General features: G+C 34.2%; 3 protein-coding genes and 1 long non-coding RNA gene across 4 annotated transcripts in view; 3 read left to right on the forward strand and 1 right to left on the reverse strand.

Moving 5' to 3' along the window:
• The window catches only part of LOC120352695, a 1,424-nt gene extending 1,222 nt beyond the window's left edge, over nt 1-202 (reverse strand). The window contains exon 1 of the mRNA XM_039434472.1: nt 1-202. This exon is cut by the window's left edge and continues 109 nt beyond it. Coding sequence (XP_039290406.1) covers nt 1-98 — 98 coding nt within the window. The 5' untranslated portion in view covers nt 99-202.
• A 24,605-nt stretch (nt 203-24,807) lies between these two features.
• Nucleotides 24,808-32,805, forward strand: LOC120352696. Its single transcript, XR_005572033.1, has 3 exons — nt 24,808-24,921; nt 25,860-25,979; nt 32,692-32,805. It is a non-coding gene; the product is annotated as an uncharacterized LOC120352696 (long non-coding RNA).
• A 6,830-nt stretch (nt 32,806-39,635) lies between these two features.
• Nucleotides 39,636-40,253, forward strand: LOC120352830 (craniofacial development protein 2-like). Its single transcript, XM_039435114.1, has one exon. It carries the CDS (start codon nt 39,636-39,638, stop codon nt 40,251-40,253), a length of 618 nt encoding a protein of 205 aa, XP_039291048.1.
• An 86-nt stretch (nt 40,254-40,339) lies between these two features.
• LOC120352831 lies at nt 40,340-41,485 on the forward strand. Its single transcript, XM_039435115.1, has one exon. The coding sequence runs from the start codon at nt 40,340-40,342 to the stop codon at nt 41,483-41,485; it is 1,146 nt and encodes a 381-aa protein (XP_039291049.1).
• Nucleotides 41,486-63,899: the final 22,414 nt, after the last annotated feature.

Genomic DNA, 63,899 nt, shown 5'->3' on the forward strand with positions numbered 1-63,899 from the left:
ATTGAAACACAACCCTTTCCTTTTGATTGCATCATAACATTGATTGATGGGAATCTTTGAAAAATTGACACATTTGAAAATCCCATGAGATCGATCATTGCAAAATTGACAGGATACTGATGGCTGAAAATTATTCAGAGTATTATTTTGAGCAAAAGGACGAGTATTTTGCCTAACATTGGGTGCATTTGAAGTAACTTGAGTAAAAACCTTTTGATTAGTTGGTGGATTTGAGGGGCTATGAGATGAAATAGCATCCATTACCTTACATTGATTTTCAAGAAATTCCCACAGTTTATCCATAGTAGGGATTTCATTTATTTCAATGCATTTTTCCCATTCGCGCAAGATATGTCAAGTTGAGAAGTGATTTTTTGCATGTAAAGTAAATCTTTAATTTGAACATCCAATTTGAGCGCTTCTAAAGCATTAATGTGACATTTACAGTGATCAATGAAAGCTCTAAGAGATTTGGAACAATTTTTCTTGAGTGCTGGGGGTGATTCAATACCTTGAATGTGGGTACTTGCAATTAATCTGGGGTTATTGTACCTCTGTGTAAGCAGATTCCATGCAAGCTCAAAGTTTCCATTCCCTGGAGGAATATTCTGAATGCGTGCAAGGGCTTCACCACTGAGAGCTTTGCGCAAATAATACAGCTTTGTAGCTGGAGCCAAAGTTTGGTTTTCAATAACCATATTGGAAAAGGTATCACGAAATTCAAGCCATGAATCAAAGGAACCTGAAAATTCTGGTAACGGTACCATTGGTAATTGTAGACCTTGATAAATAGGCATAGTGGGTTGCAAAGGCTGAGAATTGACATTATTAGCAGTCACTGAAGCAGATGGCGATTGATTTGTGTTGATTACACTATTATGATCTACAGACCCCGGTGATTTGGGAACTGGAGAGGAGTTTGGTGACTGATGTTCCATTGCCGGTGCTTGAAATGTAGCAACTTGCTGCTGTGAATCATAATTTTTCAAAATTGTATTCACATTAGCAATTAATATTAAAAATTTTTCTGTGACAATTTGATGTTCATTGTCATCAATGTCATCTGAATCAAATTCCAGGCTTATCTCTTCATAACGCTGCTCAAAGTTGAGCAATTTAGTTTTGACTGCTAGTAGTTTTTGAAAATCATTTTCAGCATTGATTTTAAAATTGAAATACTCAGTATAAAGCCAAGATAGATTTTTAATGATGCCACTTCTCACAGTGAGAAGGCTGTTTCGTTTGCCTTTAGGAGGCCAAAACAATAGGTAATGCGAATAATTGCAAAATCAAGTAGTGAATAATTGTTATTTTTATTGTTGAATTAATTGTGATGTAAGTTTCAAAATACATAAGTTGAATGTGATGCCAATTGTAAAGACTTTCAAATTGTAAAGAAACAAATTGTAAAGAAACAAGATTCAAAAAAATAAAATGATTTTGTATTCAAAATTTTGAATATTATTCAATGTCCTGAAATGACAAACTCTTTGATTGCCTTTGTAGGCACAGCTCATAAGTAAGATAAATCTATATAAGTAAATGAACAATAACAGTATGAATGATAATGAATGAATGAAAATAGATAGATGAATGAAAAAGAATGGATGATATTACAAATTTATGATGAATATACAATTACTCAACCTGAGTATCTTGAGGATGTCGAAAGCTGTCAAAGATTGTAGGCATTTGTAAGAAATGCTCCGGCAATGGAAATCATCATCACCATACCGGCCAGAGAGTGGGAGGGTATACGTAACCCCAAAGTGGAATGCTAAATTGCACAGTCGACCAAGTGAGTGGGAGGGTATATGGAACCCCAAAGTGGATGCAATTTCGACTGTCAATAGAGACTGCAGACCTTTATCGGTAGATTCGATTGTAGGTAGAATTGTAGAACAGATTCGGTAGCAGATTGATTCGAGAGATGTAGAGAGATTGATTGAGTTTCCCAAAATCCAAACTGTGGACAGAGGAAAAGAAAATACCCTACGGTAAGAAAATATGTTGACTGTAGCAACAGCGCTCTGAACTACACAGAGTTCAGAGTACAAAGAGTTTGAAAACAAGAATATGAAATAAAGATTTGTAGAAACATCAAGCAATCTTGATGATCTTGGAATTTTGCAGAAATGCAATGGAATCAAAATGCTAAATTGACATTTTTTAAAAAAGATTGAAATAGATGAACAATGTAAAATTGGAAAGAGCTTTAAACTAAATTCTAAAAATTGAATTCAGAAAAGCGTGTTCAAATGGAAAGTGAGGTTACACCTACCAGAAGTTTGAGATTCAAACACAATCCGTGAAGACATACAAGTTGTTTGATTGAATTAGGCCAATATTTATCGCAAATATGCCAATGAAACATGAAAGTACTGAATATTCAGCTGGAATAAATTCAAATTCGAAAATTGAAAACAAGAGCTGGCCAATTCCCACATTCCGGAATCGAGTTGAAACAAAGAAGCAGCACACCAGCGCCACACAAGCCGAGAGGAGCAAAACCTACCTACAACGATTTCCGCAAGTGAGAAATGCAAGAATAAAGATACAAAACACAAATATTATTCAAAAGCAAGTGAAAAAGGACAAATTTGAAATTAATCAAATAATACTAGACAACAAATTGAAATTATTACAAAGATACAAATATTGAAAACAATGCAGACTAAATCTGCCAAACGTTGGCTATACTGGCAAAGTGCTAAGTTCAAAAATCAAGGATGATGCAAATTGAGTTTTAACAAAGGCTACTCAATCCACCCCTTGTGTGAATTCCGCACAATGCTTACTGGCTTGTTTACTCTGTGACTTCTGTCTCCTTTGTTTCTATCTTCCCTCATCATACTGTACTGTACAATTAATACTACCAGCTACACATATTTACAGTTAGGTTTTTCAGTATAGTGCATCCTTCACACAATAAGGCTACTCAATCCACCCCTTGTGTGAATTCCGCACAATGCTTACTGGCTTGTTTACTCTGTGACTTCTGTCTCCTTTGTTTCTATCTTTCCTCATCATACTGTACTGTACAATTAATACTACCAGCTACCCATATTTACAGTTGGGTTTTTCAGTATAGTGCATCCTTCACACAATAAGGCTACTCAATCCACCCCTTGTGTGAATTCCGCACAATGCTTACTGGCTTGTTTACTCTGTGACTTCTGTCTCCTTTGTTTCTATCTTTCCTCATCATACTGTACTGTACAATTAATACTACCAGCTACACATATTTACAGTTAGGTTTTTCAGCATAGTGCATCCTTCACACAATAAGGCTACTCAATCCACCCCTGTGTGAATTCCGCACAATGCTTACTGGCTTGTTTACTCTGTGACTTCTGTCTCCTTTGTTTCTATCTTTCCTCATCATACTATACTGTACAATTAATACTACCAGCTACACATATTTACAGTTAGGTTTTTCAGCATAGTGCATCCTTCACACAATAAGGCTACTCAATCCACCCCTTGTGTGAATTCCGCACAATGCTTACTGGCTTGTTTACTCTGTGAACAATACATTCTCCATCTCTCTCCTTCTCATGTTGCTCGCTCATCTCGCAAGTGTTACCACTTTCTCTTTCCACTCTAGCCCTTACACTTTCATTTTGTCCTTCTTGTGAGTCATTTGCTGTCCTTCTCCCTTCATTGTTTGTTGATTGTTCACAGGCTACTGTCCATTTTCTATTATTATGATTTCTTCAATATCATCTATTCACACTAATGCACTTATTATATAATATTATTTACATACTTTCTCAACTAGAAAATTGCTCCATTCAATAATTAGTTCTAGGGATTATCACGGCACCTCATTTCATATTTTCCATCTCATTGTTCACCTCTTCTCCAGTTATCATCTGAAAACGATCATTTTCCTTGGAAGTTATTTTGTCCTCCTCTATTCCAGTTAGTTCTCTGTTGACTGGTGTTTGCTCCATTATCAATGACATTACTTCCTTGCGAGTAGTGCTCACAATTATTGATTGTTCCCCTAGATCTGAAATTATCGTCTCCTCTTCAATTGTGGATCCCTCTCTTCAAACTGTTGACTCTGTTTTCCTTCATGAAGCTCCTTTATAGCATTTTCGTGTTTATGATACAGTTTTTCTCCTTTCTCTCCTGCTTGACTCTGCTGACTGCGTGGCTGATTCACGTCTCTCCTCCTCCAATTCACATTTGGTGACGAATTGGTGTTCTGCCAATTAGCATTCTGGTCGCTATTCCATTTTCCATCTCGAATGAATCCTTCTCTTCCCTTATCGCCGTTGAAAGTCAGACTGTTGTTCTGACACTGCTGTCCTTTACCAATCTCCTGCTCTCTTCTTTTCATTTGCGGACTTTTTCTCTCTTCTCTTTGTACCCATACATTCTTCTCTTCTTGTTCTCGCTTCTCCCTTAGTTCATTCTTCTCAACATCGATATTTTGCAAGCTCCATTCTTCCAATAGTTTTTCCATCTCGGGCACTGTCTTAACATTCCTATTGAATCTAGCTGTTTCTAGTCCAGTTCCATAATGTTTGACTAGTTTCATTATAATTTCTCAATCCGAGAGTGCCGGTGTCAAATTCCTTGCTATGAGCATCTGCTTTATGAAGTACTCACTTCCATTTAATTTCCTCCCTCTAATAAATTTTCCGGTTCTCAATCTCTCTCGCACTGAATCTTGAATGAGTTGGCTCCAGAATTTATTAGTGAAACGCTCCTCAAATTGTTCTAGAGAGTCAATGCTAGCCTGAATAATCATCCACCATGCTGAGTGTTAACTATCAAATGACTTTTCAATGATGCTTGATTGCTCACTCCAGTTAACTTTCCCACTATGCTGCAAATACTCTTTCAACTTAATCAAAAATTGCATAGGATTCTCCAGATATTTCTCAAATTTTGGCACTTCATATTGTACTATTCATTCGGCACTACTCATTGTATAACAGTTATAATAATTGTCAACATGTTTCAATCAAACATACCTAATTCTATTTACACATTTGTCCTTAGCCTAAGAATCCAGATTAATCTAACTTATTCAGCTTATAATAATTATTAAATTATAATTCATTGTACAACATATGTTTTTTGAATAATTTATACAAAGCCTAACCCACTTCATGACCTAATTTATTTAGACATCTACAACTCAAATCATGTTTATCCAAATAATTGCTTCAATAATATTCAAATGCTAACATGTGGTAAAATATTTTAGCATATGCTAACCACGTGGTAATGTTGTAAACTACATAATATCTATATTTCACTTCTCTCCAAACTATATATCTATATTGCTATATGCAATCTACATTTACCTGCCATCAACTTATGCTATAGCTATATACAAGGGTTAACACAAAACACAGTGGGCCATGTGGTTTCTATTGTAAACGTGTCTGTGAATAACATTAAGAATATTGTTAGCAAGTTTCCATGGGAGAATTGATTTTGTTTCAAACTATTTTGAAAAGAATAATGACCCCTGTCGTCTGGCTAGGTAGGCTATTCAACTGTATTCTCAATAGTTTTGAGAAATGGTTCTTTTTATTATTCTAGCTCTCGAGCATCCATATTCTTACAATACAATATGTTCAGAGCACGCATTACAACAAATAACAGAAATCTACAATTTTTCAATTTTAGGAGAGCATGTGGTCACCATTTGTGCTCACCCGTTAGATGCTATAAATTTAGTGGAGAGACGCGCATAAGGATACCTCAAGGATCGAAAATTTCAAACACTCATAACTTTCAACACAATGATCAGATCTCATAGTACCACAGCTCTTTCTTCTCAGCTCGTCAAGACGGGTTCAAAAAAATGCATAATGAGTATTCATGAGTCGAATTCGATTGAAAAATATGAAATTCATTCTTGAGTATGGATTCACCAGTATTTCAATACACAAAGATATTACCAATAATTCAGAGCTTGGTAACCCATAATTATAAAAAAAAGACTTGATCTTGAATTTTAGAACTGAATTTGAATTTTTTCTCCTCTTTTAACTGTAAACGGAATAATATGATCATAATGTGTAAGATTCGATCATAAAAAATCAAGAAATTGGATATAATTTCCTCATATTAACGGTCTAGGAAGTGCTATGATGGGAAACAGTGATTCAAGATGAATTCTAGGCAACTGAGATCATAGAGGATGGAATTGTCTACAATTTGGAATCAATCATGAGTTTCTATTATATATCAGACTCATTTTAAAGAATCACCATTTTTAAAATCGGCTGTAACTTTCTAATAATACTGGGATCGAGAATATTCTTCATTGTATTGGAAAGAGAAAATACTTTTCCACATCCTTACCAGATTTTGAAATTTTATTTGAAGTATATCATGGTCCGAAATCTGAATGTGATAACAATGGAGTTGCTGATGATGATTAAAGCTAAAACTCAAGCGTTTTCCAAAACACATGGATCATTGATGTCAGGTTTACCTGGAAATTTATATGAGATGGAACCCTCTACCTGTAGAGCACAAAATTATGCTCAGAGGAATCTCGAATTATACATTTAAATTGTAACAATCGGAATATATTGGTTGTAGATCAAAAACTAAAATTCATCAAAATTATTTTTTTCTTGAAATTTTACTTATTTTTGAAAAAAATGTAACTAAGTACTCATTGAAGATAGAGAATTCGAAATAATTTCATTTTATTAGGAATTTCACAATCTGAATAAAAGGAAGGAGCAAATTTTTCTCATCAATTACAGGATTTGGAGAAAATAACTTAAAACAGGATAATGAACCGAAATTATGAGGTTTATGGGCCACTCTGTATGTAGCACAAGGAAATTTATGTATCCAAACAATATATTGAAGAATCAGAACTACAATAAAAAATGCAAACATAGAGATTTTCCAAACACTTAAAAACCGCCGATTTATATAGTTACATCACAATATTTTATAAGATCATTATTCAAATTGCATTCAATCTTCATTCTCACTAATCATTATTATACTTTGTAAAATTCGTTGAATAAATAGCAATACTGTCATTTATTGTGAATTAGTGTATAAGCCAGAATATATTGTAACATATTGAGACATACAAACGGGCGGCTGTAGAAGCAAATTTCGTCCAAATTGTCTTGCTACCAATATTGCTACTGCTCTGTAGTGAGATTCACTTTAAACTGTCAGCATTAGTTGAAAGAGAACATTGATGCTATTTATAAGTATGCTGACACACAACGAAGCTGCTCTATGGTAGCATTCTTATTCAACTCTCAGTATTAAATGAACGGGAACAGTATTGATATCATCGTCTGTAGTTGCCATGATGACTGTCAATTATGGAGACTCACAAACTGATGTTTTTGTTTTATAACATGTTACAAATTCAAACTATCAAACTTTTGTTGTATAACAAAAGTTTTATAACTTTTTTATCTAACAAAAGTTACATATAACAAAGTTACACAGTGTAAACACAGCTTTAGAAACATGAGTTATTAACTTTTTTCAAGAGAAATTTTTGACGATTCAGTCAAGTTAATAACTTTTTGTTAATTAGGCTAGCTTCACATGCTTTCGGTTCCATTCGGTTCGGTTCGTTTTTGGTTCGGTTCTGCTCGTTACCGAAAACGAATGAAGCTTTCATACATGTCAGGTTTTAATTCGTATGGTTCTAATTAGGTATTCTCTTCTCAAACACAGGTTTGTTTGGATTTTCACAGTTCATGCTTGTATATTCAAATATAACAGTTGGTGTCAAAATTGTGAGATGTTATTTCTTGAACAACAAAATTTTAAAGTTAATTAAAAATGTGAATTATTTATAAATAGTTTCTTTCTGATTATGTTAATTTTGGAAGTTCAGAGAGATTATTTTTTTAATTGAAAATTTGTTCCTTGTTTTGACACATGGTATAAAAAACTTTATCTCTTCTCTCCATTGATGAAATCATGTAATATTCATGGAAAAATAAAAATAAAAATAAAAATTCTCATCAAGTTTTAATTTATATCTTTCATATTTTTATAGCAAACTATTCATTGAAAAAAAAATGTTTCTGTGAACTAACAGAAATGAATTGACCATATGATTTTGACTTGGAAAATTTTGAAACAGATAATCACAATATATCAGGTTAAAATAGAAACAAAAAAAGCAAGCGTGTGTAAAAGGCTTTGTTTTTTCCGGTTTCCCTAGCAACGAATTCGAATATAATGAAATCTATTCGTGTCGAGGGGGCGTTCGGTGCTATGCGGTTGCTATTCGGTACCGAATTCAAACCGAATCATCGTTTCACACTTATTGGAATTCGCTGAAAACGAAATGAACCGAACCGAACCGAAAGTGTGTGAAAGGAGCCTCTTGCTAGCAACGAATTGAAACCTGATGGAATTTATTAGAGTCAAGTGGGCATGCTATGCGGTTTCTATTCGGTACCGAATTCAAACCGAATTACCGTTTCACACTTATTGGAATTTGCCGAAAATGAAACGAACCGAAAGAGTGTGAAACTAGCATTACTCATGTTATCAACTCCGGTGCAGACGCAGCTTTACACTCTAAAGTCACGTAGAAATCCAATGAATGGAAACGAGCTAACTCAAGACTCAACAGTTAGGGAATGGAAAATTCAGTTATAAAATCAATGATAAATGCTATATTATTATCCCACTGCCATGTAAGTGATTAATATAATTGATATATATATAAAAAATTGATACTGCTCTCAACACTTATTCAAATAAAATATATCCATCACAATAAATTATTGCAAAAATAAATTAAGCACTAGCTTACTTGTGCTGCTACAGCTGTATAATAGAATCATATGAATGATAGGGGAAAAATATTATTAAAATTGTTTGCAAAAAAAAGAGGAAATGAGGGGAATCGAACCCATACTATCAGCGTTCTAAGCAGACTCTCCACCACCTTGACAAGGTGGTTTGTTATATACAAGGGTCAAAACAGCAAAATCATGAACAACTCAAGTAGGATGAATTTGTATGTTTTCGAGCTTTTTTTCACAACTTTTCCCGCCCTCCTCCCACCACCGCACCAATCCTGTGTACCCCACATCTCTCCCGCCCCTGCCCTACCACACCCCGCTCCAACCCTGCCTCTTAGAAGGAGATGGAGAAGAAACTCTCTCACCCTCTTTCACTCTCTCTCTCTCTAACTCTCTCCCCAACTCCGCCCTCCTAGGTAAAAATAAAGGCAGCTATTCTATTCTATTCTCTCTGTCTATATATATATATATTGTGTAACGTATCAAAATCCGATGGATGAATATATATATATATATTATATATATATATATATATATATATATATATATATATATATATATATATATATGTATAAATATAATATCCAAAGATGTCATTTGAGATAATGATGAAACATCAGAAAGTAAGTGGAACTGCTTATTGGATGTACCCGGTTGATAATTTACCATCTATATAAATATAGATAAATTACAAAATTTAAATTTATCTCTATTTATATAGATGGTAAATTATCAACCGGGTACATCCAATAAGCAGTTTCACTTACTTTCTGACGTTTCGTCATTATCTCAAATGACATCTTTGGAGCGCAGGTAATCTTACACTGACTCCTGCCTGTGCCTCGAAACTCCTCCTCTTGGTCGGAGGGTGAACCTCCTCCCCTCTCCTTTCTCCACGTGCTCAGCCTGGTGCTGTTGGGTGGATGGTATTCCCGGAGAAGTGGGGAAGTTGGGGAAAAGTCATGAAAAAAAGCTCAAAAACATACAAATATCATCTTCCGTGCAGTGCACGGGTTACCTGTTATATATTCAACAATATTTTTATTGATGTTATTAAGCAATGATGATCTCCATAATATGCTTAAAAATTAAAATATAGTGAGCTTATAAATGTTATAAATAAATTTTGGATTAATTATATTGCTTTAGACTTTGTTAATTCAAGACATTTCTATTCTGAATTGAAGATGTTTTTTTCTGAGCTGAATAATATAATCCTGAATAATATATACTGTTATGTTAATTAGTTTGAATATGCATTTGAGAATTGGGAGAGATACTTTTGTTATAACAGCGTTATATAGATCTCCATCACACTTGTACATAACATAATTTTTCATTGATCTGAGGAAGATTTTGGATGATAATTGAAAGTATTTTCACATCGATCTGGGAGATTTGAACCTCAACACAAAAGAACCAAATCAGCACAAGCAACCAGAAGACAATGATAATCTACTCAGTGAATATAGATTCCTACATTGTATAAAGCAGGCAACTCGTAGTGGAAATAATAGCGCTTCATGTATAGATCATATTCTGATAAAATTTAAAAAAGATATAATACCTACCAATAGTTTTCCCAAATTCTATCCCAGATCATTTTATGAGTATTATGGGGATTCAATATGATCCAGTGAAACACAATCACAACAAAAGAAAACCCTACTATGAAAGTATTGATTATGATTAACTTTCATTAGCACTAACAAATGAGACCTGGAATTCTGTGTACCTGCAGGAATGCGCTGAAAGTGCTTTGAAGAGAATGATAGAAATATTGAAGAAATACACAGAAGAATGTAAAGTTATAGAGTATCACACACAGAAAGAAAAAATAAGCCTTGGATCACAAATGGATTAACTATATCAATAAGGAAGGAAGTTAAATTACACAGACAAAGTAAGAATAATACAGCAAATCTACAGCTAAGAGAGTATTATAGAAGGTACAGAAATTTCCAGCAACTCTAAGCAAACATGGGAAGTAACAAGAGAAATAACTGAAGTGCAACGGTCAAGAACACAGATTCACCAAATCAACTTGGAAGGGAGAGAATTGAAATCGGGAAATGATAATAAGGATATGGCAAATTCTTTCAATTAATTTTCTATTAATATTGGATTAAAACTGGCCCAGGACATCCTAAATAGTGATTGTTATGGCGCAGATGAGCATGCGGCAGCTGATCAAGGAGTCTGCCGGTTATTATTCTTTGCACCTGTCAGTGAGGATGAAATGATAAAAATCATAAATAGTCTTAAGCTAATGTCACCAACTGTTTTTGAAATTACTCAAATAAAGCTCCTTAACACTATAGGAAGCTATGCTGGTCATGAGGGCCAGTGAATTTCGGCAATCTTGGTTGAAAAAAAAGAATATAACCAAAGTCCAATTGAATCTCATTTATTTTTTATAATAAGAAATTAAAATATACTCAAATATTCATAACATCTTTCAAAATAATTCGGTTACATAATTTTGATATTTAAAATAATTAAGTTACAAAGTCTATATGAAAAACCCAGATATTGAAGATTCTGGTGAAGTGTAGAGAAACACAGATATACAAAGTTAATTCATTATAAAATTCGATGAACTTGGCTGGATTGCTAACAAAGTGTTAATAATGGAATGTTCTGCTTACCGCACTGATTGTAGATTGAAATATAACTTGGTACAATTAATAATTATATTCTTCTGCTTCATGTCATGGTGTTTTTCCTGAGAAAATTCAACTGGGTTATTACAAGATTCAATCAGACATTAGATTATAATTATATATGCTTCCTTAGCATAGTTGAAGAAAATAAAAATATAAATAATAATGCTGAAACATTATTAAAAGAATGAAAAATCAGTATGCAAAAGTTTGAGGCGTTTCATCATGATTCAGAACAAGAAGTGCAAGTCAGAGCTTCCTACAGCTGACGAAGGCAAGAGTTTGATCAGACAGTCATACCACTCTAACAAAACATAATCAATAATTTGAGAAAAATAAAAAGCAAGATGAAAATCTCGAAAGAATCATCCAAAATGAGAAGAAAAAAAAGATAGAATGATCAATTATAACATTTTTTTGAAAAAAATATCAACACCCAGTCAGCAGTAAGGCTTGATTCAAGGCTTGAATTAGAAGCAGCCTTCACTTGTCAATCAAGGCTGAAGTTGAATCCAGCTGAAAACGATCTTGCTTGACATTCAACTCGAAGTCCCCTTGAATTTCCATACTAGAATCGAAACCCTTGTTTTTCAAGGCTAACAAACTTGATTGGAATTGAAATTTAATATGGCATTCTATGTATTCGTTCGAATTTAGCTTTTATTGCATGAGTCAAACAAGTCTTGACTTTGTGCCTTGAACTCCCCTTGTCAGTGAAAGCTAACAGTCTTGTTTAGAATCGATCTTGAATATGGCTCAAAAGGTATTCATTCGAATTTAGCTTTTATTGCATGAGTCAAACAAGTCTTGACTCTGCCTTGAATACCCCTTGTCAGTTAAAGCCGATTTGAATTATCTTGAATATAGCTTGCTACACATTCCCTTGAATTTTGTTTCTATTGTGAGTGTCGAACAATCCTGAAGTAGCCTATTCTACATTATCTTCTTTATATTGTCTATTTCTCATTGTCACTTCCAAAATCTCCTCTAATACAGGGGAGAGGAGATCAACCTGTAGTGATCATCCCACACAGCACAAAAAGTTTAAAAAACGTTTAATAAATATTTAAAATGTATAAATCCAATAAACGTTATGAAAACAATGTTTAATAAACGTTAGGGAATTTTACTAAAATAAACGTTTACTCTATAAACGTTTAATAAACGTCTAGAATGTATATTGCTGATAAACGTTATGAAAACAATGTTTGATAAACGTTAGAAATGTTTACTAAAATAAACGTTAGAAAGGTTGGTACAGTATGGAATTTCTACAGTACCTACCCAGTCAACACACTAAGTGAAAATGTTATAAGTGAAAATCAAACATTTTTTTCAGAAGGTGTCTCCCCCCCCTCACCTGTGTAACTTAATCCCTAAAAATGTATCAATTTAGGCTTTCTGACCAATAATTCCTAAGTGGAATTGAATTCCAATCCCTTTCTATCTTCTTCAAAAATCATCTCCAACTCACCGTTATCGAGATAAAGAAAATGTTTCACACAAATATTAAGACTGAAATTTTTTTGAGTTTTCCAAAAAGTCTCACTTTAAGCTTTTTGTTCAATCCGGGTGCAGAATTGCAATTCAAATACTTTTTGTCTTTTGCGAAAATTGTCTAAAGTGCACTGTTAACCATATAATTGACCTTTTGCGCTAAATCCAGAGGCACTTTGAATAAATTTGCCAGATGTTCAAGTTTCCCAAAAAGTCGAAAAATTGTATTTCTAATCAATAGTTCGGATGCAGAATTGAATTTCAAACACTTTTTGTCTCTTGCAAAAATCGTCTACAACGCACTGTTGATGATATAATAGACCTTTTGCGCTAATTTTAATCCAGATAGGGACTTGGAAAAAATTTGACAGATTTCTAAGTTTCCCAAAAATGTTCAAAAAAGCAGTCTTTTATCACTTATTCGGCTACAGAAGTAGATTTCCTGCACTTCTTCTTCATGCAAAAATTCTGTCAGACGGGCCGTTGACGGGCTACTAACGTTTAAAATTTTAAATAATTGGTAATTGATGATGGAAAATTTTGAAAAAAATAATTAACGATTCTGTTCATGTTATAAACATTGATGTCCTAGAATTTCAAATGTTTCCATCCAAAATTGAAAAAGTTATATCATTTTTTCAAATTAGAATCCAGTTTGTGCTAAAAATCATGTCACACATTAAGGAAATAGGCTTGGTATGAAATAATTTTCAAGTTTTAAATTCAAATAATAATAAACTAGGTACTATTTTATTGATTCCAACATTATTTCAGTGGAAGCACAAATGTCCAAATGTTTCAAATGATTAATGAAATCATTAATCCGTCCCAGAAATATGGACTGTTTCAATGTTAACAATAAAGATTGTCTATATCAATAACTTTGAAATTCCCGGGGTGATACATGCTTGTGCGGCTACTGCGCTTGAGCGACAGCCATTAAAGATTTCCTGTCTCCTTCAGTTTTCAGTAGTTGAAGGGTTGAAGGTGAAGTTGGTTCGTTGTTTGTTTATCCTTTATTTTATCGTGTCATCAAGTTGATGATGATTTTTGATTGCTGAAGGTCTTAAATCAAGGTAAGATCATTCATTTATGTCTAGGATATTTATTGATAAGTTTAATAGCATACCGGTACAGAAGTTACCTACTAAACAAAGCTGTTTAGCCTAGTGATGGCAAAGCGTTCCCCAGACAAATTTGTAAAGCACATGTTGTTTTTAAAAGCACTACCGGTATGGTAAATAATTATGTTAGGCCCTATTAATAACCCTGATACAATATTAATTGCAATGTTTAGTGTGTATAAGTTAATTTTTTTCCATTTCTAAACCCAAACAGTTGATTTAACCAACTGTTAACATTGTTGGTACCTTAAACTTGTAAAACAACTATCAAATGTGGTTTCAATTTTATGATTTGGGTAATAATCATAAATTACAGCTGTGATTCTAGTGGAGAAGATTGTTTTAATTTTCGGAACAAAATATTCCAAATTTATATTTATTTTACAGTTTCGAGTGCTAAGTAAAAAGAAATTTTGTTATCAATTGAGATCTTAATCTTTCTAAATTCAAAATTAATAATAATTGTTTCAAGTGTTTGGTGAGAAAATTAGACAAAATTTTATTAAGTGAAGGAAACATAACCTTTTTTCTGGACTATTTTAATGAATCAAAATTCGGGGGAGGAACAGTTTTGGGCTGTGCCTGTTGATCCTCCCCAAATTATTTTAAATAATAATTTTGTATCATTGAATCAATAAAATAATAATAATAAAATAATTTTTAAACTAGTGATTATATGATTCAGTAATATCATAATAGATTGATTTAATTATTATGAATGTTTAAGATATAAGAAGCTATTGTAAAATTTTACAATAATAAAGCTAATACCAGAATAGGCCTACCCACTAATAATATTAGTTATTTATAGGCATATTAGGGACTATGGTTACATTTGACCTAATTAACTTTTTGAATACAGTATTTTGATTAGATAAAACATTATTTATTTCAATATGACTAGTATCAAATCAACCTCTTGAGAAATACTCTAAATAAACTGTAAATAGCAGCAATCATTCTTATTGATCGGCTACAATTTAATAATTAGTTCATAGTACCTCCCTTGTATTGGTTTATTGTTTTAATACTATCAATTTATTAAAACCATACTAAATTATTACTTTAAAATTTCGGTGTAAATGCACGTCCAGTGCCAACATACCTGTCATCAAATTTTTGGTTGGGATCGATTATTAAGTATGCTATTTTGAGCACAAAATCACAAAAATTAAACGGCGGTCACTATTGTTTTTGAAATAAACTAAGTTCAAAGTAGCACAATTTTACATGCATTTAACCTATGAGTAGCAGCCATTTTGATTATTGAAATCATCAAATTATGATATTCCTAATCTGAGTTTTCCTAACCCAAAGCTTTTCCTAACCTAAGCTTTATTAACCTAAAGCTTTCCTAACCTTAGCTACTTATGGTTGCTACTTATAGCATAGGTTAAATGCATGTAAAGTTGTGCTACTTTGAACTTAGTTTATTTTGAAAACAATAGTGACCGCCGTTTAATTTTTTGATTTTGTGCTCAAAATATCATACTAAATCGATCCCAACCAAAAATTTGATGACAGGTATGTTGGCACTGGACGTGCACTTTAGCCAAAATTTCTTTCAATTGAATAATTGCTTTCATACATGTTCCATTTGATTTCAGACGAAGGTGGGAATAGAACTGATTGATTGATTGATTGATTGAGTACTTTATTTATGTAGATTACAATATACACTGTCTTATACACTTATATACAATAGCTTACAATACAGCAAAATTATAGATGAATTTACATGATATAGACTAAGAAAATAATTATTGAACTGTATATGATATGAAAAAGCAATTTGTAATATAATAACTATAGATAATAATTATATTGTTATGCATCTACATAAATTGGCGGAGCTTTGGACATATCAATGTCCATTCTTCGGAAAGAATATTAAAAATATCCTCCCCACTAACTCTCTACCAAAACGTTAATTTCATTATTTAAACTAAGGATTTATTTATTAATGGAAATATTGTGAAAGTTTTAATCAATATGAATATTTAAGAGAAAAAAAACAGAAAATTGATAAAGTAAAATAATTATATAGGTAGATAAGATCAAATAATTGATTAATAAAATGAAGTAGGCTGAAAGTAGATCAGGGTAATCAACTTTCAGTAATATACAGCAGTATGCAGTGGATAATTGAAATAACATGAGTTTATATAATATATATATACAATTCGTTCTATAACAGGTTTAAAGGTTTGTATTTGTGGGATGGGTGGGGGATGGTTGTGCAAGTGATCGTTCTAGGGCCGGACAGTTTCAGTCATTTGTTCCAAAAGATGTTTTTTTAAAGTCAGGATGAAGCTCGCTCGGCTCTTGATGGACCTGATAGAAACAGGAAGTGCATTCCATGCACAACAGGCACTGACTAAGAAGGATTTTGTGAAAATAGTAGTTCGATGATTGGGTATCCTTAAAGTACTTTCTCCAGTTCTAGTATGTGAAGCATCTATCCTCCTACCTTCAGAGACAAATTTGAAATCATCTTTAAAATAGTTCCGATTACCGTATTTCAAGATATCTCTAACAAGCTTGACTATTCGAAAAAGCCTTTGATTGGGAAGCTTCAATGTTGAACTAGCAATGTGGGCTGGGGTGATATGATCATGGCGTTGGAGAGAGTAGACGAAACGTAGACAATAATTTTGGCAACGCTGTAGTTTATCATTCAGAGTGACTTGCATATCGTTAAGAACAGAATTACAATACATTAAATGTGGGAAGATGAGAGATTGAACCAATAATAATTTAATGTTTCTAGGGAGAATATCGTGCATTTTCTTCAATGCATGCATGGCTGAGAATACCTTTTTACAAGTTTTTTTCACTTGTTCTGACCAGTCAAGAGTATTATTCATAATAATGCCTAAATTTTCAACTGAGCTACAGTAAGGAATCTCATTACCATCTACACTAATTTTGTGAATCGATTCAAGGTCAATATTGTTTATAAGACGAGAATATCCAATTATAATGGGTTGTGTTTTGATGGGATTAAGCTTAAGGCCATTTTTCCTTGTCCATTCCACTATCGAATTGATATCCTGATTCATTATTCCAACTGTTTCATTAATTTTTGTTATGGGACAGCTTTAATAGATTTGAAGGTCGTCTGCATAAGTATGGAAACTGGAGAATTTGATAATGGAAGAAAGGTCATTAGCATACAAAGTGAAGAGGAGAGGGCCTAAAATTGAACCTTGTGGTACTCCATGCATAACGTTTTTCCAAGTAGACTTATTGTCACCGACAGATACACATTGTTTCCTACCTAATAGATAGGATTTAAACCAAACTAACGAGTTGTGACTGAAACCAAGAATAGCCAACTTATTCAGAAGGACTGTATGATCAACAGTATCAAATGCTTTAGAAAAATCAAATAGGGTGAGGATGGTGCATTTTCTTTGGTCCATAGCTAACCTTATATCATCAGTGACACAGAGCAGAGCTGTTTCAGTTGAATGGAATTTTCTAAAGCCCGATTGAAAGTTATGAAGCTTACTATTGTTGTCTAGAAATTTTACAACTTGAGCATGGATGAGTCTTTCTAGCACTTTGGACAATGCAGGTAAAATACTGATTGGTCTAAAATCCTCAACTTTATTGGGTGATGGAACTTTATTTAGAGGGCGAACCAGAGCAAACTTCCAGTTTTCAGGGAAAATGCCTTCTTCAAGTGACTTGTTGTATGTAATGGTTGGTAAAACAGCAAATAACATCTTCTTGATAAATTTAATAGGAATTTTGTCTACACCCGTAGCATTACTATGAATACGTTGAATTGCTCTGAAAGTGTCTTCTTCTGAGATTGGATGGGAATGAAATTGATCAGTAATTGGCAAATCTAAGTTTGTAACCTGCTCTTCAAGATCATCTATATGATTAGCAATGACAACTTCGTCGCGTTGGTTAGAGTGTGAAACGAAATGGTCATTTATATTGTTCAATGGTAAGTCTATTTGTGGATTCGGTTTCTGTTTGCCAAGCCCGAATTCTTTTATTCCCTGCCAAAGTGAATTAGAGTCTTGTATGTTGTTGGCCATAACGTTTTCTAAACGTTTATTCAACCTTTAGTTTGGTACTGACCTTTACGTTTAATAAACATTTATTTAAACGTTGTATTCAACATTTCGATAAACGTTATATCAACGTTTTGATAAACATTATAGTCAACTTTCAATAAACGTTATATCAACGTTTTGATAAACATTATATCAACGTTTTGATAAACATTATATCAACGTTTTGATAAACATTACAGTCAACATTTCAATAAACGTTTTGATGAACATTATAATCAACCATTAGTTAAGCATTCGATTCTTTCCCAGGTAGCACAGAAACGTTGAAATAAAGTTAGAAACACGTAATACCTTAACGTTGAAAACACGAAAAAATGTCCGTCGTTTCCACATTATTTTCAACGTTGAATAATAGTTGAAAAAACATCGTGGTAACCATTATCTTCAACTATCAACAGACGTTGAATTAGCCATACTTTTTAACCGGTACCTTATTAATTACATGATAATATTTCTAAAATCATTGGAAAGAGATGAAAATACGAAATCATATTTCCATTTATTTACATATGATTTCATGTAACAGAAATATTACCGTGCAATGCGGTACATTGGTAAGGTGAAATAAAAACACAATAAAAACCATATTACTTCAATTTTGATCCACAAAAGTTATTATGATGAAAGTTGTTTAAAAAACTGAGATGGTTACAACCACATTACCATGGTAATTTAATATACTCTGCCATTGTATAGCTAAAATCTCAAAAATATTCTATGTCTGTAAGAAACAGAACATAAAACTATTATATATTATATTGAATGATGAAATACGAAATAAATATTTTTTCATTACCATGTTACAGTAAAACACTTTTATAAACTGCTTATCACACTACATCCAACCACTTTTTAATTTTAAAAACTGAATATACAAAAGTTATGTATACATTCAAACAAAAATGTTGACTGTAATTGGAATACCAATAAAAATTGCAATAGATACAGTATTGACATTTCAAAAAATCTGGTGTGGCGCACTCACACAACTTTCCTTGCCGTTATGAAAAATGATAGCCAGACGGTAGTGTTCACGCGCATCTCAAGTCTACTATTCAAAGATCTGAGCCAGCTGGTGACAGGCCAATAACGCTGGAGACACAAGAGGTCTGCTATCTCTCCATAGTGAATGATTTAATAGAATCAACAGTTGTCAACAGTTTGCAATTGAAATAATCACATTTTCTCGAATTTGGAACTTATTTTCAATTTTAGGTGAAAATGTTACTGAACATTAATTGTATAGATTTTCATGCTCAATCTTTTCCACTTGAATTTTTTTGTTAAAATAGTATTTGAAGCCTGATAATTGAGAATCTGAAATCAAACTTTGCATAGATGAGGCGGAACTCCTGAAATTTTCAAAGATATGGGACTTGTGGCTGTTGATAGAGCTTAACAATGTCTATTTTAGGTATAAGTTTAATCAGAATCGTTAGAGACGTTCACGAGAAAATCGCGAAAACCCTGTTTTTGACAACATTTTTGCCATTTTAGTCGTCATCTTGAATTAAATTTGATAGAAATAGTTTGTGTCGGATCCTTATATTGTAAAGACCTTAAGTTCCAAATTTCAAGTCATTCCGTTAATTGGGAGATGAGATATCGTGTACACAGACACTCATACACACATACCAATACCCAAAACCACTTTTTTGGACTCAGGGAACCTTGAAACGTATAGAGAAATTCATAAATTGGGGTACCTTAATTTTTTTTGGATAGCAATACTTCCCTTACCTATGGTAATAGGGCAAGGAAAGTAAAAATTGGTTTTGTTTTAGTAGAAGCACTAGCTGTATAGAACATGAACTAAATGTGACAGAGAGGCTTATTTAGTATAGAATAAAGAGACTATAATCACAATTTGGCCATTTGTTTGAGAAGGCTAAATTATGGTAAAAGTTTGGTGGATTTGAAAAAGCTAGCCAGCAATCAAAATGCTGAGAGAACAAATGGCCACAGTGTTATTATACAGTCTCTCTGTAGTGTGAAATAAAGAAAGTGAATATTAAATGCATGAAAAGTTTGTATATTGTAAAATTATTACAAAAAGATTATGGATGTTTGAGATTCTCTAAAAATTACTTATTGGCACTTGGCCTAGTTACATGTGATTGGTTGCTGGATCATTTCTCCGTTTTTCTCGACCTCCATCATGGTCTTTGGAGAATCAAAACCAATTTTGGATTATTATATGGATTTCTTCATTTGGGGCACTGGAAGTAGACTTGATGTTCCACACTGCACCTGAAAACAAAAATTTATAACCCACTGTGAAAAACAATAATATTTAAATTGAAAACTGCCATGTAATTTATATATATTTTTCCAGAAGAAAAATTTAGTGGGATTGAAGTTAGTAGAGATGTGATTAAGATGAGTTTGAGATGGGATATTATATATGAATATATATATACAGTTTGAGTCATATGTATTGGGAACCATTCAATAACTTTGAGACTATTGTGGATATTACTGTAACTTTCAGGATACTCTATACTCAATTAGTATCATTTAGTAGTACTCATTTAGTAGTTATACTCTATACTCTATTCATTTTGTATGAAAGTATCATAGAGCATTTTTATTGATGTCATCTTTCTTGTTTTAAAGAGGTCTTTAAAATGATGTATCACACAATTGGTGTTTACATTTAAAATATTCGAGATACAATCCCTAAGTCATCCCCTTACGAGGGGTTGGGATTCAGTTATAAATATGTCAAAAGGTAGAATAACATTGCAAATCCTGAAATTTACAAAAAAAGGTGTTCACTGGGAACCGCATGGTTTTAAAAAGCCACAAATTTTCAAATTTTGAACAAAAACTTTATTTTTTCACACAATGTGTTCTACAAACATGAAACTTGTAATTTTCTCAAAGTTTGTAGAACACATTGTGTAAAAAATAAAGTTTTTGATCAAAATTTAAAATTTGTGGCTTTTTTAAAACCATGCGGTTCCAGTAAACACCCTTTTTATATCTAAAACTACAACATTCTCCAACTTATTGAAGGGCTCCCATACATATGACTCACTCTGTATTTAATAAATATACCTACTCATGCTAAGAACTTGATCTGTGTAGAAAAGTTGGGGAAGATTGTGGGAACAAGTCAACTCATTGAAGATTCTAGTGAAGAAAAATAAATCAATTTCAAATAACATAGAATAACACTGATATAGCCTATTACGAAGGCCCGTTTACACAGTATAAGTTTAAACTAAAGTTCAAACCTTTTTTTTAGTTTAAAATAAATTTCTGTTTTTAGAGTATCATTTTGAACTGCCTACCTAACCTAGTCTATAAATCAAGAATTCACAGATCTTTGAATTAGGTACGGGTACTAAACTCATTGATGTGAGTAACTCAAGATTGATTTTAGTTATTCTTTTCTAATTAGCAATAAAAGTGTGTACTGCATTATAATTTTAGAATTTTCTTGTCAGAAATTGAATAAGAATACAGTAACATATGTGCCCACTTTGAAAACAACCAACAACCAACTAGGCAGGTTCTTGGTACGGTAACTTAGCCCAAGTTAGGCTGGTTTAGTAAAGTTTAGCTTGAAAGTTTGTAGATGATGACTACTAATTAAAGCATAGTCTATTTTTGAGAATGAAATATAGGCCTATTAAATTTATTTATTTATTCATAGATGGCTTTCATTGGCAGAGAGATCCTTTTGGATGTTCTGCCTTGCCGTATTGGTATTACCCATTGTGATTTCCTATCAACACTCAAGTTTATAGGTTATAATATTAGGTTCTTCATGTTTTTAATATATTAAATAAGATGATATATTATGAAAGATGGTAATATAATACGACTTATTTTTTCAACTTTTTAAATAAATAATAGAGACTATACCACAAGGTAACGTTTTCAGCATAGGTTAATTTTATGCTTGCCTAACACAATCACAGAAAACTATAAAGGGTAACAATGTGAATTTAATGTATCATACACATGAATACATAATATAATAAATAATTTGTAAATGTTTAACTTACCTTTCAATCATTCAACGGATACAGAAAACAAAAATAGACGATCACATCACATCCACAATTCCACTCACAGCTTTAAAAATGCGAGGTTAGGGTTACCTTACCGTTGGTCGTTGGTAACTTGGTATTTTCTTTGAGTTGAGCAGTTTCATTGCGCATGCTTGAATACAATTTTGCGCGATATTTGAATATTGGAGAATTCATAGATTCCGTGTTTTTAGGATAATTGACATAATATTAAGCATAATTAAGTGAAGCCACATAAGTGGCTTGTGATTGACACTTGAAATATTGTTGGAATCAATATAATAAAAGTGGTTATCATATTTCGAATTGAAAACTTGAAAATGATTTCAAAGTCTTGGTGTGTTATTTTATAAATGGCATTCTTTCAAGCATAAACTGGAATCCAATATGAAAAAATGATATAACTTATTCAATTTTGGTTAGAATTATTTGAGATTCTAGGACAATGTTGATAATATAAACAGAAATGTTTTTTGATTTTTTCAAAATTTTTTATCAATAATTACAAATTATTTAAAATTTTAAACGTCAGTAGCCCGTCAACGGCACGTTTGACGGGATTTTTGCATACCAAAAAAGTGCTGGAAATTCACTTCTACAGCCGAATTAGTCATAAAAGACTGCTTTTTCGAACATTTTTGGGAAACTTGAAAATCAGTCAAATTTATTCTAAGTCCCTATCTGTATTAAAATTAGCGCAAAAGGTCTATTATATAATCAACAGTGCGTTGTAGACGATTTTCGCAAGAGACAAAAAGTGTTTGAAATTCAATTCTGCATCCGAATTATTGATCAGAAATACATTTTTTTACTTTTTTGGGAAACTTAAACATTTGGAAAATTTATTCTAAGTCCTTCTGGATTTAGCGCAAAAGATCAATTATATCGTAAACAGTGCATTGTAGACGATTTTCGAAAAAGACAAAAAATGTTTGAATTGCAATTCTGAACCCGAATTGATCAACAAAAAGCCCGAAGTGAACTTTTTTGGAAAACTTACAAAAATTTCAGACTTAATAATTGGTGCAAAACATTATTTTTATCTCGATAACGGTGTGTTGGAGACGATTTTTGAAGAAGATAGAAAGGGGTTGAAATTCAATTCCACTTGAGAATTGTTGGTTAGAAAGCCTAAATTGAGACATTTTTAGGGATTAAGTTACAAAGGTTAGGGGGGGAGGAGACACCTTCTGAAAAAAATGTTTGATTTTCACTTAGTGTGTTGACTGGGTAGGTAGGCCTACTGTAAAAATTCCATACTGTACCAACCTTTCTAATGTTTCTTTTAGTAAACATTTCTAACGTTTATCAAACGTTGTTTTCATAACGTTTATCAGTATTATACATTCCAGACGTTTATTAAACGTTTATAGAGTAAACGTTTATTTTAGTAAACTTTTCTAACGTTTATTAAACGTTGTTTTCATAACGTTTATCGGATTTATACATTTTAAACATTTATTAAACGTTTTTTAAACTTTTTGTGCTGTGTGGGAATTTTCTGTTCTGGCTTAGGTATCTTATGGGAAAGTACACAGTAGATCAAATCATGTCCAGAAATAGCTGGGACTGGGATTTGGCCTGCTTGAACAACCTTGTTAGGATCACTAACAATGAGAAGGTCAATGAGTGTGTCAGATACATTAGTATGATGAGTTGGATCGAGAGGTAAAATAGTCATGTTTAGGCATTGGAAAATAGTAGTCAGTTGAAAGTAATCAAAGTTACGATTTGTCATGTTCAAGTCGGTGTTCATATCCCCCATAACTAGTATATGGCTATAACAAGGCATAAGAGAAAGCAAGGCACTTTCGAAATCTGTAAAATGACCTATTTTTGGTGGGTGATAACAGATACCAACGAGTAATTTATCAGTACTAGATGAGGATAATTCAAGTAGCATAAACTCTGGTCTGGAACAATACTCTTGTTTCGATGTGATTAAAACTTTTGTTTTGATACCATCTTTCACATAAATTGCTACACCCCCACAAGCTTTATTTAATCTATCATTCCGGAAAAGATTATATCCAGGTAATGCAACAAAATTTGATGAAATACTAGGCTTCAAAAATGATTCGGGAATTCCAATTATATTGAAGTCCTGAAAACGGAAGATTGCTCTGAGTTCATCAATGTGGCAGCTGAGGGATTGGATGTTAAGGTGAGCAGCCTTGAAAAGTATTTTGGAAGAGTGGAGCTTATTTGCTAGAAACATACCTGCGTCATTATTACTATTATTGAAATAATCATACCTACTTGAGGGCGAGTGAGCTGATGTGTCAGTGAGAGGCATCATGGAAGCAGCAGACCATGGAACCGACCTCATAACGACACATGACGAGGAAAATGGGGATGAAACTGATAAAACTTAACCTTAAATGAAAAAGTCTCTTGATTCGAGTGCATCCTGTATGCCTTGACAGTTCGGCTCCCTTCACTATTTAAAAACACTAGTTCAAAAAATTCACTAAACACATCAATAAGATGTAGATGTTGTGATCTGTGGAGTTACGGTGATGAATAATTCACCTAATGGTGAATACGATGAAGATTGAGGAAGAGCTGGTAGTGGGAGATCTAGTCCAGGTTGAGATAGAGTGAGATAGAACTGCAGATACATATTATACTAAAATCCACCATGACAGATGAATATGATGCAAAGGATTAGATTTGAAAAAAGTTCTTCTCCTCTCTACATTTGATGAAAGCCATTTTCAGTAAGTTGCACTCTATCTCCTTCAATAATCAAATTTTTCAACATACATAAACAAACTTACTTGTAACCTTAACAAACAAACTTAGGCTACCTACAATAGCCTATATTCCAGAATTACTGGAGCAGTTTTAAGATTTTATGTCAGGCCCTATTAATAACCCTAATATAACAGTAATTGCAATTTTTAGTGTATAAGTTGAATGTTTATCATTTTCAAACACTAAGGCCCGGTTGCACAAAAGCCGGTTAAATTTTAACCGTGATTAATTCCACGAGAGCCAATCAGAGAAGCCATTTTATCAAAAACGCATTCTCTGATTGGTTCTCGTGAAGTTAATCACGGTTAAAATTTAACTGGCTTTTGTGCAAGCGGGTCTAACAGTTGATTAAACTGTTACCATTGTTGGTTAACTTCAAACTTGTAAAAAAACTATTAAGTTAGTGGTTTTAATTTCATGATTTAATACATTTTAAGCTAGTGATTATATGATTCAGTAATATTATAATAGATTGATTTAATATCATGGATGGTTATGATAATATCATAATATTATAAAAGAAGCTATTGTAAAATGTTACAATAATAGAACTATTCATAACACCATAATAGGTCTACCCACTAATTATTAGTTATATTTATTAGGGACTATAGTTACATTTTGAACTAATTTTTTTTTTAATATTTTGATTAGATTAAACCATATTTATTCCAATATGACCAGTATAAAATCACCCCCTTGAGAAATACTTTAAATAAAAGTGTAAATAGAAGCAATCATTCTCATTGATAGGCTACAATTTGATAATTAGTTCAGTACTATGTAAGGTCCTTGAATACTCTCTTGTATTGGTTTATTGTTATATCATTTACTATCACTTATAAAATTCCTTTCAATTAGAAAATCGCTTTCATACATTTAATGTATCATTTGATTTCAGGCAAAGGTGGGAATAGAACTGCAGATGCATATACCAAAATCCACCATGACAGACGAATATGCTGCCAACTATAGTTTTAGATTTAAAACTCTTTTCTACATCTGATGGAAACCATTTTCAGTGAGTTGCACTATACTATTTCCTTCAAGAATCAATTCTTTCACCATTCATAAACAACTTACTTTACAACCTCATAAACAACCTTTACAACCAAACTTCCCTAAAATATATTCAAAAATCACTAAAGCAGTTCTAAAATTTTAAAATGATAACTTAATAATTGAATAGGCTCAGATTTTTAATTTCATATGAAGCAAAAATTTATTGTAAAACAAGCTGCAAATTAGTATAGTAATTTCCAAAGAACCATATTGGAGACTTAAGTCACAATAAATCTCAATAATGTTGGATATGTTACAAGAAGTTTGACGAATGAGTGAACTGGCAGAAGTGTGAACCGCGGATGAGTCGGTTTAAGGTTGTGCAAAGGCTAAAAATAAAATTTATACTGGTGATATTTTTCAGTTTGGTTTTTCGGTTTGTATATCATCAACCTGACAAAATGACAAAATGAAAAGGTATTCTCAGGAAAACATTTTTTCCGATCATTACTTTTTGAGATATGAGAGCCTAAAGTTTAAATTTTTGGGACAGAACATTTAAAATTCGGTAAAATATAAATCCTCGAGATTTAGAGGATAGATTCTTCATAGTAATGTTGAACTATTAAAAAAATATTTTCTGAAAATATCCATTTTATCGAAAATACAAGGTTTTTGGGCCACTCTGTATCTATATAGAACAAGACAATTATTTATCATGAAAATATTGGTTGGTTCTGAATTTATTTATCCTTTTGTGGATACAATCACAAATCATATAAATATAATTTGGAAAGAATAGCAGGATTTGCCCAAAACTATTTTATTCCCAAATTTTGATTATTTAGTTATTCAGTTATTTATTTACATTGTGTACAAATACTTAACATGAGGAAAGGCACAACAGGCTCATGCCCAAAACTGTCCCATTTCCAATTTATACTATACTGTCCAAATCAAAATGTTGGTTATGTCACTTTCACTTTTCAAAATACAATTTACACTCTTCAATACTCAGATAAACGAGCAAATTTTGAATCTAATAGATACTATTAGAATCTGAAATTAAAAATCCAGAACAGTAAATAAATAATTATTCAAAAAGTCTAAATTTTGAATGAAACTAGAAATTTTTGAGCTAAAAACTTCTCACTTTATAGAAAACTAGTCTTATAATGAATAATATGTCCCTTAATGTTTTTATAATTTTACTGCTGAAAGTTCAAGTTTAATTTTCATTGATGTTTAAAAAAATATAGGTATAAAAATCAGAAATAAAATATAAATTACTTGCAGGCCCTCTTTTTCATGCCTATATTGACTGGACTACTATGGTTGCAACTTTGAGTGAGTTAGTGTGAATGCATTACTGGGATAAAACATACCTATAGTCTTTTTTCTTTAGGGCTACTTTTGAATAATACTTGAGAATAGAAATCAAAGAAAAATAAAAATAATATTATTCTAATATTTTTATTTCTTAAAAGAAATATGCCAATTTTAAAATGGGTACTTGAATTTCTGTTTTTATTTACATACCTACAGGTATGGTTTGAAAAACAAATACAGCTATCTACTACAGTGCAGTGTAAATATTGCCTAAAACGCTAACCTTGCTAACATATAAAAATTAACATACAAAAAAAATAAGTAACATCCATATTTACATAACCAAAAATGTCATATATTCGACTATTAAGGAATAGCACATTCGCTCCTGGGTGGAACATATATGTGCCACATGACTAATCAACTCCTTCCAATAAAAAATTAGGTTCACTTCATATATACCAGTCAATTAATACAGGATACTCCACACATTCCAAATCATATCACCTGTTGAAATGAATATTTCCTTAACAGTAATTTGAATTACTCTGGAAGATCGTTAAATTCTTCAAGTTTCTCAAATTTCAGGGTTTTTTCACTCGTGACACATGTATGTGCCACTCGGTCTTTATATAGAATGGTGAGTGTAAACCAAGGATAGTGTATAGCAGGTTGCCTCAATCGCGTTTACATACGCGGATGAGATGGCATGAGCCTACGTGGCAAACGCCGGCTTCCCATAAGAATTACATACAAAACACCGCGTCAAATATCACTTCCTCACATAAAAACCGCTGTATTTATAAAAAATATGAATATGCTATTCAATTTAGAAAGAAACAAGCTCCACATCAATGTGTATTTTGAAAACATTAATTCATTTCGAAAAGTGTAGAAAGTCCTTGAATCTAATACTATATTCAATCGGTAAAACCTATTCATATTTGTGAAAAGGCTGGTAACTTATTTGTTTTGGACTTATTTTAAACAATAATATGACAAAATGAAGCGAACTTATTTAATTTTATGCTGGTCGTCCAATAATATTTAAAAATGATTGTTTCTTATTTGACAATTGCTTGTGAAAATTGATAGTTGTATCGTCGCCCGGAATGCTAGTTGCAAGCATTTGTATTAATGATATTTGTTTAAGACTTTATCAATTGACATATACCTAGAACCAATTTAGCGAAATCATGGAACTGTTCACCATGGTTACAAGTTATTTTTAGAACGTTGAACTGTCTGGTTACTAATAATTATTTCAGTTGTCTACTGGAAAGCGTAGTGCCAACACGTTGCTCTTGTATTGTGTTTTTGTTTCTGCTCAGTGCAGTATTATTATTATTATTGACGATTATTAGTATATTTTATTGATTATTTTCATGGGACACAAATTTACAAATGAAATACCATATATTATTCACGGTAGTATGATATTTTTTATTTCAATGTGTCCATGGGATACTTATGAATGCAAAAACACTTGTGTAAAGCAAGAATAGATCTTAATTATAATTTAAATAGTTCAACAAACTATAACTTCAAATAATATAACATTAATTATTCATGAAATTATTCAATTACCTTAAGGACTCGCCACACCAAGCTCGCCAGTACCGCCGAGGTAGTACCGCGGGTGGTAGTTTTCTCGGTTGAGCACGCCACACCGAAAAACGTCCGCTAGCGGTAGTCTCCGAGTAGTGAGTCTAGTAGTGGTGGGAGGGCGTGACTACAGCACTCAGCACTGCGCTACCTCTTCGAATCGCCTGCCATGTATTCAGGTTGAGCGCGCCACACTGAGCTCGCTTTGTCCGCCGTACTAACTTTTGTTGAATCGCCTAGCAGGCGGTCGTAGGTGGTAGTGCGCATTACTACCACCGCGGTAGCGAACTCGGTGTGGTGCGCTCAACCTGAATACATGTAACAAAATTGTTACAAATGTTCTCAATAGCTTTGAAAAGAAAGGGTTTGCAGGTGTGACCATGTGTGACCTCAGTAAAGCGTTCGATATTGTTGACCACAGTATATTGTTGTCGAAACTTTCTTACTATGGTGTTGGGGGTTCAGTTAATCGGCTTTTGATGTCTTATTTGACGGATCGCAAGCAGACAGTTAGTGTGGATGGTTGTTTTTCTCATGCGCGTGATATAGAGTATGGGGTTCCACAGGGCTCGGTACTCGGCCCATTATTGTTTATCATAATGGTGAATGATATTTCTTTATACATGGAAAACCAGATTGTAAGCTACGCTGATGACACATCATTGTTCTCCAGTAATGTTGATTTGGAATTGCTGAGGACCCAGATGAGCAATGCCTATGAGAATGTATCGGCTTGGTTCCAGGCTAATTACCTTTCTTTGAATGAAGCGAAAACGCAGACAATGATTTTTAATCTGAGAAACGTGACGAATGAAATTGAAACCGTTAAACTCCTTGGTATAATGTTGGATTCCAAGCTAACTTGGACAAGTCACATTGATTGGGTGTGTGGACGACTCAGCAGGGTGGTGTTTCTGTTAAGACGACTGAAAAATCTTGTTCCTCATCAGTATTTGAAGATTTCATACTTTGGGTTTTTCCAGAGTGTAATGATGTACGGGCTTATTCTCTGGGGAGGGGCAGCTAATGTGGGAAGAATTCTATTACTCCAAAAAAAAGTACTAAGAATAATGACTGGTTCAGACTACTATGCGCATTGTCGTCCTCTTTTTAAATCACAACATATTATGACAGTGTTCAGTTTGTATGTTATGCTTCTTCTGATAAAAGTAAAAAATGAGTTGCATACTTTGAAGTGTAGATCAGAAATGCATAGGCACGACACTAGACAGAGTAATTATTTGGATGTTCCCTATGTAAGATTGAGAAAGTTGCAGTGTCAATCTGACGTTTTATCAATAAGAGCTTTCAATAGATTACCGCTGTGTTCCAGGAATCTGAGTATATCTGTTTTCAAAACAAAAGTGAAAAGGATGCTTTTAGAGAACCCACTGTACAGTGTTGGAGAGTTCTTTGATCTCCCTTGTGATGTTATAAATTATTTCTTCCAAGCTGACTGATATATTTATATAATTACGAGAATTGTTGTGTTATAATTATTGATTGATGTTTATAGGTATGTTGTAACCTGTATTTTTTTTTTTTTTATATTGAGATGTTTATATGTGACATGGCCCACTGTACTATTTTAAGTATTTATCGGCTAATAAATATATTTCTATTTCTATTTCTATTTCTACATGGCTAGCGATTTTTAAAACTTCGCTACCGCCGCGGTAGCGAGCTTGGTGTGGCGTGCCCTTTACAGTACAGTAGTGTAATGCGCTTTATTTTTTGATGAAATGACAGCATTAAAGTCATTAAAAGTCATGATTATCTATTTTTATCAGAATTAGGATAAAATAAAAATCTTTATAATGTTTAAATGATGTTCATATATTCTGAGGGCTTATCTAGACTGTTTATTTTTGTGATAAGCTAGGCCACCGTTGATGGGTTCGCATTGCTATGTTTCAGGAGTTGTTGATAAAATAACGTTAATATCCTGAAATTCCTAAAGAAGCTGTTAGTTCTTTCCACAGACTTCATAAGGATAAAATTTCTAAATGAGAATAGAATCTGTTTAAGAGAAAAAACTAAAACGATGCAGAAAAAACTAATAGAAAACGTATTTGAAATGGTATTATCAAATCAAATTGTGTGTTCAAACGATTTGTTTTAGACTCGCCGGTAACATTTATAGGATTTTTACTGAAAATTAGTTTGATATTGTTTCAAAGGGGATAAAATGCTGAACATTTTGATGTCAATCACTTCTACGTAAAGTTGATGGTTGATTTGCTATGAGGGCTCAAAGTTTGGCATTTTTACATTTGAATGCATGTTAAGCCAGGGCGAGAGGTCGCAGCATGACGTGACACCATAGCAGGCTGCGTTCTCCACGCATCTTATGTGATCAAGGCAACCTACTATTATACTATTCTTGAGTGTAAACCACCTGAACCAACCCATTTTTTTTCAATTATAAGGAAATAGCAGTATCATCAAAGGCCAATGACATACATAAATACATACACAAAATTCATCATTAGTAAATTATTATTATTGATCATGTTTTCAAAGTATAAAAATGAAAATCCAAGAAAATATTTGACTTACAGATAGAAAATTGTCCAATATGTTGTGAAATGAAAATAGACCATTCAATAAACTTATTTGTGAATAAAACAATCATGTCAAAAAGGATTTCTTCTATGAAAGTATGGAATAATAAATTATTAGTCCCAATACATGTGGAGAAATTGCAAATCAGTTACTTGAATCAAAGAAGAACTCATCGTTTCGTACACTTCACCGCTTGCTCCCAATACTCTTTTCAAATTTCTTCTACATGTTTGCCTTTTTACAACCAATGTCCAATCACTGCTACCCAAAGACGGAACCTCCTTCAAACACAGTTTTTCAACAACCTTTGAAATTCAACGATACAAATGCACATATACAGAGTGAGTCATATGTATGGGAACCCTTCAATAATTTGGAGACTGTTGTAGATATAATACTGTAACTTTCAGGATAAGTTATTGATAGAATACTCTACCTTTTAATGTACAACTGAGTTCCAACCCCACATAAGGGGTTTACTTGGGGGTTGTAACTGGGATATTTAAAATGTAAACACCCATTGTGTGGTTAATCATTTTAAAGGTCTTTTTAAAACAAGAAAGATGACATCAATAATAATGATGTATGATACTTGTATCCAAAATGGCGGCTGATTGAAGTTTTAGTTTTTGAAGAAATGAGGGGTTGTAACTCAAATATTTAAAATGTAAACACCCATTGTGTGGTACATAATTTTAAAGGCCTTTTTAAAACAAGAATGATGACATTAATAAAAATGTTCTATGATACTTTTATCAAAAATGGCGGCTGATTGAAGTTTTAGTTTTTATAGAAATGATTGATAAAAGTAATAAAACTTAAAACAACACTTTTTTGATGAATAACGGAACACATTGAAAAACTGATTATTTATTTAGTAATCTGTTTGGTACTTTTTACATTTCATTTCAAAAGATGCTCCCGAAATGCTCCCCTTATTCTCTCGTTTGACAGTGTGCCAAACTGTCATAAATAATGTAAATGAGATGTCCTTATGAAGGTCTAAGTCAACCACTTATGAGGGGTTGAAATTCATTTATGTGTGTCAAAAGGTAGAGTATTTGACCAATAACTTATCCTGAAAGTTACAGTATGTATATCAGTCTCCAACTTATAAAAGTTTTTAAGCTACATAATCAGCATTCTGAGAATTGATTACCGAGAAATTTTATATTTTACTCATAATAACCTATTAAGTTATCCCACTAAACTGTACATTTCATATTTTACAGGACCAAGAGCAGAGAAACTACCCCTCATGAAGCTCAAATCGAGGACGATAGCAGTTCAAAGTAAAAATATATAATTAGTTATAAATTGAAAGTTCAATTTTTGTAATATTTAATAAAAATCATTGCATTTTATTGAAAATAATGTTTTCTTATTTACATTTTTCGCTCATATAGATATACTCTGAAATTAAGCTTTAAAGAAAATAAACTAATATAGATATTAATATATAATATTTAATATTTTAATAGATATTCAAAGTAATAATATTGTGTTACTCAGATGTATATGAACTGTAATCCATTTGAGGTGTTGCAAGCATAGAGGGCTGTTTGAACTAGAGCAGATTTGATTTAATTAATTCATGGAATGGCGAGTGACTCATGCACTGCTCCCTCTCAGGACAGTCTGCAAGCTGTTATTGGTTGGCAGAGGTCGATCTCGACTCAATCAATACAGCTACAGAGACAGTTTATAGACTGCCCTGACAGGAGAGAATGAATAAGTAATTTGCCATTCACAGGAGAATTTTAAGGAATATTACAATTTGAATAATATTAAAAATATAAAATATATATTAATAATCTGATTCAAGGCTAGTGCAATCCAATATCAATGCTTAATCATAATTCAAATTTCATCCAGAATTTGAAATAAATCTGTAATTCTTATTATTCATGATTTAATTATTCTTCCAAACTAATGCTCCAATCTTACTATTGCCTTAATACTCTATTTCTATACTCAGTGGACATCCATACATTCTATATATAGATGAAATCTATATGGTATATATATATTATAGTCGATATATATATATATATATATATATATATATATATATATATATATATATATATTATAGAATTCATCTATATATATCTATATATATCTGAGTATAGAAATAGAGTATTAAGGTAATAGTAAGATTGGAGCATTAGTTTGGAAGAATAATTGAATCATGAATAATAAGAATTACAGATTTATTTCAAATTCTGGATGAAATTTGAATTATGATTAAGCATTGATATTGGATTGCACTGGCCTTGAATCAGGATTGATTCACTCTAAACATCCAGCTTGAATCAGACTCTGATTGATCTAGAATCACAATAGAATCGAGCTTGCATTTCGTGAAAGGTGTGCCAGGTGGCCTTGAATGGGGGGATTGCATCCAGCATGCGTTTCAAGCCTGAGTCAAGACTGCGCATCTCAATCCTGATTCGACCGTGCATCTCGGGCCTGAATCAGGCTCGCAACGCGACCTTGATTTTAGCTCGCAGCACCAGCCTGATTAGAGCCTGCATTTCGAGCTCGAAACTGGCTTGAACGATGTATTAACGGACTCTTGAATTTAACTCATTTCGAGCAAAACGCATGCGAATGAAATCTTGAATCAAGCCCTCACGTTTGACAAAATGAGCTTGTTTTGATTTCGATTCAAGTTGATTTTGCTGATTGGGCTTTTTTAAAAATGCACTAAAAAGAAGAAAATAGCTTTTTTATTACTCTTGTTTAAAAAAAATTCACTTCATATCCCTGAGAAAAAATTCTAATTACAACCCAGGTAGCACACCTGCGTGTTTCCAACATTGAAATTTTGAGGTTGAATAACCGTTAGTGGTTGAATTTTTCAACGTTTTAAATGCAACATTGTTTTAAACGGTTGCTCTCTCATTGAAAACACGTTGAAAACGAGCTTCCAATTCCACCACTCACAGCGCTACAGTAGTCCTTATACAAAAACGGATCTAGCAACTCTCATCAAATACACCATTTCATGTTTGAATTCTCATCACGTTGATGAATCTGTGAACTCTTTTAGAAGTGTCTACCCATTCCACTTTGACTTGGTAGGTTGATTCAATTTATTATTTTTATTTAAAAAATGAGATTGTTCGGTGATTTATGGTCTAAACTTGAAAGCAAATATTGTGTGTTATTCACACATGTTTACATTTGAGGTTAGGGTTAGGTTTTATTGTTAAATTAGAGGGCTCTAATTTAATATATTAAAAATTAATATAATACAATGAGCTTGGTTTTAAGTATTGTACATGTAGTCTACTACTTAACTTCCAAATAAATTACAATTACTATGATTTCTGCACAAATATTTGCATTATGTTATATCTATGTATTGTTTTTGTCACAGGACTGCTTGTGTTGAGAAATTCAATCAAACTTAATATAATAAAAAATATAAATTTTTGCCAAACATAACCCAATTTAACCTGCAAACAATGAAAGTCTGTTGCTATGGCACTCATAAATTAATAGTCTATGTAGGCTAACATCAAAGTGATTGCTTTTAACAAGTTCAGTAATTAACTCGGTGATCCAAGAAATTGAAAACGGGTGTCCGGAGTTAAGCTCATATATATTATTACATTTTCCAAATATCGTCATTCCATGGTGACGAAATTTAGCTTGAACTTGTTCATTTAAAAATTAAACTCTCAATTAATTTATGCATGTTTACAACCCATATGTCAAGGATATTTTTGATTAATTCCATTGCGATTTTAAACTTTTGGTGTAGGTTTACAAAATTTAGTAGGCCAATAAAAAATGGTTGAAATATCTGCATACAACTATTTTTATCTAAAAAAACAGTCATCACCTCGCCTTGTGATTCAAAATATCAATGTGTATAAAAAAATATTAGATGTGCACTTGAGAAAAATTGCTGTACTTGTTGTTAAAAGCAATTCCCTTTCAACCATGCAACATCTGTATCAAATAATAACCCCTATGTGGTGGCAAAATTTCATCTGCCTTCATATTTATAGAATTTCTCATGAAAATTTATATTACCTTATGTTTCAGATTTTATCAAAAAATCTTGTGGGTCGACTGTGGACATTGAGACCCAAATTGAAGACGCTATTGAGGATTGGTTAAAATATGCGACAGTCAGAGTATTTTCAGTGGAGAAAAAGAACAATCTAATTTTGTCAGTACCTAATTAAAAAGTATTATGAAATGAAAGTGGAAAGTTATTTTGAAAGTTCCTTTCTATTGAAACACTGTAATAAAATATTTGTTTGTCTATTGCATAAATCACAAACTATCATCATACCTGAAAACTAGAATATAGGCGGGTTTATACGATGCCAATTGGCAAGACAATAATATTGTCTTCTGAAATGTACAGCTGGTGTAAAGTATCAATTGAATCTTTCAATTCTAAAACCATCATCTAGGAATGGCTAAATAAAATCTGATTGACAACATAAGCTGACGGTTTAAGAAGACAATTATTGTTTTGCCAATTGGCATAGTTTAAAACTGCCATAAATGTCAAGTAAAAATTTAGATGATCTATATTATTTGCTAGAAAGAATTGAGCTATTTTTGCTCATCACAGATGAAATTATCATACTAAAAATTCAAGATTTTTAAACAACTGCTGAATTATATATACATATATATAGCGAGTTTTTGCAACTTCAGTTGTGTCACTTCTCGCACGCCATCTTTCCTTATTTATCCAGTCTCCTTCAAAGAGACCTCTACTCTTGAACTGCTGAATTCTTGAAATAATAGTTTTAAGTTATGTTTCTTAGAGACATAAAATGTTTTTGACTTGGCAGAGTAGGTATATTAAATTACCATGGTAATTTGGTTGTAACCATCTCAGTTTTTAAAACAAACTTTCATCATACTAATTTTTGTGGATCAAAATTGAATATGGAAATAGAAAGAAAAATAAAAATCTCAGTACCCTTTTTGAATCATTTAAATAATGATTAAATAATTCAAAAAGGGTACTGAGATTTTTATTTTTCTTCCTATTTCCATAAAAAGTAGTCCTATACAGAAAAGAGATGAATATGGTTTTTATTGTGTGTTTTTAATGTCACCTTACCAATGTACCGCATTGCACGGTAATATTTCTGTTACATGAAATCATATGTAAATAAATGGAAATATGATTTCGTATTTTCATCTCTTTTCAAATGATTTTAGAAATATTACCATGTAATTGATAAGGTAACGGTTCAAAAGTATGGCTAATTCAACGTCTATTTATAGTTGAAAATGATGGTTGTCACGACATGCTTTCAACGTCTATTTATAGTTGAAAATAATGGTTGTCACGACGTGCTTTTTGAAAATAATGGTTGTTACAATGTTTTTTCAACTATTATTCAACGTTGAAAATAATGTGGAAACGGCGGACATTTTTTTGTGTTTTCAACGTTGAATTTCAACGTCTTTTCAACGTTAAGGTATAACGTGTTTCTAACGTTATTTCAACGTTTCTGTGCTACCTGGGAAGTCAAACAATAAAAATTGTGGCTTAAACTTGATTAAGCTTCAATATCGGGGTACCAAGCTTCGCTAAGTTTGAGCCATATATTTTATCGTTTGACTTGTAATTAGAAATTTTTTCCAGGGATATAAAGTAAAATTTTTTTCACCAAGTGTGATCAAAAGAGCTATTTTCTACTTTTTAGTGCATTTTCAAAAGTGTTGATATTTTTATCTTTTTAGTTTTCACTTGAAATTATTCAGTGAATTTTGGCAATCTTGGTTAGTAGATATAAAATGAGGAGTCTGGCGCACAAAAAAACCTAACCTAACAAAGGTCCAAGGTCAAGGTCAAGGTCAAGGTCGAATTCTCAAAAACTCCAAAAGAACTGATCATTCTATAGAATATACAAGGAGCTTGGATATCCAAACAGATGAGATATCCTTAGGTTTCTAAATCTAAGGTCATCAAATATTCTCTCCATAGGACTGGAAAGTAGCTGAGCCCCAGAAGATTGGAATTCTCTTGTATTGATAAAGTGCAAAAGGAGTTATGAAAGCAGTGAATTTCTTAGAATGTTCAGTAAGAAAAATCTGTCCATAAGCATTATTCAAGTTAAGGGTGGGAAAATAATTAGCTTTAGAAAAATGGTGGAAGGAAGTATCTAAATGTCCAATAGGTCCGGAGATCAACTCTATGTTCTGATTCAGACACCTGTAGTCTACAACAAGCCTGTAATCTTTCTCCTTATAATTTGGAATTTAAGGTCCTTACACTATAAAGATCCGACACAAACAATTTCGATCAAATGCAATTCAAGATGGCAGCTAAAATAGCAAAGATTTTGTCAAAAACAGGGTTTTTTGCGATTTTCTCATAAACGGCTCCAATGATTTTGATCAAATTTATACCTAGAATAGTCATTGATTAGCTATATCAACTGCCACAAGACCCATATCTGTAAAAATTTCAGGAGCTCCACCCCATCTATGCAAAGTTTGATTTTAGATTTCCAATTATCAGGTCTCAGTTATAATTTAAACGAAAAATTTTGAGTGGAAAAGATTGAGCATGATAATCTCTCCAATTAATGTCCAGTAACATTTTCTAAAATTGAAAATGAGCTTGAAATTGAAGAAAATGTGATTATTCAATTACAAACTGTTGGCAACTACTGTTGATTCTATTAAATCATTCACTATGAAGAGATAGCAGATCTTGTGTGTATCCATCATTATTGTCCTGTCACCAGCTGGCTAAGATCCTTGAATAGTAGACTTGAGATGCGCAGGAACACGAGTGTTAGGTGATCAATTTTCATAATGACAAGAAAAGTTGTGTGAGTGCACCACACCAGATTTTTATAATCATATTGGAAGAGTTGGCAGTAGAACAACAGATGTTCTTGTGAAATATATTGAAATTCACCTCATAACTCTTGGCTAATTCATGAAACAAGTTGAGAGAGGAATATGAGGAACCAGAATCAACTAATGCAGGTATAGGTTTTTTGTTATTCCCAAAACTCACTGAGATAAAAGGCAGATTGATATTAGAATTAATGACTCCACATAGTCTATTTTTTATCTTCCCTAACTTACTGGTGGATTCACGGAGGATCGGCAGCCTTGATTGCAGGTTGATTAGTTTGTGCTTTCCTCCCCTTCCCCCTCTCCCAAAGAGGCAAAATAACCTCTCTCCCTCACCCCTCCTTCATCCTCCCCATTTATCTTTCAACCCAGCACTTCAAGAAGCGTGCTCGAGAAGTCAACAACATTTCGTTCCGTTTCTCCTGTTCTGTGGCATTTGAGTTGAATGCAATTAGTATGGATTAGAGAGGACAATTCATCACCCTTATCATACCCGTTAGGTAGAGTCACCCAAATCTTGAGTGATGCTAAGGGTGTTGTGCGCTCAGCTCACGTGAAAACAAACTCTGGTGAGTATGTTAGGCCAGTTAGGAAACTTGCCCCCATACTTCCCTATTAGTTTAACCCACACACCAAGTTTTCCGTTTTCCTTTCCTATTTCTTTTTCCCTTTGTTTTTCCTTTTCTACCATTCAGTGCATGTTGTTTTGTTTTTCTTTCACTTTTAAATTTTAGTTTTTTTTAGTTTATGTTCTTGGAAATGGGGCATTCCAAGGCGGGCAGAGATGGTGGATTCACAGAGGATTGGCAGCCTTGATTGCAGGTTGATTAGTTTGTGCTTTCCTCCCCTTCCCCTCTCACAAAGAGGCAAGATAACCTCTCTCCCTCACCCCTCCTTCATCCTCCCCGTTTATCTTTCAACCCAGCACTTCAAGAAGCATGCTCGAGAAGTCAACAACGTTTTGTTCCGTTTCTCCTGTTTCATGGCGTTCGAGTTGAATGCAATTACCTCGTTCCATTTCATGATATATGTACAATATCATATAGGCCTACACATGAAGACAGGTTATCACCAGTATCTTCTACACTCGAGATATACAGTCCACTTCCTCGCCAGTTCCAAGGTTAGCGCAGATTAATAGACAACAGCTTCGGGTGGTCGAGCTAATAGAGAGGGCACCCCTTTGTCCTGGAGTTTGGAAACAGGCTCCAAAGGCAGATGAACTGCAAAATGCGGTCAACGGCATAGAGATGAGGAAGAAAGGAAAGGACGAGCACCTCATTAAAGATCCACACAGGATAAGTCCTAGTAGAATCTAATGGCTAAGCTTGCAGCGAAATTTAATTCCGGAGTAAGCTCCTCAATCGGATCTCCGGGAGGAGCAGTTTCAAGTGTAACTGAAAGATTGAAGTGCCAGAATGGAATCAGGATTGGCACATGGAACGTAAAAACCATGAGTCAGGGTGGTAAAGTTCACAATGCAATACAGGAGATGACACACATGGAATTGAGTATCATGGGAGTGAGTGAGATGCGATGGCCAGGCTCAGGTTCACTCAACATCCAGGATCACCAGGTCTACTACTCCGGAACAGACGATGGAAGACATGAACTTGGAGTTGGATTCATAATGACAAAAGAAGTTGCAAAATGTGTTGACAATGTTGTCCCGGTCTCATCAAGAGTGATACTGGTGCAACTCAAGGCAAAACCAGTCAACATAAATATCATCCAGGTCTATGCACCAACAACTGATGGAACAGATGAGGAAGTCAAAGAGTTCTCCAACAGCATTAACCAAATAATTGAGAAACTCAAGAGACATGATTTGACAATTGTCATGGGGGACTTCAATGCTAAACTGGGAGAGGGCAGAACATCGAGTCTGTGGGGCCTTTTGGACTGGGTAACCAAAACACTTGTGGAGATGAATTAGAAACTTTCGCTGAATCAAATCAGTTGGTTGTGATGAATACATGGTTCAAACTTCACCCAAGAAGACTGTACACATGGAAATCACCAATGGATAGACCAGGAAGAATTGTAAGAAATCAGATAGATTTTTTGCTGGTCAATAGAAGATTTTGGAACAGTTGTATATCTGTCAAAACATATCCTGGGGCAGATATCCAATCTGATCACACACCTTTGGTTGGCAGGTTTAAGGTGAGATTGGAGAGAGTTACAGTCCGGAAGGTGAAGAGTTATGATCTCAGAAGACTGAAGGATCCTGTTGTACAGCAGATGGTGAGGAATGACTTGAATGAGAGATTGAGAGTGGGTGGAGATCTGGAGAGTGTGGAGGGGGGACTTGCAATTGTAAAGGAAACAGTGAAAGGTATAAAAGATCAATACCTAAGAAGGGACCCAAGGAAATGTAGGTCATGGATGACTGATGAGATACTGGAACTTATGGAACTGAGGAAGAGTCACAAAGACAATCTTGTTGAGTATAGAAGGATCCATACTATCATTAGAAGAAAGATCAGGGAGGCCAAGGAGAGAGAAAAGGTTGAACAGTGTCAGGGGATAGAGCTATATCAAAGTCACTATGATAGCTTCAATGTCCATCGTAAAGTAAAGGAAGTGGCTGGGGAGTTCTTTTTTAACAAAAGTGGTCGGTTAGCGGATGTACACGGCAATTTGGTGATTGATAAGGATGAGAGGAAGAAGGTGTGGGAGCAATATTTAAAGGATTTATTCCATGACCTCAGAGCACAGCAGCCTGTCTTTGAAGATGACACTGGACCGAAAATTCTATTGGAAGAGGTGAAGGCGGCCATGAAGCAGATGGAGGATGGAAAGGCAACGGGATCGGATGAAATATCCATTGAATTGTTGAAGTTAATGGATGAAGAAAATATGAAGACAATAACCAACATTGTCAACCACATATACTCAACAGGAAAAATCCCAAATCAATGGTTGGAGTCAGAGTTCATTGCAATTCCAAAGAAGTCAAGTGCAAAAGCCTGTGGAGACTTCCAAACATTAAGTTTGATGAGTAACATGCTTGAAGTGTTTTTAAAAGTCATTCACAAAAGAATTTATAACATATGTGAAGAGCAAATTTCACCCAATCAATTTGGTTTTGTAAAGGCTGTGGGAACAAGGGAAGCTCTGTTTGGTGTGCAGGTTCTGTTTCAAAGATGCAGAGATGTGGGTTGATGAAACTCATCGAATTTCCATCTCGCTGTTAACCCTGTTGTCAATGTCTGCAGTAGCAGAAGTCTTTGGGGTGATTTGCAGCATTTATTTAGGATTTTCGTTAGTTAATAATTATAACCTAACTATTTTAAAAGCTGTTATGAATATTTGAGTATATTTTAATTTCTTATTTATAAAAAATATATAAGATTCAATTGGTCTTAGGTTATATTCTTTTCTTTCAACCAAGATTGCCAAAATTCACTGGCCCTCATGACCAGCATAGCTCTCTATAGTGTTAAGCAGCTTCATTTGAGTAATCTCAAATGAGGTTGGTTACAATTTGGTAGCAGAGTGAGGTTTATTTATGTGGAAATCTTGGTTGGAATAAAATAATATATAATTTGGTATTATCACTGAGGGAAAGCTGAGAGTTGTTAAGCAATTATTTTTATGACTTGTATTTTTATTCAAGTATTTTTATTTTGAACTCTACTACAATCATTGATTGTTATCATGGAAAAACTTACCCAGATTATTTCCAATGATCTTCATTTGAATTAATTTCTCACTCAGAGAATTATTTCTGATTATCTTGTGAAACCTAACCTTATCTATGAACTCATGACCATGGGAGAAGACTTGTCAAGCCTTGAATCATGTAATGTTAGGATCAAGCTATCGTTCATTAGCAGGTAATAGCACCAATCAAATTATTGATAGTATTTTAAGTTACAATGAGTCAGTTGATTGTGTTGAAGAAAAACTTCCAAAAGTAATGTAACTTATTGATACTATTCATTCTGGTGTACAGTCAAGTGATATGAGATCTGGTATCAAAGCTTATGTAGTAAAAATTGAGTCAATCTTTATGCATTATTTGAATAGAATGAAACAAATTATTTCATTTTCACAAAATAAGAGTGAAGAACCTCTTACTCTTACAGAAAACTTTGATAAGCTCTTGAATTTTTCAAAAACTTTTACTGAGTGTTATCATAGAATTCTTGAATTACAAACCATGATTGCTCCATCTAGGCCACCATCACCGAACATTGGTGCCTTTACTTGTCTCAACATTAACCAACCTCTACCTAAACTTGTTATAAATGAGAATTCAGGAACTAGTTCTAAGGAAACTTGTGCTGTTGCATTTCTTGGGAATAATAAACCTAGTGTAATCTATGAAACTGAAAATGAATTTGGTTTTGAAAATAATGTTCCAACAAAAGTGAATCATGGTTATCAAGTAAATAATCTGATTACAAAACCAGCTTTGGAAATATTGATTCTAGTTTTCACAATAAATTACAAAATCCTGTTAAATATTGAAATATCAAATACAGTATTGATGGTTTATTGAAATTCTTAGAGACTGCTATAAAAATTCATGATTTATCAGTTATGTCTGACACAAGTTTATTGCAAATTCTTGTTCCTTATGCTACTGGACCTTTAAGTGATAAGATATTGTATCCTTTGAATAATGATGCTGGCTTTAGGCAATTTCATCTAGACCTGTTGAAATATTTTATCCCTCAGCATCTTCTTTCAACAATTAAGAGAGATAAATTTGATAGGCTGCAAGGTCCTTATGAGGCACTATCATCTTATTATGTAACAATTATTGAAGAAGCAGCAAAATTATTATCATTAGATGAGAGTGAAGCTGAAATTGTAAGTACTATTATATCTGGTCTCAATCCTCTAGGGAGAAGTAGGTTGGTACTCATGAAAAAACCAGAATCATTCAATGATCTCAATATGCTTTCAATACATTGTCAAAACATTATTGCCTTCACTGATAATGAAAGGATGCAATTGTACAATAGTATGCCTGTTCAAAATGATGCATTTGGCAATTCTAATCATAGAGACCCTAATAAGAATAATTTCATCCGTAGAAAGGATACTGTTTGCTTCACATGCAATGAAACTGGTCGTCTTTCAAGGAACTGTTTTTTAAAAAATGAGGAGCGCCCTTTCCAAACGGCAATACCTGATTTCTAATGCAAGTAAAATGATAAAGAAGAATAATACTCCCAAATGTAAGTTAGGAAAGATAAAAAATAGACTTTGTGGAGTCATTAATTCTAATATCAATCTACCTTTCATCTCAGTGAGTTTTGGGAATAACAAAAAACCTATACCTGCATTAGTTGATTCTGGTTCCTCATATTCCTCTCTCAACTTGTTTCATGAATTAGCTAAGAGTTATGAGGTGAATTTCACTGTATTTGACAAGAACGTGTGTTTTTCTACTGCCAATTCTTCCAATACGATTATAAAAAATCTGGTGTGGTGCACTCACACAACTTTCCTTGCCGTTATGAAAATTGATCACCTGACACTAGTGTTCCCGCGCATCTCAAGTCTACTATTCAAGGATCTGAGCCAGCTGGTGACAGGACAATAACGCTGGATACACACAAGATCTGCTATCTCTTCATAGTGAATGATTTTGGGGAACAAGGTGAAGAGCTCTCGCAAGGCCGCCTCCACCATGGTGTCCTCTGATGGGGTCTGCTGTTGCAGTAACCAGAGCAATTGATGGCCAATCAGTCTCTCACATTGCCAATGCATAAACCCTTCTCGGACATGCCAGTAATACCTTGCTTCTCCCGCCTGGACGTAATGCAGCCTCTTCACCTTGCAATATTTCAGAGTCACTGCGTGGACGGCATCTATATTCTCGGGAGCAGTCTGGTGCCCTGGGTCGAGGATGGTCATTGTTTTCTCTTTCCGGTTGACTACTGCTAGAGCAATACCTCCTCGTCTCACCAGGGGTATGCCTAAGAGGGTATCCCTCTTCATGTTCTTCAGGACGTCGCGGAGCTCCTCCAGGGTTCATCCCGCATGTTGAGTCTGAAGAACTTGAAAGGGTAGGAACCTCCCCTTGTTACTGAGGGAGAGGCGTTCCATCTGTCAAAGGACCTCATCCATCAATGATGTTATGTAGGATGGAATATTTCCGGAATAGTGGTGAGTCACTGGGTAAGAGAAGCAACGAAGAGGTAGAAAGCACAGGAAAATACGGGGGGGGGGTAACGTCTCCAGTGAAGTATCACAATCCAAAAAAAAACAAACATCACTACAATATGAAGGGACAGTAAAGAGAGAAGAAAAAAAGAATAAAAAGTTGATTTGACAAAGAGTAAATCACAAAAGGGAGAAGCCGAGCTAAAGAACTAGTGGTACAAGTAGCCAGGGATCCTGATCAGAGTGAATCGAAGTAGCCTGATGTTGACTAGCTGAGAACTAACAACAGACTGACTGAAGTGGGCTAGAAAGGTTTCAATAACTTGGAGGAAACAGTAATAATCTGGAATTTATCAACCTGAATATAATGAAATTGCATGATCCCACGAGAATAATCTGATGGATAGACAAAACAAGTTTATTGTTTTATCTTATCATAAACGACAACCACTTAATAGCCACGTAGAACTGAGATTCAGATTAAACTGGCAGTGACACAACATAGGATTTGTTCTATTTCTCACTGTTTGTTTCAATATAAAACTGATGACAATTCTCACTTATTGAATTTTCTTAATAGAATTGTGACATTAGAGAGAAAATATAGCCACAGAAAATAATCACTCATAATGGTAGGCTGAGTGAGAATTGGAATCATCCTCAAGACGTGACTAAATTACAATAAGAACAATAGCACAATAGAACTTCGACTGCTTCAATAACAGCACAGCACAAGAAATTTTTCGAACCAACATAGAATTGTTTGAATTGGAATAATGAAGATTTTATTCCAATTTATAACTGGCCCTCGGGTTTTATTTTCAAAAGAATATTAGAGAAATCAAAACATAGCTGAAGCTAATAAAACACGACTTACAATCAAACGCAATTTATTCATTTACTATGAATAATCCATTGCAACGTAATTGACTTTCATCCTACAGTTTATAACATCTGTTAATTACTGCATCGTCATTTTCCCAATTACCAGGGATCCAACTACCACCAGCTTCATTTTCTGACTTCAATAATTATTAAAACCATTACCTCATGGATGAATATTATTCAGAATAGACTGACTTATAATCTTCTCCCAATATTCACAAATCATTATATAGTATAGAGACTATGTCTGATGATTAGAAAACAAATTGATTCAAATTCTATATGTTAGCCCATGCTTGGCAACGAAAAAATTGTTAGGAGTTTCAAACTGGAAATGTGAAGATTTCACTGGGAATGGAAGAAGTGATAGCAATAAAATTTTCCGATTCAACAGATAAAGACTTAAAACTGATTATTTGGATGATTAAGCTTAAATTGTTGAGTTGCCACTCAGCTTAACTATAACTCTCTTTGATGAGAAAAATTACACGGAATGTGCTATTACCTTCTCTACCTTTATATAGGCCTATTATTGATGAATTTCTTTTGACAAGAGATAATTATTTTCATCTCCTAATATTTCCATTAATTTCGACTCGTGCCAATGCAATCAATTTCCTCAAACCTCATAAATAAATGTAAGCTATTAATTCCAAATAAATTCTCTACAACTTCGAAACCCCACAAATAAATCTGAGCTACTAATTCCAAATAAATTCTCTTCATACCCCTTCTAACCTCTCACCTTATTAGTTATGGTAGACTCTCTTCCCTGGCCTGGCTACTCCAAATTTGGTGGAAACTAGCTCCCTCAAGGCTCGTGCAACTGCGTTACTGTCAGCTTGAGCTAGCGGCCGAGCTTCCGTCCACTTCGTGAACTGGTCTTGAAACACCACCAGGTATTTATTTCCTTTCTTCCAGTGAGGCAATGGGCACATTATGGTCTGCCAGGGTCGAACTACCTTCCTCTGGCTATTCATCTGTCCATATGAGGCCGCTGCTCCACTTTGTGCTTCATGCACGTCTCGCACTGCCTCACATACTTCGCCATGTCTGCATAGAGGCCTGGCCAGTAATAGCGGCATGCTATCCGGTGATAGGTCCAAAACACCCCTTGATGGCCAGCTGTTGGTGCATCATGACTGCTGAAGTATCTCACCCTGTGCACCTCTCGGAATACACAGCTTCCAGCCATCACTCTCGGGTGCATCAGGAGGCTGCTGCCGGGCCCATATATGACGATATAGGGCCTCACCCCTCACCATATAATCTGGATATTCACCTTGATTACGGTGCAGATTGCTTTTCATCTTCCTTATTCATCTTTCATCCTCCGTGACAATGGCTGCCACCTCTCCTGTAGCTTCCTTTTGGCCTCCATTGTTGTCGGCTGGTGCGTCGCCTCCTGGCAATGCTCGGGAGAGTGCATCTGGGACCACGTTCAGCTTTCCACGTCGATATTTGATAACCAGATTATATTGTTGCATTTCTAAAGCCCATCTCGTGAGCCTTCCTGTCAGGTTCGGGATTGCTCTGAGCCACTTTAGAGCCTGGTGATCTGTGATAACTGTAGTCTCGTACCCCTCTATATACGGCTTAAATTTTCTCAGTGCAAAAATCGCAGCCAAGCATTCCTTTTCTGTTGTGTAATACCAAAGTTCGGCCCCCTGAGCCCTCTGCTCACATAGGCAATGACCTTCTCCTCTTCGTCGACCTCCTGGGTGAGTACAGATCTCAATCCGTTTCTGGATCGGTTTGGAGTCCCTGCTCCATTACAATATGGCCCAAATACCGCAACTCTCTCTTCAAGAACTGGCACTTCTCTTGGTTAATTATCAAGCCAGCTTCTCTTAGTCTCCTGAACACTCTAGCTTAGTTTAGCATATGAGCTTCCAGTGTCTATCCTAGGACAATGACGTCATCCAGGTATGCAGAAGCGCATGGCTCCAATTCCGGCCCAATCACCCAGTCTAGAAGATGTTGAAATGTCGCTCCAGCTGAGTGTGGACCAAACGGCATCATCCTGAACTGGAATAGCCCCCTTCCGGGAACTGTAAACGCTGTAAGCTGTTTACTCTGCTCCTCCAATGGCACTTGCCAATATCCACTCTTCAAGTCGATTGAAGAAAAATATTTGGCATTCCTCAATCGATCCAAGATACCTGTCATATTCGGCAATGGGTATGCATCTCGTTCAGTGAGTGCATTAATCTAACGGAAATCGATGCAAAACCGCATTCTTCCATTAGCCTTTTTCACCAAGACAATTGTTGAGCTCTAAGGGCTGCTACGCGGCTCAATCACCCGCTGGCTGAGCATACTGTTGACTTCCTTGTTGAACACCATCTGCATAAGTGGATTACGAGGATACGGGCATTGACGGAACGGTTCAGCTCCTTCCTTTAGCCTGATTTTATGCACTAGGAGGTGGGTCGCACCTGGTATATCTTGGAATTTTTTCAGCTCCATCTCCAGGAATTTTTCGAACTCCTCCTTTTCAGAGGAATTATCTACTTCTCTACAGCACAGTCTCTCATGCTGTATGGAATTGTAGAATGGGGAGGTTAAAAAATAGCATCGAACTGCACCTTAGGGTACAGGGGCTGATCATGAGGGTTATCAACCATAAGCCTCAATGCTAATCATCAGACCAGCTATTCAATGAGTTTGACGTGATGGATCCAAGACAGCTTTACTCCAAGGAGATACTATGCAGATTACACAAGAACCCAACAACATTTCAAACCAGAAACCACAACCACAACACCAGATACAGGAATCTTCTCATCACTAATGTTGCAAGGAATGCACTATACCAGAGACATTTCAATCATTTAGCACCAAAATTATAATATCATACACTTCCTACAAAATTTAAACATATCAATCATTCTAGAAAGTTCAATAGTACACAATCGGTTGATGAGCAAAGAAAGACAGACCATAAAAAACATTATTTCAAACAACAACTAACCACCTAATGACTTACTAAACACTAACTAATTGATAATCCGCACAGAAAAAAACAAAACAAACAAAACCTACTCTAGAACATGGTATGCCATAGCGGAGTAGGTCAGTTTCCACACAGAAAACACTAAACATGTAGAGGACACATTATAAGAAATTCTATTATAACTTACAATTGTATGTAATATTGTAATTTATTTAATATTTTATGTAATTGATGTAGTTTTGGTTTTTTTTGGAAATAAACATTTATTTAGTTCTATAAGTTATATGTTGAAATTTGTTTAATTTACACTCAGTGTCAATGGAAGGTTTTGACTACATGGATTCTGTGAGCTTTTGCGTGAATGATGAGGTGTATGAGTTGTACATGAGATGTATAATGATTATGATGAGTTGGAATGATATGAATTCCAAACAAAAAACAATCAATTCAAATTTCAACGATAAATAAAGCCGGGTAGACATGAACATCCAAGATACTATTCGTTGCCAACGTTGCCAATTGAGGAAGAAGGACGAGCTCCACCCACACAGGCAAAATATCTGCCAAAAACGGGAAAGCAGTGGAAGCAAATTAACATCTGACTGAGGCGCTCGACATGCTTATCTCCGACATCGGTGTGTCTGCTATGTGTATAATTGCAATTGTATCAGTGTGAATGTGTGTTGAATAAATGAAATGAATTCAGTGGGAGAAACGAGTGTAGGAGAAGGAAAAGGGATGAAGAACGAAGAGGAGAATGGTGGAGGAGATAGTGAAAAAATAAGGAAAGGCTGAGAAGGAGAAAGAGGTGAAAGGTGATGAGTGTGAGTAGTGGGCCAAAACTGAAAGGAGGGGAAGTTGATGAGTAGAATATTAAGAAAAATCAAGTTGACAATAGGAGAATGAGGAGGAGAAGATCAAGGAGAAAGAAGAGTAAGAAAAGGAAGGGATGTTGGAAGAGAGCACAGAAAGGATTAGATTGGATCAGTAGAAGGAGAAGTAGAAGGAAAAGGGAAATCACTGGTAGGAGATAATGTATACTGGAAAGAAAGAAAGGGAAAAAGAGAAATTATTTATAGTGGATGGAAGAAAAGGTTGAGTAAATGAACGGGAATGGAGATTTACAGGGAATAATTATTAGAGACGGGAGAAAAGATTTGGTTGAAAGGGAGAGGATATGCAGAGGGAGAGTGATTCGGTTGAATGAGAATCGTCACAATTGGAGAGAGTCGACTCTGTCGACTCAGTGCTTTCACACAGGAAACTTCGTATGTGGAGCATGAGCACTAGAGCACTCACTAGAAATTAGACAACGCTGGCTGGTTCAGTAAATGCTGCTGCGCATGTCCCTAAGTCAAAGTAATTTTGTATGGACTGAAGGTTAATTATTATAATAACTACCGTACTCATAAAGCCACGTATTTAGTTAAATTCACAAAATATTTAAAATTTGGGCACCCAAATATAAAAATAATATTATATTATTTATATAATATAATATTATATATAAATAAATATATTTAATATTTTTTTGGCACCCGCTGAAAAACCTTTGGGTTTGGCAGGACTCTCAACTGTTTTTATTGTGAATAAAAAATTTGATTTGATTTGATTCAACCTAAGAACTCCTCACCTAAAGTAAGATTTATTGCATTACGATAGTGTTGTATTTACATGAATCGGTAGGGAAGAGAGGAAAGAGGTGGGAAGATAATAAAAATGCAAGAGGGAAAAATAGTAGGTGATGGATGAGTATGAGGAGGAGGAGAAGGATTCAGGAAGGTTAGAATCAGGAAAGTAGAGAAAATAAAAAGTGGTAGGGAGAGTAGAAGAAGTAGGAGAATGGTGAGGAGGAGGAGGAGAAGTAGGAGAATTAGGAAGGTGAAGGTAAAGGAAATAAAAAAGAAAAAGTATGGGGAGAGGAGAAGAAGGATGAGGAGCAGAAGAAGGAGGAAAATGAGGAGTTGGAGAAGGGTGAGAAGGATAAGAAGAAGAGGAAGTAGAGAAAATTTGGCTAGTGTTGTGATTGCAGAGGCAGCTCTGGCACTACACAAGCCGGGCGCGACTCTTTGGCAAATGAACGGTGGTTAGTTGAAATGAAGTAAATGAGCAACAAGGCTGATAGAATTAGGGGAAAGTCACCACATCGCCGAGAATCTGTACGATGTAAATGTTTTTGTGGCGGAGAATAACGAGTGATAGCGCGGTGAGGTGATGGTGCTGATGGTGGGGAGGGGCAGGGGTGTCCTGGCATTGGCTCAGATCCATTTGGCAATTCGCAACCGCGCGTTGCTCTAATTAATTGCCGTAATAGATTCAGAAACGAGTGAAGGTGGGCAGCAAGATTAGCCAACTCCTACAAGTGGAGTCCCTCCTCAACAAATTGGTCGCCAATGTATCATTTCTATCTATCACAGCTCTATTCAGCCACTTATCTCGAACTTCTCTACCTTGGTTTCTGCGGACCAACTTAACCAGGATTTTTCTTTGGATCGAATTAACCAGGACAGTGAATCGAACTGATTTGGGTTATTGGTGCAAAACTATCCTTTTCCTGGTAGTTTCTACTTCATATTCAGCTTATATGAGAAATATATCTATCTGATCTTTATGCTCATGTTGTACAGATGTAGGACCATTATGTTATTTTAATGCATCAATAAGTACACCTCATGGTGCGTAGAGACTTATAAGCACCACGAACACGCGAATTTCATTTTTCAATTTTCATCAACTGATGTCATCTTCTTCTCTTCTCTATCTCTATATCTATAAAAGGCTGAGCTCCGACAGACTGAAATCACACCACAGCCCAAACTACTGAGCCTGAAAACTTGAAATTTTGCACATTTGCTTATGGTAGCCTCAAAACATCCACTAAGAAAGGATTTTCTGAAATTTGCCCCCCTGAGGGAGCTGGGACCCCCTTGGGGGAGCTGGGGCCCCCAAAAATTTTTGTACTTTTTAACCGCTCATTGCACAGCAAAGTCATGAGGAACTTTTTTGTTCAGCTACGAAAAAAATTAGATCTATGCAGAAAAATTCCGACCAGGAGCAGAAAGAGGTCCAGGAGAGGGCATTTTTCGAAAATTTTCATGTAAAATCACACTACAGCTCAAACCAATTGGCCTACAGACTTAAAACTCTGCACAAATATTCTTCAAACATGCTAGACGCGCACTAAGAACGGATTTTAATATATTTTGCCTCTAAGGGTTTCAAAGGATGAAAAAGGATCCTATTTAGGAGGGTTATGAACATGATAAGGTGAATGCCATATGAATCGGTGATTGTAAAAAGCCCACTAGTAACGTTTTTGAAACTTTTGGAAAACAAAAAAAAAACATTTTTTTCGGAAAATGCTGGTTATTTTTTGAAAATCTGATTTATCCATCTTATTAAAGATCAAATAGTGACTCCAATTCCAATTTTTCATCAATATTCATTTATTACCAGGAAAATAAAAAATGTAAGCCTGAACATGTGGTGTTTTTACATGAACCTTTTTTCATTAGTTAGAATGATTTGGGAGGAATAGAGAATGTTAATTCAGATTGATAACGCACTTTTATTGAATTGGAATTGAAGTTTATTCTGCTCTTTTGGAATACAAAAATGATTTTACTTAACATTTTTGATAAAAAACAATATATTTCTACAAATTTCACTCGTCAAAAATTTAATTTTCAATAAAAATCCTCTCCATTGACGGGCCATTCATAGAGTTCATTGTAGTAATGCTTCACATGTTCTGGAATATGATGTTCCATTTTCTTTAGATCAATCATTTTCTTAAAATTGGTAGGAAGCTTGTTCGTGTAGGAAGGTTCTTGAGGAAATTGGAGAGGAAACGCACGTTTTGAGATATTTTTTATGCTAAAGATGAGAGTTTGCAGACCATCAGTGAAATGTCTACATTGAACTTCCCCCACAAAATCAGCACTATGTTTAAATTCAGAATAACTAGCAATTTGGAATCTGATTTTTTGTTCCTTTTGTACATTTCTTCCATAGGAACAATCAGAAAGGAATGATCTTTGGCCACCAGTTTTTGGAATTTGGGATGTCAGACTTTGAAACTTCTTTTACTGTGAATTTATTCGATGCACTGCATATTATTCCAGTAAATTCTCTAACGGTATAGATGCGGTCAATCTTTGACAACTTCTGTTTTATTGTTCCAAAAGCCCTATCACAAGGTAGAAACAAATGTTCACGGATGGGGAAATACTGCACTACCTCTTTGAACCGCTCAGTCTCTACTAATGCATTACAAAAACGTAGTCTACCATAGTATTGTTTTTGCATTTACCGAAACAGTTGTCACTGAATAACAATAGTGTCTCAACATCATGCTTGACATGATTCTACAATCATAAACAATGAGATTGGCAAATCCAAGCAATGATCCAAATCAGACTAAACCAAACAGAACTAAAAATTTAGGTTATGTTTTCCAGATCATCTGCGATCATTGATTGTAGAAACACCATATGTTCAGTGACTTGTGGTATTTTTACAACCAATGTGTTCTTCAAAACCATATATCTCGGCAAGGAAACATGGAACATAGGTGGTTTTTACACTCAAATGTGTAGTTTGACTTGTAGAATGTTAAATGGCAAAAAAGTAAATTTATGGAAAAATTTAACTTGTGGTGTTTTTACAATCACCCATTCATATGGAACTGAGATAATATTGACACATGATATTCCAACATATGTTTTAATCATTGGAAAGCTCAAAATAATTTTATCAATCAGCTGATCGAATTAAATTCTCCATGGATCGAAAGCGCGAGCTTGCCATGTGTTTGTTCCATTGTTGTATGCTTGGCCAGCTCGGTTTGCGTCTTCTATCAGCTGTATATGGAGTCTCATACTCTCCGATTAGAACAGAGCACAGAGATTTTCTTTGGTTAGGAGTTTGTTGATAATTCTTTTTTCAAATTCAAATTTTATTGCAAACAAAAATCACATTGAAAAATCTCTTAATAGAAAACAAGATGTCAAACATAAACCTACATTTTTATCTGTAGCACAGCCAGAAAAAGACAAAATTGAGTACTAGGCGTGAGTTCATTCAATATAACTTATATTTCTGTGTTAATATTTTGTGAACCAAAAGTACGAGTTGATGAGAGATGTGAGTGATTTCTTATATTTGATCTAAATAATGGTTATCCATATTGTTGTAGTCAGGGTCACTTCGATCAAAGTTTTTTATTTTGTAGCTAATAAATTTCAAATTTCAAATATTTGTAAATTATTCTGTCTTTAATAAATGCAATATGAACAACTCTCTTCCATGAGGTGAATGATTTTTTTCCAACATTTTCCGGTTACTCAATGATAGGGGAGTGATAATTATTTGTATAGGTCTTCTAAGGAACCATTATCTACAGCTGGTACCAATCAACTACACTTCAACTTCAAACTACCGTTGTAATACCAGTAGCCTACACAAACACAATAATTAAGAAACAAGTAATATTGAATAAGGAAAGTTACGAGGCAGTTTTCTACAAAGCAGATGGGAGGAACAACGGACCATCCAGTCTATGTGAATGAAAGTCTAGCACCTACGCGAAGAAGGATTTTCACCATGGCGAGAGAGATCTTCAAAAGAGGCGACATCAAATAGATTATAGTTCATAAAATAATATTCATACACTCGTTACAAATATGCAGTTATTAAGAAATAATGCTGTGGACACACTGCCAATTATATGCAATTCATGGAATTAATTAATCATCAATAATAGCCTGTAATCAAACAAAGTATATTAAATGTCATCACAATGTATGTACATAATTCTAGCTTATACTAATGTGTAAAACTCTTAATGACTAATTTTCTAGAATCTAGATCAACCCTCATTTAAGACATAACTAAAACTTTCTTGAAAAAAAACTATCATGCAAAAGGAACAAAAATCTAACCCTCTACAATATACACAAAAGAAAATGATATTGACCTCACACAACTACTTCCCCTTTCATCAACAAGATGTATGTCGTGCGTTGCCGATTGTCGTCATCGATGATGGCATGTATAGACTGTAGCTCTCACTATTATTCATGATTAATTTTATTCACAAAGCTATATATTATATACAACTACAATATATTGAGGAATGATATATACATGATACTCCGTTTGTACTGAGTTTCCATCATACAATTACCTACTCAGTCCAGCAATCATATGATTTCCACACAATACATAGGTACTAATTAATCATATTCATATTCCTATTCCATCCTTCAACTTATGCTCTATCTGCACGCTGTTTGTATGTTTGTATGGCTTCAAGCGTTCCACATTATAAGAGCCCACTAAATTGCCATCAATTGTGTTTATCGTGTAACAATTTTCTGATTTCTTTTGCAAAACACAAAATGGTCCTTCATATTTCGAACAAAGTTTTGAGATAATCTTGTCTTCTTTGTTTGACAAGTTTGTCTTTTTCAGTAAGACCAAATCTCCTGCTTTGTACTCGACTGGCTTTGTGATAGTTTTGTCGTGTCTTCTTTTACGTTTTTGCGCCATCTCTTCAAGTCGACTTCGTAGCAAAACTGTTCGTTGAGATTCTGTCATCATCGTTGATTGTTTGTCATCTGGAAATTTAAGCCATTCCTCCAGTGGTCTGTCCGGTTTTTTACCAAACATAGCTTGCATTGGTGTCATACCTATACTTTCATGATAAATGCTATTCATTATCTCTTCTACTCTATTCAAATTATCATACCACTTACTATGTTTTTCATGACACATTATTCTGAGTAGGGTGCCCATTTCCTTCAATTGCCTCTCTGAAACATTACTTTTTGGGTGCCATACCGACGTTAAACGATTTTTTATGTTTAAACGTTTCATTTCTTCAACCCATACTCGTCCCACAAAATATGTGCCATGATCCGTAATAAGATATTCTGGGATCCCAATTTCATCTATGAACTGCCGTACCTTGACAAGTAATTGCTTTGCTGTAGATAGTTTCACTGCATACAATTTTGTATATTTAGTGAAAGCATCATGCATAATGAATATAAATTCATTTCCAAATCTCGCCTTTGGTAATGGTCCACAAACATCGGCAAATACTTGATGTAACTTTTTATCTGGTAATATGCATTTCATGAGTCCAGCTTGCTTTCTATTGGTTGACTTGGCTTTTTGGCATAGGTCACACGTTGTTACTAATGCATAGATTTTCTTATACATCTTCTTGAAGAAACAAGATTCTCTCAAAGCATGATAAATTTTGTTAACTCCTGTATGTCCTAGCATTTCGTGATACTCGATTATCAACTGCTCTTCTAATACCTTGGGAACGTGGAGTTTCCAGTTCTCTTGCTTCCGGTCCACTCGGCTGAATAGAACTCCGTCGCTGATACGATGATGCTTTTCTACGTCCTCATTTCCTTGCTGTAGTAATTGAATAATCTCTTTACTACTTTCATCATCTTGTTGATAGGACTTTATGTTCTTCATTTTCCGTCTCAAGTCAGTACTCTCAATTTTGAGCCGATAAACTTCATACGTCTTGTCTTCTGCTAATTGTTGTGCGATTTCAGCATTACCTCTTGATAGACAGTCAGCGGCCTTATTCAAAGAACCTTTTAAAAATTCCCATTTGATGTTGTAAGCGGCTAGGACTAGTCAATCTTCCCGCTGGCAAACGAAATGATTTCAGAAACGTAATTGCTCGGTGGTCTGTTATGACGGTTAGATCGTTTCCAAGTATATACTCTCGGAATTTTATACAACAAAAAACTACACTTCACAGTTCTTTCTCCGTTGTGCTGTAATTGATTTCTTGTTTATTAAGAGTCTTACTCGCAAAGCTTATCACTTGCTCTTCTCCTTCATCATTAATTTGTGATAGATAACCGCCTAGCGAAAATCCACTAGCATCACACGTGATAATGAACGGTTTATTAAAGTCTGGATGTTTTAGCATGACACTTTCCAAGAATTTATCTTTTATGTCCTGGAATGCTTGTTCCTCCTGTGGTCCCCATCTCCAGGTATTCTTGCTACTCAAAACGTGTTTAAACGGTACCGTAGCCTCTGCATATTTATCTTCAAATCGACGATAAAAATTGCACATACCAAGAAAACTTTGTAGTCCCTTCTTGTTCTTTGGACTGGGAAAATTTTTTATCGCTTCTACACGAGCCTCATTCATTCTTATTCCCTCCTGTGAAACAATATGCCCTAAAAATAGCACTTCTTTTCTCAGTATCTTTGATTTTTCAATGTTTACCGTCATTCCATTTATTTTCAACTCTTCTAACACCTTAGCTAATATTTCCAAATGTTCTTCATAACTCTCTCTGTACAATTTCAGCGTGTCCGTTCCAATTATCATTTCTATATTCAAATTATCTACAACTAAGAAAGTCGTTGGCATGCGTTTATTATTTACAAAAATATCTATCAAAACTTGCTTTGTTATCTTCTTAGCTCTAATTCCTGTAATACCAATAATAGAAATTCCAGTCGCAGGAAGATGTCTCAATTCTCCTGTCTCTTTCTCTATTTCCTCCAATTTACTTTTCGTTAATATTGAAACAGCTGATCCTGTATCAATTAATACTTTCATGTTCTTACTTCCTATTTTTACATTCAACATTAGTGCTCTAGCTAGTTTATCATCTATCAATTTATGTACAGAGATTATCTGCATCTAATAGTTCTTCTTCTATGTCCGTCGTTGTTCTTATTCCTATACTATTTACTGTATAATTTCTTAATGGGGTAGACGTAAAGTTTTCTTGTCGCCCTTCTCCACTTTCTTGACACTGCAATCGGGCTCTCACAGGTACATTAATCAGTTTTTTGTCTTGTTGCTCTCAGCTACTTTCGCGGTTCCCGTTTTATCATCCTTATTTACACCCTCATTGCTTCTATTATGATTCCTTTCACCATCATTTCTCCGACTCTGCTGGTAATCATTATTTCGCCGATCCCCGTGATAGTTCGAGTTCCATCTTCCACCTCCATTGAAATGATTATTATGGTTGTAATTCTGATTACCATAATTCCTTCTATCCTGTCGATTATCATTCTGCCTTTGTTCCTGTTGATTGTCGTAATTCCTTCTCTCAAACTTCGGGCTTTGGTTGCTTCGTTCCATCGAATTCTGATTGGCGATCTTGTTCTCCTTTTTCCCAGCCTCTTTCGAACCTTTCTGATCAGCATCAATGTTCTGTTCAGTCCATTCTTCTAGTAACCGCTCCATGTTCTCAACCGTTTTAATATTTCTATTAAATCTGGCACTCTCCAAGCCTACTCCGTAGTGTTTAGCAAGTTTTACAATAATTTCTTCTTCTGACATTGCTGGTTCCAAATTTTGTGCAATGAGTACTTGTTTGATGAAATACTCATTAGCATTCAACTTTCTCCCTCTCACAAATTTTCCATTTTTCATCCTATCTCTCACAGTATCCTGTATTTTCTCATTCCAGAATTTTGCTTTAAACTTCTCCTCAAATATTTCAAACGTTGTGATAGTCGTTTGCACAATCATCCACCACGCTGCCTCTTGATTGTCGAATGATTTCTCTATCACACCGGCCTGTTCTGCCCAAGATTCACGACTGTTTCGTTGGAGATATTCCTTAATTTTTATGAGAAATTGTATAGGATTCTCGCGGAATTTGTCGAACTTAGGAACGTCATCGGATCCACGGCAATTCGTATTTACAACAATAGGTCTGTTCCTGACTATTTCTAGAGTATCACAAATCCTATTTTTCTCTTGCTGGAACTCGTCTAATCTTTGTTCTACTCTTTTTAACGCCTCATTGTCAATCTCCACGGTTTTTCCAGACAATTCTTTTCTAACTGAAGCAATCTCTGTTGTTATTCTCGCGTCAACTTTTTCAACGGTGTTTTCAATTACTGAGATTTTCTTAGAAATTTCATTACGAATTTCTTCCGTTTTTTCTACAATCTTATTCTCAATCTTCTTCTCTAGAAAACCTACATCTTTTTGTATCTTCTCAACAATTGTTTTGAGAGATTGTAAATTTTTTACCCCTTTGAAAACTTCTTGAATCTCTTTCCTGTTTTCGTCAAATTTCACTGCTATTTCTCTTCTATTTTGTTGAAATAAGGAACCTTACTCTTCTTTTAAACCTGCCATGATTATTTTCAATGAGTCCTCTTTTCCCTCGCTGGTTGAGTCATGGGTTTGAGTCGTGTGAGGATCATTAACTGCTCCCATCCCTACTTGGACATTAGAGGCTTCAGAAGTATCTTCTAAATTATCTGAATCTACCGGGCTGCTGTCACCTGAATATCCCTCGCTAGTTTCAGTATACTGGTCATTAAGATTTCCCTCGCTATCAGCCATTTCGGTTTCAGAATTAATAATACGCCTATTTCTCAAATTATAAACTAACATACCCTAAAATACATGTCCTATATCACTAGGTACTAAAGAGCCCACTGATGAAGATGAACTTTCACTATAACTTAACCAATTATAATTCCCAGCACTGACTTAAGAATATTCTACCCCACTACACAAGTTTAACACAAGAATATACATAGCCTACACAAGAACACAAGAACATGTCATAATATACGCATAATTAGCGTAATTAATCCAATAATAAACAATCTGAAAGAGATATTGATTAGAAACTAAAAATAAATGCTAAGGGGAATTCAAAAACAAAAAACTTTTGCTTTAATCAACAAATCCGATTGATTAACATAAGAATCAATGCCTCACGTTGGCGGCGACAATTTGAACTCTTTGTCAACTTGCTCTTTAAGTAAAGTAACTCGAAATTTGAAAAATAATCAAATAAGGATTAATTAATTAAATTCAATAAATAATCTGCCAATATATATGGCTTCTTTTGGGCGACACCCAGTCTTTTCGACTGGGAAATGATAGTTCCCGGATAAACACCAGGAAAATGGTAAAATATAAATAAAATTAACCTGAAACTCTTACTCTGGGTCTTGAATTCGGGATTTGTTGAATAAAACAAAAGATCAATAAGTTATTACTGAATTATATTGAGAATTCGAATTAAACTGAATGGAATAAAAATGAAATAGTGCTGAGAAGCCTTACAAATGGAATATCGAAAGAGCTTCAAAAACTAAACTGAATCAAAAATATAATCCCACCCAGTTCCTGGGTCCATAAATGGAGTGTGAGGTGCTGCAGCTCTGATCGGCGATTTCGGTGCGTGTTGGGGCCTGTACTGGTGAGCCGGCGACACCTCTGCTCTCACTAATGCAGGTCTCACATGATACAGTGGACCAGTATCTGCATTAGCCGGTATTGATCTCGGCAGTGCTGGTTGCATCACAGCCTCTTCACTTGGAGGCAGTGGTAGCATTGTGAGGATTCGCTGCCGCTGCTCTGCTAATGCTCTCCTCAACTCGGAACAGGTGCTGTCAGTGGGCACCAAGTCCAAGAGCAATTCGACGGCGTCTCAAGCGATACACCCATGAATGACATGACTCGCCATCTGAAGCTGGTGACACCTCCTCAGGTAGTTCATCGAGTCTGGAAGACTCCTGGTGATCCTCCTCTAATGGGAGTTAATCGAAGGCACTGGAAGCTCTGAGAGTGAAACAATGCATAATACAATTGCCGGAGAATATATCCAGGTAAAAATTGTTCAAATTTATAAAATGTCCTAACCAGATGAAGTAATCTACTTTTTAAGTTCATTATATGATTTTTCCAGATTAATTTGTCATCCACAATCATTCCTAAATATTTTGTAGAATTTGTTTGATCAATACAATTACAATTACATGACTCCATTTGACTATCAATCTCATGATATTTTACAGGGACTGGAAATAAAAGACTTTTGATATTGAAAAATTTATAAAGTTAGTTTTAGAAGCATTTAATACTATTCTGTTTTCATCAAACCAGAGCCTCAAATTGTTCAAATCCGACTGCATCATTACATGTAGTTGATAAATACTATCAGCAGAATAGGTCAGCGCAGTATCATCAGCAAATGATGTGACAATACCATGGAATTTCAATGAAAATAAATAATTTATATACACTAAAAATAAGAGAGGCCCCAGTACTGAGCCCTGGGGGACCCCACAATTATTATTTGTGACCAATTCACTACGGATACCATTATATTATGTGGTTGAAGATATTTCTACTATATATACTGTATATTTTAGGAAATAATTTCAAACCATACTTGATAATTATTGTCTTTGTCACAGTTCCTGAAGGGAACCTCAAAGAGTTTGATAATGATTTTTTAAAGTAAAAACATTTTGTAGCAAGCCCATTGAGTCAAGAATGGACAGCCAGGGTCGGCTGTCACAGTTGAGGAGGGGGAGATGTCATGAACCACAAGGTTTGACATACCCCCAAACATCAGTTCATTCTGAAGAGAAATAATTTATTCCAACTTTAAAAACTAAAAGCTGATCAGACAGTTTTGGCTGACAGACTAAAAACGCTGAGGAGAGGTAGAAGTGGGGCTAGCATTCTAGTCTCCCCTCCAGCCAGCTAGTGGAAAACGCTTTCCACTTTTTTTCTGTATAATTTCTCACACTTTTTCATCGCCTACCTCCTGGGACAGACCGAGCTGACCCGTAGCTGGACATCCCCATGGCAACTTAGGATGGACATCAACTGTATAACGGTATCGTTCCACATTCATTTTATTTTTTCCATATTGTTTCGATTTTAGAAATTCCAAATTGATTATAAATGAATAATGCTTTTTAAACTGTCATATAACTTGTTTAAATAAAAAACACAATAATCTGTCCAACACATTCTGTCTAACGTTTTGTGAAATCATTGGCAACAAGTTTATTTTAATTTTTTTAAATTGATTAAATGCTCAAAATTCAATAACCTTCCTCAATTGTTTTGTATTTAAATAGATGTAGGATAACTAATTTTATAAAACCAAAATAGGTTAAAATTCACATTTAAATCTCACGAAAATTTCTTCTTTTAAATAAAATAAATCTGACTCCTAAAAAAAATGTTCTTTCAAATTCCAAAAAACATCTAGTTGATAATTTAAAAAAAACCAACTGCTTTTGCTCTACCATCAAATGCTACGCAAGATCCCGTCTGGGAAGTGGTGGATCGCCCCCTTTTATTACTCTTACCAAACAGGTCACCAATCATTTATTACAAATGATGGATGCCACTGTTCAATCAATTTAATGTTACAGTATCAAGTTCAACTCATTTTGTTATTGAAGGTCCTTTGAGAAAAATATTAGAAGATTTCAGTAACCAAGTTGCCAGAGACTCAATTTCATTATAGAATATTACTAGAACAAAGTCATAGAAAAGTCAGTTCCTTTAATAAGTTAGAATTATCAAGTTCAAGTTATCAAAAAAATGTGAATTGTATTGTGATGTCTTAAATAGAAAGTTCAGTTTCATATCTTAGTAAACAAAAATAGGTTAGGTTAAAGTTATTATCAGATACCATCTGTATCTCATTGAAAAGCTTGAATAAATCTTTGTTTATAGTCTATAAGGAAAAACAATTTTTTTTCATACTCTAAGAAAAACATAAGTACTGTATATAAGATCAGAAACTAACAAGTTACCAAATTCCATATCACCATAAATTACTATGAAAAAATAGAGCATTCTTTAATGAACAAGTTAGAATTATCAAGTTCAAGTTATTCAAAAAGAGTTGAATTGTATTGTGAACTTGTAAACTCTCAAATAGAAAGTTCAATATCATATCTTAGAAAACAAAAATAGGTTAGGTTGGAAGTTATTATCAAGTACCATCTCTATCTCATTGAAAAAAAATCTGGTGTGGCGCACTCACACAACTTTCCGTGCCGTTATGAAAATTGATCACCTGACGCTAGTGTTCCCGCGCATCACAAGTCTACTATTCAAAGATTTGAGCCAGCTGGTGACAGGGCAATAACGCTGGAGACACACATGAGGTCTGCTATCTCTTCATAGTGAATGATTTAATAGAATCAACAATAATTTGCAATTGAATAATCACATTTTCTCGAATTTAAAGCTTATTTTCAATTTTAGGTGAAAATGTTACTGAACATTAATTGTAGAGATTTTCATGCTCAATCTACTCCACTTGATTTTTTTTGTTTCAATTGTATCTGAAGCCTGATAATTGGGAATCTATCTGCATTTCTGGGGCGGAGCTCCTGAAATTTTCACAGATATGGGACTTGTGGCAATTGATAGAGCTTATCGATGGCTATTTTAGGAATGAATTTGATCAAAATCGTTGGAGCCGTTTCCGAGAAAATCACGAAAAACCCTGTTTTCGACAACATTTTCGCCATTTTAGCCGCCATCTTGAATTGCATTTGATCGAAATTGTTCGTGTCGGATCCTTATAGTGAAAGGACCTTAAGTTCCAAATTTCAAGTCATTCCGTTAATTGGGAGATGAGATATCGTGTACACAGACGCACATACACTCATACACACACACATACACACATACAGACCAATACCCAAAAACCAGTTTTTTGGACTCAGGGGACTTTGAAACGTATAGAAATTTAGAAATTGGGGTACCTTAATTTTTTTCGGAAAGCAATACTTTCCTTACCTATGGTAATAGGGCAAGGAAAGTAAAAATTGTTTATAGTCCTATAAAGAAGAACAATTTTGTTTCATATTCTGAGAAAAACATAAGTACTGTATACAAGATCAAAAGCTAGCAAATTACCAAATTCGATTTTACTATAAATTCATTCTGTCAGTTTATGGAAAGAAAAACATTTTTCTCATATTCTGAGAAAAAAAATAAGTACTGTATATAAGGTCAGAAGCCAGCAGATTACCAAATTTCATATTACTATAAATTTATTCTGTTAGTTCAAATTATTCCAACCATCAACAAGTGTAACATTGTTTTTCAAACAACTTTAAATCAACAAAAATTGTAAATGATCTTTCCACCATTCTAGAACACCTAGCCTTACCTTGACTTTGAACTCAACACCAGGGAGAGCTAGTCTCTCTAGCTACTCACTCCTCTACCTAATGTTAACCTTATACAGTGTAATTCATTCTATAATATATTAATTGACTAAAAAACAAATTTCCATTGAACCCTAAGTCTAATAGCTCTAATAAGTGACACATAGTCAAGAATCATACAATAATATTTTTAAGTATTCCCTATTAATCCAAGAGAATTGTCTAGTAATCCTAAAACTCTAACCTTTCTTCAAGTTTCCCTAATAGGTCTATCTACTCAATTCCCCTATGAAATCATTTCATCCATTTACCCTTATTAAAACTGTAACATAAAGTCACTTATTTTTAATAGATGACATTCTATGCAACAATCGACATTTTCAGTAATAAAAGATAATTAATTATTAAATATTCAGAGTAGAACTTCCTAAAATATATAACATTGATACCAATTGAGTAAACTTATTATACATTTCCCATAACCTATGTAGTAATAGTTCTTGTAATAACAATTGACTACATGATAAAGGAAATCTATTTCCCATTTTCAATAGGTGAAAAGGTCTTATTTATTTTAATTGGAAATTATTCATCTTGGTAGTCCAAAAGATTACATCTAATCTTAGCTTATTTACGATAATAAAA

The sequence above is a fragment of the Nilaparvata lugens genome, chromosome 8 (genome assembly GCF_014356525.2).
Source record: "Nilaparvata lugens isolate BPH chromosome 8, ASM1435652v1, whole genome shotgun sequence".
Classification (NCBI taxonomy): domain Eukaryota; kingdom Metazoa; phylum Arthropoda; class Insecta; order Hemiptera; family Delphacidae; genus Nilaparvata; species Nilaparvata lugens.

Bases quoted from the DNA above. Each gene is read 5' to 3' on its own strand.
- LOC120352830 (XM_039435114.1), top strand. From the start codon at position 39,636: ATGGCTAAGCTTGCAGCGAAATTTAATTCCGGAGTAAGCTCCTCAATC.
- LOC120352831 (XM_039435115.1), top strand. From the start codon at position 40,340: ATGGATAGACCAGGAAGAATTGTAAGAAATCAGATAGATTTTTTGCTG.